The 71469-nt window shown below is 44.4% G+C and overlaps 4 protein-coding genes and 1 pseudogene across 4 annotated transcripts; 3 read left to right on the forward strand and 2 right to left on the reverse strand.

Annotated features, from left to right (window-relative positions):
- Positions 1–18694: 18694 nt before the first annotated feature.
- On the forward strand, positions 18695–20527 carry LOC127314257 (succinate dehydrogenase subunit 6, mitochondrial). The gene is made up of 4 exons (XM_051344708.1): positions 18695–18940; positions 19039–19141; positions 19253–19396; positions 20195–20527. Exons 1-4 carry the CDS (start codon positions 18776–18778, stop codon positions 20206–20208), a joined length of 426 nt encoding a protein of 141 aa, XP_051200668.1. The 5' UTR covers positions 18695–18775; the 3' UTR covers positions 20209–20527.
- A 421-nt stretch (positions 20528–20948) lies between these two features.
- Positions 20949–22912, reverse strand: LOC127314256 (MADS-box transcription factor 26). The gene is made up of 7 exons (XM_071823080.1): positions 22611–22912; positions 22447–22528; positions 22220–22281; positions 21735–21837; positions 21618–21659; positions 21489–21530; positions 20949–21376 (listed from the first exon to the last, which is right to left on the reverse strand). The coding sequence occupies exons 1-7, from the start codon at positions 22790–22792 to the stop codon at positions 21215–21217; spliced, it is 675 nt and encodes a 224-aa protein (XP_071679181.1). The 5' UTR covers positions 22793–22912; the 3' UTR covers positions 20949–21214.
- Positions 22913–26919: 4007 nt separating this feature from the next.
- Positions 26920–30904, reverse strand: LOC127314255 (uncharacterized). The gene is made up of 3 exons (XM_051344705.2): positions 30600–30904; positions 27872–27986; positions 26920–27251 (listed from the first exon to the last, which is right to left on the reverse strand). The coding sequence occupies exons 1-3, from the start codon at positions 30840–30842 to the stop codon at positions 27178–27180; spliced, it is 432 nt and encodes a 143-aa protein (XP_051200665.1). The 5' UTR covers positions 30843–30904; the 3' UTR covers positions 26920–27177.
- Positions 30905–48698: 17794 nt separating this feature from the next.
- Positions 48699–65430, forward strand: LOC127314253 (uncharacterized; annotated as a pseudogene).
- Positions 63056–63795, forward strand: LOC139833841 (uncharacterized). The gene is made up of 2 exons (XM_071824197.1): positions 63056–63426; positions 63507–63795. Exons 1-2 carry the CDS (start codon positions 63056–63058, stop codon positions 63793–63795), a joined length of 660 nt encoding a protein of 219 aa, XP_071680298.1.
- Positions 65431–71469: the final 6039 nt, after the last annotated feature.

Below are 71469 nucleotides of genomic sequence, written 5' to 3' on the forward strand. Positions count from 1 at the left end.
GGCTGACCTGTTAGAGAACTATCAGATTGAATCCACAACATGATTCAAATAGATTCATTACACCAAGCCACATGTCTTGACCTTGCTATACACTAGTTCCATTAATCAGTGCAAGAAGGCTTACCTGAGCTGCCTGAACCACGGCAGATTCGAATCCACCTTAGCTATCTAGCTAGAAATACAACCTTTGTAGAAAGAGGATTTGCAGTACGGGGAGGCTGACATTGGGGACCCATGAGCCAGCAGCGTCGTCAACGTTTTAAAGGCGGCAGGAGATCGAAACAAAAAAAAAGCCAAAAATCAGTTGGTAAACAAAATCCAAGAAATGAAACTTTTACCTTTCTGAGAGGATGACATGTGGGACCCATGAGGCAGCATCCTCAACTATTCCAAGGCGGCAGGATCAAAATAAAAATAGGAAATAGCCGTAAATTAATTAGGGTAAAAATAAATCTATCAAAGGAAACCTTTATTGTTCATAGAGGATGACATGTGGGACCGACACCGCCAAGCGTCGTCATGGTTTCAAAGGGGGCAGGGGATCAAAAGAAAAAGGCAAATAACCGTAAATTAGGGGTAAAAATAAATCCAACAAAGGAAACTTTTATTGTTCATAGAGGATGACATGCGGGACCCATGAGCCAGCAGCTTCCTCAACGTTTCAAAGTCGGCATGAGATTGAAAGAAAAAGGCAAGTGACCAAATATCAGGAGCCAAAAATAATCCAAGAAAAGAAATTTTATTGTACATAGAGGATGACATGCGGGTCCCATTTTGCGGCAGCGGTCTCAACATTTCCAAGGCGGCACAGACCAAAAGAAAAATGAAGTAGCCGTAAATCGGGGGTGAAAAAAATCCAAGAAAAGAAAGATTTCAATTAGGCCGCATCTGGACATTCGGGCCTTCGAACTATCCCGCCGGGCCTTTTGACTCGTACAATTTCAGCCCACTCCAAAACAGGAAAGTTCGGATTTTTCTAAAAAAATAGGAAAGTCCTATGCTTCGCAAAAACACAAAACAAGGAGATTCAACATATAAGTTTGTTTATGTAAAAATAAAGATTTAATTTATCCGTTTGCAATAGCTCAGAGTGAAATACAATGTTTATTGTCTGCAAAATAATCAAGATATCACATGTTTCTTGTACGGGGAGGCTGACATCGGGACCCATGAGCCAGCAGCGTCGTCAACGTTTTAAAGGCGGCAGGGGATGGAAAGAAAAAATAAACCAAAAATCTGTTGGTAAAAAATACAAGAAAAGAAACATTTTCGTTCTGAGAGGATGACATGCGGGACCCATGAGGCAGCGATCCTCGGCGTTTATTGTTCATAGAGGTTGACATGTGGGACCCGTGGAGCCGCAGGCGCCCGAACGTTTTAAAGACTGCAGGAGATCGAAAGAAAAATAAGCCAAAAATCGTTTGGTCAACAAAATCCAAGAAAAGAAACATTTACCGTTCCGAGAGGATGACATGCGGGACCCATGAGGCAAAGATCCTCAACGATTCCAAGGCAGCAGGGATCAAAGGAAAAAGGAAATATCCCGAAATTAATTAGGGGTTCAAAATAAATCCATCAAAGGAAACTTTTATTGTTCACAAAGGATTACATTTGGGACCGACCTTCCAGCAGCGTCGTCAACATAACAAAGGCGGCAGGAGATCAAAACAAAAAGGCAAATAGCCGTAAATTAGGGTCAAAAATAACTCCAAGAAAGGAAACTTTTATTGTTCGTAGAGGATGACATGCGGGACCCATGAGCCAGCAGCTTACTCAACGTTTCAAAGGCGGCATGAGATCGAAAGAAAAAGGCAAGTGACAAAATATCAGGAGCCAAAGATAATCCAAGAAAAAAACTTTATTGTATATAGAGGATGACATGTGGGTCCCAATTAGCAGCAGCGGTCTCAACGTTTCAAATGCGGCTTGAGATCAAAAGAAAAAGAAAGTTGATTGTACATAGAGGATGACATGTGGGTCCCATGAGTCAGCAGCTTACTCAACGTTTCCAAGGCGGCAGGGGATCAAAAGAAAAAGGAAATAGCCAAAAATCAGAGGGTGAAAAAAAACCCAAGAAAATAAACTTTTATAGCACATAGAGGATGACATGCGGGTCCCATGAGCCAGCAGGTTCCTCAACGTTTCAAACGTGGCATGAGATCGAAAGAAAAAGGCAAGTGACCAAATATCAGGAGCCAAAAATAATTCAAGAAAAGAAACTTGAGTGTACATAGAGGATGACATGCGGGTCCCATTTAGCAGTAGCGGTATCACCGTTTGAGAGGCTGCACGGGATCGAAAGAAAAAGGCAAGTGACCAAATATCAGGAGCCAAAAATAATCCAAGAAAAGAAATTTTATTGTACATAGAGGATGACATGCGGGTCCCATGAGCCTGCAGGGTCCTCAACGTGGCATGAGATCGAAAGAAAAATGCAAGTGACCAAATATCAGGAGCCAAAAATAATTCAAGAAAAGAAACTTGATTGTACATAGAGGATGACATGCGGGTCCCATTTAGCAGCAGCGGTATCACCGTTTGAGAGGCTGCACGGGATCGAAAGAAAAAGGCAAGTGACAAAATATGAGGTTCCAAAAAAAATCCTAGAAAATAAAGTTTTATAGTACATAGAGGATGACATGTGGGTCCCATTTAGCAGCAGTGGTCTCACCGTTTGAGAGGCGGCAGGGGATCGAAAGAAAAAGGTAAGTGACCAAATATGAGGTGCCAAAAAAAATCCAAGAAAAGAAAGTTTTATAGTACATAGAGGATGACATGCGGGTCCCATTTAGCAGCAGCGGTATCACCGTTTGAGAGGCGGCAGGGGATCGAAAGAAAAAGGCAAGTGACCAAATATGAGGTGCCAAAAAAATCCAAGAAAAGAAAGTTTTATAGTACATAGAGGATGACATGTGGGTCCCATTTAGCAGCAGCGGTATCACCGTTTGAGAGGCGGCAGGGGATCGAAAGAAAAAGGCAAGTGACCAAATTTGAGGTGCCAAAAAAAACTCCAAGAAAAGAAAGTTGATTGCTCATAGATGATGACATGCGGGTCCCAATTAGCAGCAGCGGTGTCAACGTTTCCAAGGCGGCAAGGGATCAAAAGAAAAAGGAAGTAGCCAGAAATCAGGGGGTCAAAAAAATCCAAGAATAGAAAGAATTTTGGTTCATAGAGGATGACATGCGGGACCCATGATCCTGCATCGTAAACGGCTCGATCGGAGAGCGTTGAACGAGATGGCGCGATCGAGAAAAAAAACAATGCCAGAGAGGCTGCCATCTGGGCCCTACATCCCTCGGCGGTGTGGATTTGCGTTGACTCGACCGGCGAACCAGAGAATTCGAGATGCACCACGTCCCGGGCCACCATACGCAACGTTTTGGCCGGTTTCGTCGGGCTAGGTGGCCTCAAAAATGAGAAAAAAAAACATTTTGACATGCACAACGGACAGACCCAAAATCGTCTGCCATGGTGCACCAGCAACCACGACGCGACTTCAACTTCGTCGGCCATGGCAACTTTTCTTGTAGTGAGAGGGGGGCGCCGGCCACTAAGGGGTGCGGCCACCTTGTGCTTGTTGGGGTGGCCGGCCCCCGGCCATGGAGGTGGAGTCCATTTGGGACTCCGCCTTCCAAAGTGGTTTCTTCCGGACTTTTCTAGAACCTTCTAGAACCTTCCATAGAACCTTCCGGATCATTTTAAATCTTATAAAATGACTTCCTATATATGAATCTTATTCTCCGGACCATTCCGGAACTCCTCGTGATGTCCGGGATCTCATCCGGGACTCCGAACAAATATTCGAACTCCATTCCATATTCAAGTTCTACCATTTCAACATCCAACTTTAAGTGTGTCACCCTACGGTTCGTGAACTATGCGGACATGGTTGAGTACTCTCTCCGACCAATAACCAATAGCGGGATCTGGAGATCCATAATGGCTCCCACATATTCAACTATGACTTTAGTGATCGAATGAACCATTCACATACGATACCAATTCCCTTTGTCACGCGATATTTTACTTGTCCGAGGTTTGATCATCGGTATCACTCTATACCTTGTTCAACCTCGTCTCCTGACAAGTACTCTTTACTCGTACCGTGGTATGTGGTCTCTTACGAACTTATTCATATGCTTGCAAGACATTAGACGACATTCCACCGAGAGGGCCCAGAGTATATCTATTCGTCATCGGGATGGACAAATCCCACTGTTGATCCATATGCCTCAACTCATACTTTCCGGATACTTAATCCCACCTTTATAACCACCCATTTACGCAGTGGCATTTGATGTAATCAAAGTACCTTTCCGGTATAAGTGATTTACATGATCTCATGGTCATAAGGACTAGGTAACTATGTATCAAAAGCTTATAGCAAATAACTTAATGACGTGATCTTATGCTATGCTTAATTGGGTGTGTCCATTACATCATTCATACAATGATATAACCTTGTTATTAATAACATCCAATGTTCATGATTATGAAACTAATCATCCATTAATCAACAAGCTAGTTAAGAGGCATACTAGGGACTCTTTGTTGTTTACATATCACACATGTATCAATGTTTCGGTTAATACAATTATAGCATGGTATATAAACATTTATCATAAACATAAAGATATATATAATAACCACTTTATTATTGCCTCTAGGGCATATCTCCTTCAAGAAGATCACGACGAACTAATGACGATAAACGGGAGCCACAGAGGTGACCCAGCCGATGATGCCACTGCTGAAAAGATCCAGTGACAGAAGCAGCAATCGCAGGAGAACTGGCAGATGAAGTGTCAGCAGAAGGAACGTGAAGCCAGTCTAACTCTCAGAGCCCCGGGGACTCAAGGCTGCGAGGGCCAGCTCCAACCAGGGCCTGAGTATGGCGGTCCTGAATAGCACAAGAATCAGCGTCAAGAATGACGCGACAACCAGAATCAGTAAGCTGACTAGCAGAAAACAGGTTCATCTTAACACTAGGAACATGAGAAACATCAGGAACAGAGAAAGAGGTAGTAGAAAGGGTGCCTCGACTGGAAACAGGAAGAGAGGTACCATCAGCCGTGATAACACGAACAGGAGAAACAAGAGAGCGAAGAGCAGAAAGAATAGAAGACGCAGAGGTCATATGAAAAGAAGCTCCAGAATCCAAATACCACGGGGATGACGTACCTGATTGTGTGGAAGGTGGTGGTCACGCGGTGCCAGAAGAGCCAGGCATAGAACCAGCAATACCCGTCGAGGAAGAGCCTGTACCAGCGAGCAGACCACGAAGACCACGGATAATGTCCTGATCAGATAGCGCAACAGCAAAAGATCCTGAAGAACCAGCCTGACGACGAGTATGCTGTAGCGGACGTAAGCTGGGATCCCTCTGCCAGCAAGTAGAGACAGTGTTGAAAGTGCATGGAGCCCCCATGTATGGTTTTGGTAATTAATGACAATACCTATGGAATAATGTTTGCATTGAGTTATATTTGTAGGAGTTGTCCATAGGCAATTCTTGAAACATTTGTTGGCTTCAAGATTGCAATAAGAAGAATTTGATGAAGGATATCAAGTGTCAAGTATGTCTTGAAAATGAAGATGAAGTGAGCCCTCAAGTTACTTCAAGACATCAACATGATGAAGAATGAAGAATGAAGTGCAAGTTCAAGTGTAAGTTCAAGATGAGCCAACTCGAAGAGTTCATAAGCTTGAAGCTTGCCATGGAGAAATGAAGTGCAAGTTTAAGATGAGCCATCTCGAAGAGATCCTTTGCTTGAGTCTTGACATCCATATGGTGATCATGGATATGTGAAGATGCGCCGAAGAAGAAGATCTCCCATGGTGGATTATGGGGGAGCAATCCACATGGTGGTCATGGTTATGTGAAGATGCGCCGAAGAAGAAGCTCTCCCATGGTGGATTATGGGGGAGCAATCCACAAGACTTCGTCAAGCAAGCACAAGCAAGAAAGGCGTTCCATCTTGTTGAGGTCAAGATCGTCGTCATCAAGCTCAAGTGAAATGCGCAAGTATAAGGTTTGCTCTTGATAGGGTTTCTTTCTCACCGGTCTCATAGTGTAGTTGGAGACCGGCTTATAGTTGAGTTGCCGTACTATCAAGAGGGCTCTCGAGTGAGTAACTCGATCGTATCATTTGGAGAGAGCTCAAACCTTTGCATACTTACATCATCTTTCTTGGTTGTTATTTGTACCTTATCCATGTGATGTTTTAGAGCTTGTGCTTATTCTCATGACAAGCTCTAGTTCATCGAAAACGGATTTCGCATAGATCATTTGTTGCGTTTTCGAGTTTGGTTCATCATCTTTCTTGGTTTTATTTGGATCTTATCCATGTTATGTTTTAGAGCTTGTTCTTATTCTCATGACAAGCTCTAGTTCATCAAGAATGGTTTTTGCACGGGCAACTTGTTGCATTTTCGAGATTGGAGGTTTTACCGGTATGTCTTTTTTAGATAGGTCAAACCTTTCATCATTTGTTTCTATCCTCCCTTGTTGGACTATGATGGTTTCCTGCATGATCTTTTAGAGCTTGTTCCTAGCTTCAAAACAAGCCCAAGATCATCAAAATCGGAGTCCGGATGCTAAAGTTATGCCCGTTTTAGTTTTGGTGTTTCTGCAGTTTTCTGGGGGGCGGATAATCCGGCCCGAATGACCAATTCCGGGCAAATATCTGGCCAAATATCCGGCCCGAGTCCAGGGGCGAATTCGGGGGGCGGATAATCCGGCCCGGGGGCGGATTTTCCGGCCTGGGAGGCCCCAAACGGTCATATTTCGTTGGGAGGGGGTATATAAGACCCCCTTCTTCCTCCTTGGGCTGGTTGGTTCACTTTCTCTCTCTCCCCTCCATTGTTGTACTTCAAAGCTTGCCCTAGTTCTTGATTCCTCCCATGATTCTTGCATATTCTTGAGGCAAAAGAGAGAGGAGATCTAGATCTACATTTCTACCAATCAAATCCATCTCTTTGTGAGTGGAACTCTCTAGATCTTGATCTTGGTGTTCTTTGTGAATTCCTTTGTTCTTCCTCTCTTATTCCCCCAATAGCTTTTGTGGCTTTGTTGGAATTTGAGAGAGAAGGACTTGAGCATCTTTGTGGTGTTCTTGCCATTGCATTTGGTGCATCGGTTTGAGTTCTCCACGGTGATTCGTGGAGGTGAAAGCAAGAAAGTTGTTACTCTTGGGTTCTTGGAACCCTAGACGGATTCTAGGCCTTTGTGGCATCTTTGTGGTGTTCTTGGGGACTCCAATTAAGTTGTGGAGAATCTTCAAGGGCAAGGCCTTTATGGCATCTTAGTGGTGTTCTTGGGGACTCCAATTAAGTTGTGGAGATTCTTCAAGGGCAAGGCCTTTGTGGCAATTTATTGGGAGCCTCCAATTAAGTTGTGGAGATAGCCCCAAGCTTTGTGCGGGTTCGGTAACCTCCCTAAGGTTACATAGTGGTTCGAGGACATCCCTCTTGGTGGGAATTCTCGAGGAGAATACGGTGGCCCTCGTGCTTTTGGAGTGACTTGTCCTCCACACCGCTCCAACGGAGAGTAGCACTCGCAAGAGTGTGAACTTCGGGCTACATCGTCGTCTCCCGCGTGCCTCGGTTATCTCTATACCCGAGCTCCTTACTTATGCACTTTACTTTGTGATAGCCATTGTGCTTGAAGTTATATATCTTGCTATCACATAAGTTGCTTGTATTGCTTAGCATAAGTTGTTGGTGCACATAGGTGAACCATAGTATATAGGTTTTGGGCTTGACAAAGTAAACGCTAGTTTTATTCCGCATTTGTTAAGCCCATCTCGTAAAAGTTTTAAACCGCCTATTCACCCCCCCCTCTAGGCGACATCCGTGTCCTTTCAATTGGTATCAGAGCAAGGTCTCTCATTCTTAGGCTTCACCGCCTTGAGAGTAAAGATGTCGGCTAGAGGATTAGTGCACGATAACACTCTTATATTAGATGGCACAAATTATGATGTTTGGAAAATTTGCATGCTTAGTCATTTTCGGGACATTGACCCTCATATGGAGAAAATTGTAGATATAGGTTTTTCTCCTCCTATGGATTCACAAAATCTATCTTTAGAGGATGAGAAAAATTTATATCTCAATTCTCAAGCTTCTAATGTTCTTATGAATGCTTTGCGAGATGTAGGTCTTTTTCCATACTTGCCTTTTTGGAGCGCTCATGAGTTATGGACAAAAATTCAAGATAAATATGATGTGTCCAATATTATGAAGGATGATTGCATTGCTTCCACTTCCGACCGTGATGAGTTCTCATCTTCATCCACTTCACCAAAGTGTGTCAAGACACAAGGTAATGATATGGTGAGTGGTGATGAAAATTGCAATGTTGATATTGAGCTTTCTATTTATGATTCTTCATCTCTATCTCATTGCAATGTTTCATCTACGGACTCAAACACATCTAGCACTAGAAATGATTTACATGCTTGTGTTGATAGTCCTTGCATATCATGTGTAAGTTGCTTGAAAAAATCTAATGATGATATGCTTGCATTGTCTTGTGGCCATGATAAAAATGATTCTATTTCCTCTAGTTGGTGTGTGTCTAACAATGTAGAGGAAACCAAAGATTCTATTGGTCAAGACAAGATTTTGAAAGGAGCCTCAAGTAACTCCTCATCTTTATCTCACGGTCCTCATATATGCCTTATGGCCAAGGGTTCCACGGTACCTCCTACCATGGAACCTAATATGTCTCGTGGTGATAAGGATGAGGATGAAGATGAAGAAGAGGATTGGGTTGTCTCTCTACGCGATAAGGGTAAGAGCGTATTCAAGGTTATTTGCAAAGATAAAATTGCAAGCACTCACTTCTTTGAAATCTTGACTACCGCTATTGAGAGCCAAAAACTTATTTGGATGCATGAGAACACCATTGATAAAATGGGTGCTCTTGAACGAGAGTATGCCGATGATGTGGCATCTCTAAAGGATGAACTTGAAGAAGAACAAACCACCAAGGAAGCTCTTGAGGAAACCTTTGCTCTAGAATTGTCTAGAGAAAAGGAAAACCATGATAGAGCTCTTGAGGTGGCAAATGAACTAAAGCTAAAAAATGATAAGCTTGTGTTTGTTAATGCTAAACTCCTTGAGGATTTTGAGCAACTCAAAAAGGGCTCAAGGGCTATTGAGAGTGCGCTCACCAAACTCACCGAGTCGCATGAGCAACTTAAAGCTTCCTATCTAAAAGAGCATGACAACTTGCCTTCTCCCATTTCTATTAATAATGATGCTTGTGCTACTAACTCTACTTCTTGTGAAGCATCTATCTTGAAGGAGAATGTTGAGCTAAGGGCTCAACTTAAATTGCTAACTAGCAATTATGGGAAATTGGAAGAAAATCATGGAAAGCTTTCTAGCTCTTATGAGGATCTTCTAGCCTCTCATGATAGGCTAAAGTTAGCTCATGAGGCTATAATATCTAAGGCAACACCTTATGAGCCTCATGTGGGTACTAGCACTACTACTCAAAATGTTATATGGCCATGTGCTAGTCCTAGTAATTCATCCACTCATAATATTGCTAAATCTTGTGATGAATTATCTTCCTTGCCTTGTTGCTCTAACAATGAAGGTTCTACTTCCTCTAGTACTTGTGTTGTTACTAACCATGTAGAGGAAATCAAAGAGCTCAAGGCCCAAGTCTCTTCTTTGAAGAACGACTTGGTAAAGAGTCATGAAGGGAAATGCAAACTTGACAAGATGTTGAGTGTGCAACAATCCCCCAATGACAAAAGTGGACTTGGATTCAACTCCCACAACAAGAACAAGTCCAAGAACAACAATAAGAAGAAGGGCCAAGTACAAGTCAAAGACCCGGCCAAGATTGTTTGCTTCAAGTGCAAAATTGAAGGGCATCATGTTAGATCTTGCCCTTTGAAGAAGAAGCAAAAAGGGAAGCGGCCTCAAGCTCAAACTCATATTCAACCTCAAGTTGAAGAAATGCCACTTCCCAAGAAGAATCAAGCCAATGCTCCCATTGTGGAGAAATCTAGTGAGAAGAAGGAGAAGAAAAGAACTTGCTACATATGCCGTGAGAAGGGCCACATCTCCTCCTTTTGCACTATTGGTACCTCATCCAACTCTATCACCATTGATGATGTTTATTCTCTTCGTAAGGATGAGGGTGGCAATGTGTTTGCCAAATATGTTGGTGCTCAAAGTGGTGTCAAGAAAAGAACCATTTGGGTTGCCAAGCCTATTGTGACTAACCTCTTAGGACCCAACTTAGTTGGGGACCAACAATCCAAAACTTGATCAATAGGTGCTTGTTGGAGGGAATTGGAGACTTGGCTACATCATGAAGAATTAAGGGATCTTCATCATTTATATTATCTCAAGCCAAGTCTTTTGGTTATCTTGCTTCTATCATATATTCAATGTTCCTCCTTGCGGTAACATGTTCTCAACTCATTTATATTGAAAGTTACTCGCCCCTTTGCATGTGTTAGTTTTGTTCCTAACATGTGTTTGTATATGTTGTGCTTCCTACTTGCTTTTCTTGAGAAATCAAGTCTATGCATGTTGGGTTGCACACCATGTATTTGTGTTTGTGTTGGAGCCTCTTTGCATCTTGTTGTATCCTATATGGCTCTTATGAGAAATTAATGGACTATCCCATTTTGGGGAAGTGATATTCCTTGGGAATTTCATGATCCTAACAATGTGTGTACATGAGGAATATCACTTAGAATTGATATTGCAAGATTATCTAGTCTCTATGTGGTATTTCATATTCATGAGAAATTCAAATTCTATTGTCCATTAATATCTCTAGTTGGATCTTATTTGCCTCTTGTGAAAATAAATTCCTTATCACATTATGGGGGAGTAATAAGCTTTGTGCATATTACAAACCTAGAAAATGTGAACATTTGAGGTTGTGTCACATAGAATTGATATTGTAAATTATCTCTCTCCTACGTGGCATGTTTGCTCAAACAAACTCCAATTTGCTTAAATAGCTTCATTGCTAATATCTTTGTGGATCTTATTTGTGAAAGTTTTTCTTGGCATGGTTTTTCACAACATGTCCCTCAATACATTTTTGGAAAACCATGTGCTTCAAGTCATACTATTAATTGCTTTGCATGTTGGTATGAATACTATTAATTGCTTTGCATGTTGGTATGAATACTATTAATTGCCTTGCATGTTGGTATGACTAAATGAAGCTATCAAGAAACTATCTTTGCATGATGGTTAACTCCTATCCTTTACCATATGCTTTATTCGTTGTAAATATGATCTTATGTATACTTACAAACTACCACCGGGAAATATTTCCTAATACCTCTTGTCCTAGGACAATTGGTAATCATTATGAGGTAGATATTTATTGATCATATCTACATTGGCTCTTGTGTTTAAATTGCCTTATTTATTGCCATGAATTTGTTGTGCTTTGACTCCCATGTGTCTTCCTTGCATCTTATGGATCTAAGTTGTCTATTCAAACTTTCTTAGCATTTTTAGAAGATATAGGTAGCATGATGATCATATTTTTGTGCATTTTGTATTCATATAAAAAATCCTAGATAATGCACCAATCTTGGGGGAGCTCTTCTATATTTATTAGAATGCTTAACATCTCTTGATCTTTATCAAAAATTTGGATTTGGGAGACATACAATTTTCTTTTTGGTACTTTGTGCCATCATAAAAAGTTTCGAGGGTTTGGTTTATTTGTTGGAACCTTGCTCTCTTGGGAGTTGGTTATCTCATTCCTTTGTGTTTAGGTTTAATTAGATTCTTATAATGAGATAAGTCTTCGGAGTCAATCTTGTGTTGATTTGATTCTTTGATATAATTTGGACAACCATTGCCTCTTGGTTTATTTGGTGTTTTGTCCAAATTGTATCTTCCTTTGGTTCTTGAAAGTATTGTGCATCCATATTTAATATATGTATATATTATGGCATGTGTTACTTTCTTTGATCCAATATATAGGGTAAACTCCATCAAATCCTAATTTGATTAAGATATGCATGAAATTCATTTTTATATCTATATGCACATAGAATTGTGGAGTTTGTCCTATATGTTGTAGTGTGTCTAACTATTTCGGACCCAATTAGTTTGGGGACCATTTTGTACTTACCTTTGTGTAAGGTACAATGGATATGCATTGGATGCTTGTCTCACTCTTGGAAAGAAGTGGTGACTCAATGGTAACTTGATGCAAGCTAGGATGGTCAACAAACACATATCTACTACATCCACACCAATGCTATCTTGGTAACAAGTATCTTCTCATGCATACTTTTCTTGTATCCAACCTTATGGTTGCATCTTGGCATGAATCTCTTGATTTTCAAATAGTGTGCTTCTTGCAAAAGTCTTAATGAAACATCTTTATTGTGAATGTGAGTAATTTGAGATGAGTGCATTTGTTAGGAAGTATATTAAATCATGCTCATGATTCATCCATCCCAACTATTCCTATCTAGCAATTTTATTGCATATCAATTCCTCAAGGCTCTCACATGTGCAATATAGATGAAAGTGCAAATTTAGTTACTTCTTTTGGTATCCTTGTTTGTGATACTTGTTGCCTTTCTCAAATGCATCCCAACTATCCTCTATCCCTTGTTGATATTTGTGATGTATTTTAGTTGTTTGTGGTTGAAGTTCATGAATGTACAATAAGATAAAATTGAGCCTTTGGCCATGCTATTAAGCAAAAAATTCTTATTGTTATATTGCATGACTTCGTCTTGGATATCATATTGTTTTCTTGCGTATCTATTTTGTGTGTGCATGTTTCTTTGTGGATAAATGTCTTTGTGATATTGCCCACTTAGAGAAACTTATACACATAAGAGATGATACATCTCCTTTTGATATCTTATTTATTTATTGCTTGTTGATTGGTCATGCTAAGCAATATAATTCATTGAAGACTATGATGAAGCTTTTTGCTCATCCTTGTAATAGTCTTATAATATGCTTTATCATTCCTTTCACATATCCTCTTGGTTGAGCCTTTTTATTATGGTGCCTCTTACTTGTTGCTCAACTATTTGTTTGTTGCAAGTGTTAAGTTTTTTTTTCTATCTATGATCTATTGCAATTTTTGTGTTTTAAATGGTAATGAGGGAGTGAGGATTCCATGTTATGGATATTGTATTCAAATGCAACATTTTAATTTATGCATGTACCTTGGGGAGCTTCCTCATTTGATTTAGAGCACTATCTTGTGGTGATCATTAGAGTTTGATTCACTTGGTATTTTTTGTTTTTGAATGATATTATGGGAGTGATGATTCCATGTTTGTGCACTTTATACTCCAATGCAAATTGTCTAGTTTTGTGCACAAACCTTGGGGAGCTTCCTCATATTATTTAGAGCAATCTTCTTGATCTTATCATAATATCTATCTTTCTTTTGGTATCTTCTTTATGGTTCATTTGGTTGCTTGCTTCATTTGTTGAAGCTTCTTGACTTTGTTATCTTTTTGCAATCTTTGATCCTATCTATAGTGTGATTCCCTCCGAATATTCGTCATTGGATATGTGCATTTGATTCCACTCAAATTATGAGAAATACACACGCTATGGAGGAACTCTCACTATATTGGTCTTCTAAATGTTTCACCCATTTCGGCAATTGGTGCCAATGGGGGAGAAGTTTGGAGGGTTTAAGGGAATTTGGTTATGTCTTTGCTTTGTGCTTAAGCATGTGCCTTTATTGCATTGCATCTTGTTGCTTTGCATAGTTGAATATTTAGAGGAAACTCTACTAGGCTTTGAATGCCAATATATGCAATGAAAGTCAAGATCATTCACACATGCATATATTATGGGGGAGTTTGCTCTATATATTCAACTTATTTGTTACTTAAATTCCTTATATAAACCCTCTCAAAGAGATTGTCATCAATTACCAAAATGGGGGAGATTGAAAGTGCATGGAGCCCCCATGTGTGGTTTTGGTAATTAATGACAATACCTATGGAATAATGTTTGCATTGAGTTATATTTGTAGGAGTTGTCCATAGGCAATTCTTGAAACATTTGTTGGCTTCAAGATTGCAATAAGAAGAATTTGATGAAGGATATCAAGTGTCAAGTATGTCTTGAAAATGAAGATGAAGTGAGCCCTCAAGTTACTTCAAGACATCAACATGATGAAGAATGAAGAATGAAGTGCAAGTTCAAGTGCAAGTTCAAGATGAGCCAACTCGAAGAGTTCATAAGCTTGAAGCTTGCCATGGAGAAATGAAGTGCAAGTTTAAGATGAGCCATCTCGAAGAGATCCTTTGCTTGAGTCTTGACATCCATATGGTGATCATGGATATGTGAAGATGCGCCGAAGAAGAAGATCTCCCATGGTGGATTATGGGGGAGCAATCCACATGGTGGTCATGGTTATGTGAAGATGCGCCGAAGAAGAAGCTCTCCCATGGTGGATTATGGGGGAGCAATCCACAAGACTTCGTCAAGCAAGCACAAGCAAGAAAGGCGTTCCATCTTGTTGAGGTCAAGATCGTCGTCATCAAGCTCAAGTGAAATGCGCAAGTATAAGGTTTGCTCTTGATAGGGTTTCTTTCTCACCGGTCTCATAGTGTAGTTGGAGACCGGCTTATAGTTGAGTTGCCGTACTATCAAGAGGGCTCTCGAGTGAGTAACTCGATCGTATCATTTGGAGAGAGCTCAAACTTTTGCATACTTACATCATCTTTCTTGGTTGTGTACCTTATCCATGTGATGTTTTAGAGCTTGTGCTTATTCTCATGACAAGCTCTAGTTCATCGAAAACGGATTTCGCATAGATCATTTGTTGCGTTTTCGAGTTTGGTTCATCATCTTTCTTGGTTTTATTTGGATCTTATCCATGTTATGTTTTAGAGCTTGTTCTTATTCTCATGACAAGCTCTAGTTCATCAAGAATGGTTTTTGCACGGGCAACTTGTTGCATTTTCGAGATTGGAGGTTTTACCGGTATGTCTTTTTTAGATAGGTCAAACCTTTCATCATTTGTTTCTATCCTCCCTTGTTGGACTATGATGGTTTCCTGCATGATCTTGTAGAGCTTGTTCCTAGCTTCAAAACAAGCCCAAGATCATCAAAATCGGAGTCCGGATGCTAAAGTTATGCCCGTTTTAGTTTTGGTGTTTCTGCAGTTTTCTGGGGGGCGGATAATCCGGCCCGAATGGCCAATTCCGGGCAAATATCCGGCCAAATATCCGGCCCGAGTCCAGGGGCGAATTCGGGGGGCGGATAATCCGGCCCGGGGGCGGATTTTCCGGCCTGGGAGGCCCCAAACGGTCATATTTCGTTGGGAGGGGGTATATAAGACCCCCTTCTTCCTCCTTGGGCTGGTTGGTTCACTTTCTCTCTCTCCCCTCCATTGTTGTACTTCAAAGCTTGCCCTAGTTCTTGATTCCTCCCATGATTCTTGCATATTCTTGAGGCAAAAGAGAGAGGAGATCTAGATCTACATTTCTACCAATCAAATCCATCTCTTTGTGAGTGGAACTCTCTAGATCTTGATCTTGGTGTTCTTTGTGAATTCCTTTGTTCTTCCTCTCTTATTCCCCCAATAGCTTTTATAGCTTTGTTGGAATTTGAGAGAGAAGGACTTGAGCATCTTTGTGGTGTTCTTGCCATTGCATTTGGTGCATCGGTTTGAGTTCTCCACGGTGATTCGTGGAGGTGAAAGCAAGAAAGTTGTTACTCTTGGGTTCTTGGAACCCTAGACGGATTCTAGGCCTTTGTGGCATCTTTGTGGTGTTCTTGGAGACTCCAATTAAGTTGTGGAGAATCTTCAAGGGCAAGGCCTTTATGGCATCTTAGTGGTGTTCTTGGGGACTCTAATTAAGTTGTGGAGATTCTTCAAGGGCAAGGCCTTTGTGGCAATTTGTTGGGAGCCTCCAATTAAGTTGTGGAGATAGCCCCAAGCTTTGTGCGGGTTCGGTAACCTCCCTAAGGTTACATAGTGGTTCGAGGACATCCCTCTTGGTGGGAATTCTCGAGGAGAATACGGTGGCCCTCGTGCTTTTGGAGTGACTTGTCCTCCACATCGCTCCAACGGAGAGTAGCACTCGCAAGAGTGTGAACTTCGGGCTACATCGTCGTCTCCCGCGTGCCTCGATTATCTCTATACCCGAGCTCCTTACTTATGCACTTTACTTTGTGATAGCCATCGTGCTTGAAGTTATATATCTTGCTATCACATAAGTTGCTTGTATTGCTTAGCATAAGTTGTTGGTGCACATAGGTGAACCATAGTATATAGGCTTTGGGCTTGACAAAGTAAACGCTAGTTTTATTCCGTATTTGTTAAGCCCATCTCGTAAAAGTTTTAAACCGCCTATTCACCCCCCCTCTTGGCGACATCCGTGTCCTTTCAAGTGTGGCCAGTCCTGCCACAGTAGGTGCAAGGAAGGGATGTCGAACCACGAGGCTGCTGCGGCTGACGCTGGCCCTGGAATGGAGGAGTAGGGAGTATCGGCTGTGACGAAGACCGCAACGAAGCCGGCGGAATAGGAGGTCCACGAGCAGAGGGCACAGGAGGGCCACGAGCAGCAAGAACAAAGGGAACCTCAAGAAGACCAGCACCACGAAGATGAGTCTCCTCAGCACGAAGCTCAGCAAGTACCTCAGAGAGCGGAACACGACCACGGGCAAGCAGCTGGGCACGACGCGGCTCAAACTCCTTACGGAGCCGCGGCAAGAACTCAAAACGCGCTGAAACTCCAGATCCGCGCGCACAGTCAGATAGCAGGGACAGGTGGCACACACAGCTGTACGGAGAGAAACAAGCTGACACCAAATAGCAACACTCTGAGTGTAGAACTCATCAATAGTAGAATCACCCTGCTAAAGGGCATGCTCCTGGCGGACCACAGACAGGTAGAGAGCATCCCCAGACGGCTGATAGCGCTGACGAAGAAAAGCCCACTGAGCAGCAGCGGTGGGAAGACCCATAAACTCAGCCACATGCGAGGCGTAACACCGGAGGTGAGAACAAGCGAAGACGAGCATCCTCATCTATCCACTGAGTGTACTCGGTCAGATCCAGCTGGTAAGTCGCAACGGCAGTAGAGTGGTCCTGGACCTTCCGGTCATAATCAGCCAGAGCAGTGTCATCAGCACTCTGGGCTGCATCCTTATCCGCCTGAGTAGCATCAGGGGCAAGGGCAACAGGTGGCGGTGAAACAGGCACCGTAGGAGCAACGGGGCGCGACGGACAGGAGACCTCGCCAGAAAGGACACCCCAAAGACGAAGACCGCGCATGTGGACGCGCATGAAGGCAGCGAAATCAGGGTAATTCGCGCCATCAAAGATCACCGGGCAGCGAGGGATCGCAACATAGCCCGAGGAAGACATAGCTCTTTTTTTTGCTTTTTTTTCAGATCGAAGTCAAATGCGGACGGATCAAAGCAGAGCGAAGCAGGCGGCGCGGACCAGCGCGGGAGCAGAGCGAAGAGCAGAGCGGGCGGGCGACGCTTGGGAGTAGAGCGGGCGATCGAAGCACGGCACGTGGGAGAGCAGGTAGGGCGGGCGGATCGGGAGCCCCTACGCCACGGGGCGCTGCAAGCGGGGCGGAGCCGGAGGCGGTCCGGAGGAGATCGGCCGAGCCTGGCGCTGCGAGGAGAGCGGGGAGATCGAGGGTGTCGGACGGGCCTGGCGCCTGGAGATCGAGCGGAGCAGGAGGCAGACCAGATCGAGGACGAGGGACGGACGGGCGACGGAACAAGCAACGTCGGCCGGGGAATTTAGAGGATCAATTTTTGCTCTGATACCATGTTAGGGCAATATGCTTGTTATATTACCAGGGGCCAAAGGCCACAATATATAGTACATGTACAGGTGCACATATACAGAAAGCCCCCTAACATATGGGGAAACTACAATATACAGATATATACATCTAACACATATCACGGTATAGTCCCTCCATTCACAATTACCTCGTGTTCTAGGTTTAGTTAAAGTTAAAATTTGTAAAGTTCGAAGTATATTTTCATATTATATGCAGTTTGTATAATAAAATTTGATATTTTTTCATATTTTTTGGAAAAACCTGGTAAACCAGATAAACAAAAACAGAGGGAGTACATACCCAAGATTGTTGTTATGTTTTGCTAATATTATGTACAATCAAAATAATGCACTATTTTAGATCAAATGTTAAGCTATTTAGGTGACTGAGATGGACGGAAATTTTAGAGAATATAGCGAATTAGCAATGCTTATGTCGACACCCAATTGTCTTCATCCTCACCACACTCATAGTCATCCTAGCAGTTGCGGAGATAAGGCTCAAGCCCGTTGCGCCGCGCATCAAGCGTGTGTTGGTGTTTTTTCTTCTAATTTTGAGTAATTTTGTATATCTCTTCTTTAGAAAAAAACTTAGATTTTGTAATCTCGATTGACCGCACTTTTTGAGAAATCGTGACTTTGCCACACATCCTCCGGACCCAAGGTTGTTGCAACATACCAACGATTCACTCGGCAATTTTTTGGCCAACAATTTTTTTTTTTGAGCCAACCAAAGCGTAGCACAACAGTTTTTTGAGCCACCATTTGTAAGCCCAGACCAATTATCACATGCGGCCCATGAACCATCTGGGCAACAGGCCAATTTTGGTCCATCTGACCATCTGAGTGATATCCAGCCCATTTATTAGCTGCGGTCCTCCCTTCCCTTTCCCAAGAAACCCAAAGCTCGCCGTCGAATCGCATCCACAGAGACCAGCGACCGAGGGAAAACTGCAGCGGCGGCGGCGGCGATGGGGATCGGCGAGCACTTCGAGGGCGTGAAGCAGCACTGGGCGAGCAACTTCGCCTTCCTCGACTACTTCAAGAAGGTCTACGGCCGCGACCAGCCCCTCCCCAAGTGGTCCGACGCCGACGTCGACGAGTTCATCGCCTCCGACCCCGTCTACGGCCCCCAGGCACCTTCCTGCCCTACCTCGCCCTCTCCGTCCCCCGATCTCGATCCTCCTCCCCTTCCGCTTATTTCCCCTTCTAAATTGCCGAGATTCGTTTGCAGCTCAAGGCCCTGAGGGAGTCCAGGAAGTTCGCGCTCGGCGGGGCCCTCGTCGGCGCCGCGCACCTCGGCGGCGTCGCCATCAAGTACTCCAAGAGCCCGCACGGTACGGAAAAATATATCGATCGATCTTGATTTATTGACTTGCATACGTCGTTGATCGAGATGGGGTGGGAATTGATGATCCGTGGCCCGCTTCCTGCCCGCCTGCCTGCAGGTGTCGTGCTGGCGACCGGGTTCGGAGCGCTCACCGGCGCCGTGCTCGGATCGGAGGTGGCCGAGCACTGGTACCAGCTCTACAAGATGGACAAGCAGGGGGCCAACCTCAGGTTCATCTACTGGTGGGAGGACAAGGTCTCAGGTGTGTTATCTTCACATACTACTACTTCTGTTTATCTCCATGTTGTAATTCAGTTCCGAAAGGCAACATGTGCTATGTTGCATATTTGCTATATTCCTCTTTGTAAGAGGACGTTATGATAGTGGTTCCAGTGGTTCATGTGTAAACGTTGTGACTAAGGGATGTTGATAATTTGGCATTTGAGTGGCTTTATGATTTTTGGCTGCGATTGACTTGTTTTGATAGAAATACGAGATGTGGTTTTGTCAACTTCAGTATGATGTTACTTGTTAGCATAAGACTGGTCGTAGTCAAGTGAATGCATCAGTGTTTCGTTTAGGTTTACATGTTTCTGTTTAGCTATCATAGAGCAAGTATATAATAGTGAAGTGCAATTGGTCACACTTAAGAGTATGCATAAAACTGCATGACAATGTCTTCTTGCGTTTTGCCATGTACTTCCTTTAGCTGTCTTACAAAATTATTATCCGATAGTGACTGGTAGTGTGATTGTACTGAGTGACAGTACGAGGGTGTTTCATTTTTTTCTGCATATTTCTATTTGAATCTCCCTGAACATTATATTATTGTCTCTCCAGTAGTGTTGATGTAAAGATATCGGAGATATATATCATAATGCTATGTGACCGAATTAGGAGTATTAAGGTTTAGGGAGTGCAATATTGTTCATTTGCACAGTACTAGTTAACACACCATTGAAAGGAGTGGCCTGCATTAAAATATTCTACTTACTTTCGGCACCAGTGATTTCCTGGTCTATTCTAACCTTGCTGTGTATGTTGTTCTTCTGCTAACCAGGCCAGAAGAACTGAACAAGACTAAAGCATAAGCGTATGGATGTTTGAGCCTACTGGCTTGACAAGACAATGATGTCTCCAGTGTGGGATTCGTAGTTTTTACTTCCTAGTCTTTTTCTAATAAGGTGCGTATTGGTTGTGGCAATCAACTGGACAATGTATTTTATTCTCTCTGTAATGAGTTTGCTCTCAGTTCCCTACAATGTTCATGCTCGCACTTGTGCAAAACTAAATGCCAGTACTTTTCAGTCTATCTGTTATCAAATGATTACTTTGCAGCTTGTAAGTATTCAATGACCTGAAAAATAATATTCGGAATGCATACTTTTTTCAAGACTGTTTCCAGTCAGATTTCCAATATGCATATGAGCCTTGATCTTGAAGCCTGTGAATGCAAGTGATTGTGATTCCATATCGGATAAGAGAATTCTAGAGCAAGCTTTACTGACCTAATAACTGCATATTTCTTTGGGCCATTATTTTGATGTTATGTCATACTGTAAGTGTCACTTGCATTAATTTACCTTTGAGACGATTGTTTTCTAACTCTGCTGCTGCTTCATTTATCCTTGTTATGCAACTAGAACATTGAGATGATGCTCTTGGCACTTAGTTTAGATGGTTTCTTGCTGCTTACAATTTTTGTTTGCACGTCATATTTGCTTAATCAAGCAAACTGAGATCATTCACCAAACAAATATCATGAACATGTAAAAATAAATTACTCGAGGGATAGTAAGTTAGCAACATGCCAATGCTTGAAGTAACACGCAAACAGAGTTCTTAATTATTTGACATTGCATACATGAGAGCTCCTCAAGAGTTCTTTAGGGAATATCAAAGCACAACAACTCAAGGCAATACAATACTTAAGGCCTTAAGGGCACTCCTGAGGGAATATGGCCTATACAAATTACAAAGTAGTACCACAGCAAACCTTAACACTGGCGCTGTTAAGTATTAATTAACCATATTACACACTAATAATCAACAGAAATAATCCCTCAGGGCTTTATTACCATCAGAAGGAATAGCCCATCTCTGAGCTCCTACAAGTAGAATAGCCACTCAGTATAGTCAGTGGGTTAGTGATCTCTTCTATCAGTGGGAATGTACTAAAATGCCCATTCTGCTGATCTGCTATAGTCATGCCTATGTCCATCAGTCCATGCTGTTCTACTATCTGCAAGCAGTAACACATCGAATGGTATCAGCTTGCTTCCTTGCATGGCATCACACAAGTTTTGCATCTACAAAAACTAGTTTGCAGTTTCATGTCAATATACAATTGGTACCTTTTCCTGGAGAATTTCGTTAGCTGCCTTCAACATGCCTTCCTGCATATATGGAATCAAACTATATTTTCAGCAAGTTGTCAATGGGTTTTGGCTATTTATAGATTTGAACTATTGTACTTGACTTGCCTTGCTCTTCAGTGCTTGGATCTCTTGAATCATTATCTGCATCTGTTAGACAAGAAAGTTTTAGTGGTACCCAAAATACTTTCTCTATCTATAATTTATAGGCTTCCTGCCAGTTACCTTTGCGGAGCGGATGTTGAACATCCATATCTCCAAGTACCTTTCCAGGGCATTCAGCTCTTCAACACTCATGTGCTCATTTGCCCTGTTTCCGTAAATGTACCTGCCATGATTTTCTATTTTGTCAAGACCAACTGTCCATTTACCGAAATAAGATAAACGAAAACTATGTTACGTTACAGCCTTTTCTTTGAGTAGTTTATTTTAGTCTGTGGAGTGGGGGCGTTTTGAAATGATTCAGTGAGTTGCATAGACTATCGTTATAGTCTTATGGAGGCCTTATTGAATCAATGTTGGCTTGTGCAAGTAAACCGGGATTTCAGGGTGTCACGGTAGCTTTGAATGGTAAACTATGTTGGTCCTTCTGAAATCAAACTACACATACTGGAAAGATGCATCATTTCATCTCATTATGTAGCTATTGTGGTTTTTATTTTGGTATATCAGAATGTGACTTATAGCAAATTGAAGAGAAATGGGAATACCTCAGTCCCTTCTGCAGAAGATCTATTTCTTGCTTCAGCACCATTGCCTCTTGCTTTGGGTCCTAGTGAAATAAATGGTCAATCTTTAAACTTTTGCCGAATTGTGCTGTATAATAGATGTGTCACTGACATGTGGCCCGAGGACCCCACTTGTAAGCCTCACATGTGACTAAACTTGATACATGGTGATTAGGAAAGCGATTAGAAAAGGAAGAGAGTAAACTAACCATTCTCTGTTCGCCGCTGCCGTCGGTGCTCATTCCCTCTCCACTGACACTCTTGTACCTCTCGATCAGCCCATCCATGGTTCTGCTCACAAGATCAACAAATGAGCTGGTGGTTGAAGAAGCAATCACTCGATCAAACTGAAAGTGAAAGGTATATGTCCTACCCGGTGGTGGCGAGGTCGTAGAGCTTGCCATGGGAGGAGAAGACGATGATGCCGATGTCGGCGTCGCAGAGGACGGAGAGCTCCCTGGCCTTCTTGAGCAGGCCGGCGCGGCGCTTGCAGAAGGTGACCTGGCGGTGGACGGGGTTCTCGATGCGACGGAGCTGGACCTTGCCTCTCGCCATGGATGATGATGGATACTTGATAGATGATGGATTGCACACAACCTTCCACTAGTTTGGACTAGCTTCGAGGTTGTTGCGGTTGCACCCTTGCAGCTCTCTCTATGTGAGACTCCTGTCCTGGTTAAACCACAGGTGTGGCTAGAGATGCCGCTTATATAGTGGGCGCAGGAACCAATTCCCTAGCCCCCTCGTCGCATCTCCGACAATAATAATGGTTGCCTTCGAGACCCGTCCATTTACATCGTCCTCCTGCCAGTGTTTGAGGCTTGCGAACGTTTCATAATATAATATATGCACAAAACCATTACAAACACTTGGCCAATATGATTGTCTCTGCGACTACCCTCTTGTCTGAGAATTAAACACTTGACGGTGTGCTTGCTTGGGCTGTCTTTGCGAGTTGCCTCGCATCCGAAAAGTGACAAGTTAAAAACCAGGAGTGAGTTGGCGTCGCACCGTTGGATTCGTTTAGACTTGGCTCATGCCGTGTCTACCCATTGCGCCGTGTTCGTGAAGTTGGGACACGTGGCGATTCATGGCATGGTACATCTGTTGTGTCCGCTAGTCGATGGGACCAGATAAGCCAGATGCACCAACTCAAAATGGGCACACAAAATATATGGCGACAATCAGGTTTAGATGTAACTAGTGAAATTTCATTTAAAAAAAAGTTCAGATGTCAACCCACAAGAATACAAGATGAAAGAAAAATATTGTCAAGGGACAGCTAGATATATTGTGATTTTACTGTTGTTCCTAGAACAATTTTGCTGGCCCTTTACGCCGCAACATTGGGCGGCTAATGGCTATGAATTCCTCCTCTATTTGCTTTACGACTATATGTCTTGTTATAAAGATAGCTAGCTTTACTAGCTTAATCAAAACCGGATGCTCATTTGGTGTCATGTCAATAACCCTTCTTTTCTCTCTCTTTTGGTGGACAAAGCATCTGTACCCAACAATTTGCAGTTTAAAACACCTCTCTTGTTAGTGCTCTGAAAATTCTCATCCATATCCCCCGCTAAATATTTTCTTTCTGGCACGCACATACACGAGCTTCATACACGGTGAGCTTGCGAACACATGAAAGTTGTGTTTTCTGAATGAGAATATATAGTACCTTATTGAGGAAAATGATGTTTCCTCGTCGAAAATACATCCTGACATGAACATAAAGTGGCTCCTTAAATTGTCACACTACGCGCTGAAAATAAAGGAGAAGTGGTTCTAAAAATTAAATGAATGCACTTGGTTTTCAAGATATACAGATCTATCTGAATTCTGGAGACTGGTGAGACTTAAGAAGCCCACTATCTCTCATATGATTCAGATTGCAAGAACTTCACCAGCATTACATGTAACCTGTGTGCTTGGTCTTTAAGAACTTACCTTCACATCAATGGTTGAGAACAAGCGCCACAAAGTCCCTAATTTTTCTGCACAAAAAGTGTACACAATAAGAAAAATTATTTTTTCCAGATGTCAGTGTGGATTCATCAGTGAAATGGCGGGGTTCTGGGAGGCTGCCACCTGGTGAGACATCTCCTTGTGGGATGCTTCATACTAGATGCTAGTGGTTTGGGGCATAAAGCTTCACTAGATTCCAATTAATTTGCCTTTCGATTAATGAAAGGCAAAGGAGAGTGAGTGCTCATTAGACATTCTCAAGAGAAAGATTGTTGTCATGTAATCTACTCCATGCATGCTTGGCCTATGACACTTGAGACCTTTTAGATGCTAGCTCTTTGCAGTGTTCTATATCCATGAACGTAGCATGTTGCTTCTGTAATTACTACACTATTACTTTACCCCTAGGCTAGCTAGTCATGAATATGTTACTCCCTCCATACCTGTTTTTTAGGGTAATACGCATTTCGAGAAAAAAAATTGCCCATTAATTTGGTCATAAAATATGAGATATATGCCTAAAAATTATACCATTAGAAACTTGTTTTGAATATGAATCCAATGGTATAACTTTTGTGGCATATATCACATATTTTGTTAACCAAATTAATGGTCATTACTCTAATTTTTTCGATAGAGACATATTACTCTAATAAACATTTCAAAGTTTTTGGTCAAAATCATTTCCTTCCCAAAATAAGATGCCTACAGTTTTTGGTCAAAATCAAACATTTCAAAGTTTGATCAACTATGTAGAAAAAAAGTGTCAACATTTATAATATCGAATTGATATTGTTAGAATTATCATCAAATATATTTACATATCATGTGCATTTGCTATTGTAGATGTTGATATTTTTTCTATATGATTGATCAAACTTTAAAAGTTTGACTCTGACCAAAAAATTATAGGCATCCTATTTTGAAAAGGAGGGAGTATTGTGCTAGTTTCTCTCCATGTTCCTTTGGCCTTATTAGGTGGCTGTTGCAAGCTAAATTTCTGATACATCTATCGTTAAATAACATAGTAACAATCTTGCATATCTAGGCTCTCATTCTATCTCTACAGATATACAATTAAGAGTCATCAGCAGCAAGATTGTCTAAGGAATATATTTCAAATGATGCTAAAATAAAGCACATTTTATACGTAATAATTTTAGCAACGTTAATTAATCAGGGAATAAAACATTGGCTCTTGAAAAAAAATGACCTCCCTTCAAACATGTACATATCAAAATAATTGTTATTGTACCTGGACACCACCGAGAATCAAGAATGAAGTCCAGCCAATCATATTAGGTAACATCATCATATTAAAGCTGCCCTTGAATTAACCTATTGCTTAATCGTATCCTGAAAGTTGAGCTCGTGGCTTCCTGGCTACAGATTGCTGTTTCATATTCTACCTTAATAAAAGGGAAGATAGTAGTCTCAGATATTATACTTTTGCCTTAATCATAACAGCGCATTAGTGCTTGTTTCATAAATCATAACTGAGATGCGCAGCTGCATGAACAAATCCATGAACGAATTCCTCAGAGATTCTTGCAGTTAGGGCTCTAGTTTAACAGAGCATCTTATGGAGCAATATCACACAAGAACTTATCTACTTAACTTACTCCTGTAAAAGTTTGAGTGACAACATTTGGTACATTTAAACTGTTAGCCAGTATCAGGTTTCGTATTTGGCCTTTTAACCCTTGGTGCAAGGGGCATGAATCTACATTTATTTTATGTGACCATGCATGTGACAATATGCCATCTACTGGTGTTTGCGTTGTTTTTCTCATCTTTTCAACTGCCGTAGCTACACTAAGGTAGAGATTATGGATGAAACACAATCACCGAAACACATATAAAAATACTATAAATCTATACCTAGTCTACGCTATCCTAGGCTAACCTTAGTCCATAAAAAATAAAAGTAGTACAAAATATGCTAGTGGTACAATGTGCAAGCACTTGTTCATGTCTGCCATGGCACGCTGAATTTTCTCTAACCTTTGTCCTTGTTATGCATGGTGGATGTACTAGATAATAGACATGACAGCAAGTATACTAAGTGATCAATTGGCTACAAGTCAGTAGCCAATCGCCTCTGGAAAGCCAGCTTTCGGGCGATGCAAACGGAAAAACAGAGGAGAGCAAAACCATTCAGGACCACTGCTTGCATTTTTGGCCATGAATCTTGGAACACCAAAAGCAGCCAATGCAGAGCCTGATAAGTCGCAGGATCGGTTAGAGCCAAGCAAAAAAAATGCCTGCCTATGATTGGAGAAAAATCCCTAGAGATGCATAGTTTATGGTTTCTCGTTAGGGAGCCATGCTGGTCCAACAAATGTGCACAACATAATATGCTTTTCTGCCAAGACAGATATACACGAGAAAAAGGACATGACATGATCTGATTTCTTTTGTTTGACTGAAAAAGAAAGTTCCTGAACAGCAGCAATTTTGCTTGCGAAGCAGGGCTTGCCCATTTGTTCCAATCAGTTGTGTTCTTTCATGCGCATAAATTCGTTATTTTGGGTGATCCAAATGAATCGCCAATAATTGTTGGCCTGGTAGCTTTGCTATTCAGGAGTAGAGACACTGCCGATGGTATTTCGAAATTATAACAGGTACGCCCTACTGTGAATATTTCATGGCATGTGCCCTGTGAATCCACTCTCTGTATTGACCCGGGCATACTCCAAAAATGCTGATAAGCAACGAGGTACAGTTAAGGGTTATAATCTGATTCAAAATGTGTGAATTGAGGCACTAACTTTATCATTTTAAGTTCAAAAAAAAAGATGGACGACCTTTGTGAATACAATATATGACAGCCAGTTTTACTAGCAGAAAATGCACGAAACAAATACTAGAATCCAAACTTGACATATCACACCCTTCTTCTGAAGTATAACAAACCCTCCAGAATCTAGCTCAACGAGATATCCATTACAGAAACTTGCTCAGTAAACCATTGGTGATCAGCGAACCCGTCGGGAACCATCCTCACTCCCCAGTCCAAGGGATCTCTGTGCATTAGCAATTCCCTCTTCGTCTGCAAGGGATGGGGTGCAACATTTAACAAGAATGGAAAGAAGTGCTGATGTCCTATTAGAACTTGTACACAAGGTAGTTACAATGTTTAAACTAACATATAACCGTTCCATTTTGACTGAAATACCATTGGGAAGCCCTTACACTTAACATAATAATGATCCGCTAACATTGATCAAATGAATTAAAAAGAAATAAATGCTGTTAGTATGTCTTCATCCTTGAGATTTGAGAAGTATATCAATAACATCTATAATGATACATGAAGTATGGCTTCAAATGAAAAAAAAGTGTTGTTCTATAGCCAATATCTTTGCTGGGAAGGAACAAACCAGGGCCTGGGAAGTGGATGTTACTTCAAAGAGCTCAGTCATTATGGCGAGCTAAGTTTAGCATATATCAGGATTATAGTTGTGTATGGAGATCAAGAACTAGGTATCAACTAGCCCTTGCACTTAAATTTCAAACAAACATGAAATTTCTGGCAACTAGGTAACAAATTGACAGTACGTAACAGCAAGCCGAATGGCAGTTAAAAAACAAGATGCATCAGATCAGAGGAGCAAAACAAGGGAAACTAACAGCGTTAACACATACTATCTTGCTATCAAATATACTCACCCCAGAACTGTGTGAAGATCTTGAAGAAAAAGTTTACATTCCGGGAGACACTGTATGCCATCACAGGAGGAAGAGGCTTGACAAGTGTGTCCACAGTGAAAACTCTCTTCAGAAACTGCAAAGCGAAAGACTTCTTGTCAGATAATTAACCAATGAAAAACAGAATAAAGTAAAAGGTTCCACTGTTTTCAAAACCAGTAGTCCTTAATGAGGGGGATTTTGATAGTTTTTCTGTTTATTCACCTTCATGTACATATCTTTCTACCGGCTAAAAAGGCAATATCTCTCTGACGGTCCAGTGCAGTGCACTCTAGGGGTTAAATAACCTCAATTCTTATGTATAATTCAAACAGAGACAAGCATGTTTTCGAAAAAAAGGAACTACTCCCTGCCACTCAAAAACATATGGTGTTCTAGACTTTTCACAATCTCCAACACATGATTTTAACTACGTTTTTCACTTTTAATAAACCTAAGAAATTATGAGAGTATTTTAGAAGAAAAAATAAAGGAATATGATTATTACATGCCCAGTCCATATACTTCCGCATGTATTAGTATCAAAGTTTTAAAACGTTGACAACACCATATATTTTGGTATGGATGGAGTATAAATCACCATGGGCAACACCATATATTTTGGTATGGATGGAGTATAAATCACCATGGGCTATTATTACACTATTTCCAGTTGGTCCTTTATTTTGTATTAGTTAAAACGTTTATTCTTTGAAGCAATATCAGTTGATAAATAGTACAGTGATAGCACAATTCAAAAGCTATTTGTTCAATTTCAATTTCTGAAGAGGGTATAGACTGAAGAACAATATTAGCTACACCACGAAAAGGAACACAAGACCATATGTGGTTTAGCATCTGCTGTGTGCTGCCAAATAGTACACTATTATAACCATCACTGGCCATATGGCATAGAACATGCAGGATTGCACGATGCACTAGACAAGTAATATAATGGTGAGTGGATCTTTCACCCTCTCATGTTACATAACCTACACATAGCAGCACATGGTATCCATTGGGAAGGTATCCACGTCTGGTGACTTCCAGATCCTAATGGTGTCCATGGTGCTAGTTCAAACTAGAAAACTACATATATTATGTAGCAGCAGACCGTGAGTGCGCACATATTCATTTTAAGGGCTGGGGCAAACAACCTAAATATCAACATGTCTATTTTCAGGTTATGATGGTAAGAGGACTATGACGATGAACAAGTTAGCATAAATGCTCATTCTAACTGCAATAAATCCCATACATGGTAGACATGGGCGGACGCAGGGGGCGGGCCGGGGGGAGCGTGGCCCACGGCCCACCCAGAATTTTGGAACAAAATTGGGATACCCCTAATGTTTTGTGAGATAGAGGTCCAGTTTGGCTTCCCTGGCCCTTTTCTGTCTGTCAACGACCAAGCGAAGGAGAGCGACCCGAACGGACAACCTAGCTCTGCTCCGGCGGCTGCCCCCCTCCACCCGGCTCTCCCCTCCGCCTCCGGCCCCCAGCCTGGCTTCCCCATCAGCCCTCATCAGCTCCCTCCACACCAGGCCGGCGTTGAAGGAGGATTTGGGCCTGGTACTGTCCTCACGGTCGGTGGCAGGTACAGGGAACAGCGAGCTCACTGTTATGGTGATGCTTAAAGTGCAGTTCCAGCCGGCCAATCTCTTTCCGTTCACCAAGATTTGGACTTCGATCTTGTCACAAGCAGTAACCCAGCACTAGGCTTGCAACAATTTATCATCTCCTTTTTATAGCTCCAGGACAGGTACATCGTTCGTTTTAAGGACAGAGGAACACAGCAGCATCTTGGATCCGTTTTTGTTGAATTGCAAGATTACTGATTGACAAGTCCAAATCCTGCTGATCATACGATGTTGCTAATTCATATTGATATATCTGCAAAGGCTTGGTGTAATGTTGTACTGTGGACACAAGCTGAGTTGAAACTTGAAACAACATATTTTTAATTATATATCATCAAAGTAAGTACAAACCCTAAGATTTATGTGTGCTAAAAACTATATTAGTGGGTTCTAAAACTGTAGGCGTATTTTAACATATTGTAACGCACGGGCAGACAATCAATCAATTGGCCTTATATATTATTTGTTTGGCAAACTTTTACCACAACTGAGGGAGTACAAAAAAAAATTGAGATGTGCCCACTCTCTAATTTTTCCCTGCGTCCGCCACTAGTGGTAGACAATACCAGACATGGCCTACACATCTGTGCGTGACAATGGCAAGAACTAATTGACTTAACTGAGAGTGAATTTTGTTGATTTAACACTGTCTTGAGGAAAATAGTATACGTATACATGATGAGAACCTAGACATCGCAGAAATCGAGAGTTGACAAGATTGAGGGCAACAAGCAAGCATATGATTTCAGGCAATGCAATTTACCAATTTGGTATTCCATTCACCTTTTTTTTCCTTAATTACTCTGGTCAGCGTTGCAAGGGTAAATTATATACTTACATCCCTGTGATGTCTATGTCTGAAAGGGCATACAGTATCTAACCTAATCTTGAAAACTGATCCTACGGAAATTCATTCCATTACGATTGCAAATCACCGCGAGTTCACAATTCGCCCAACACGTAGAGCGCATCGCCCAACACCAAGAAACAAGTATACTACGGGCATCACAGGTAGGGAAGGGGAGGGGGGCAATAAGGAAAAGATTGGCGCGTGGCGCGGGCTGGCGTACCCTGCTGTTTCGCTGGAAGGAGTATCGCAGCTCGGGGTCGATGTCGTCCTCCTCGAAGTCGTCGACGGCGAGGTCGAGGTCGGGGCGCTTGCTGCGCGGCACGTTCATGGTGGCCGTCTCCCCGGGGTTGCTGGTGACGCTGACCTTGCCCTCGCGGCTCATCCTGGCCGCCTCGTCGTCCTCCTCCGCCTCCCCCGTGCGCCATGGCGCCGAGGACAGCAGCTCCTTCCTCTTCCTCGCCATCGTCCTCCCTCTCAATCTCTTCTCCTCGCGTGCTTTGGTTTCTGCGAGGAAGGAACCGGAGAGGATGACGATGAGGTGGGTAAAGCTTTTGACTGGGCTCTCGTGGGCCGGATAGCGAGAGCTGTGGACTTTCGTTGGCTGGATCAAGTCCAATGGGAATAGTGGGCTTGCCCTGTTGGATGTCATAGGCCCTTTCCTCTGGAAGTCCAATGGGCTGTTGTTGTCTCATAAATGTAAGCAAGAGTATTTTGAGGCTGTTTGTGTGTGCGTGTTTAGAATGAAAAACATCAGTCTACAACTCACAGACACATAAAGTAGATGTGCCACACTTCCCAATAAAAAGGTAGATGTGCCACACCGCTTGTTGACCGTCCAAAAAAGGTTATGCTTCTCACTAGATTTTTCATATATGCAAGACCGCAGCCACAAAACCTCTACCTTTGGTGGAGGGCTTGAGGCGTGAGCAATCTACGGAGGAGTGTATTAAGGGCAAGGGTACATTAGTCTATGGTTTATAAATGGATCCTAAGCCTACCAAGATGAAGGAGCATCTAGACAAGTATTGGACTAGGCCACCTCGAGGGTGGCTAAACTGAATTGCGATGGTTCACTCAATCCTGAGAACGGCAATGCGGAAGCTGGAATGGTGCTTAGGGATGAAGAAGAACATGCGATCTTCTCGCCCTACCGACAATTGATTCATCGTGCCGATTCTTTGGAGGTTGAAGCTTGGGCCTGCAATGAAGTTTTGTCATTGGTTTTGCAGTGTTGCGATAAACGAATCCTTGTGAACTTGGATTGTTCTCCTCTAGTGGATCCACTCATGGAGAATTCACATGATCGGTCATCACTTTCATTCCCCATCTCTTATATTAAGGAGTTAGTTTTGAGTGAGAGAATTATTTCTTTTGTAAAAGTGGATCATACACAAAATAGGGTTAGTCACTGCCTTGCAAATTTTACGAGAGTGAAGGGTAGAACTGATATTTGGCATAGATCGGTGCCTGCATGTTTGTTTCAGGTGCTTCACCACGACAAGTTTGTAATCCCTATAGAGTAATAAAATCCTCTTTTAACCGGAAAAAAAGACTGCAACCACAAAACCCACCTCACATCCATTGTGTTCCAAAGACTTGATCCAATGCACCCTAGATAACTATACATACATGAAAATCACATAATTGCTGCCTTCATCCCGAGGAAGGAGGCCAACCTAGCAAAGAGCGAGAGCCGGGTCTAATTTCGGTGGCGGCCCTCTCAGAAGCACCTCGTTGCAGCCAATCGCTGTTCTATGGTGATGACACCAATTCTCACTTGGAACTAGAAAAAATTCATACACAACCATTGATTAATATTGTGCTAGGTGTGATGTCTTACATGTATGACAAAGTTACATTTTGTAAATGCAACAAGTTGTGAACCGAGAGGCTCCCCCCGGATGGCTAGAGGTGTTGATACCTTCCTGCCCACCTAGATTTCGAGCCCTAGCGCCCAATCTCAGATGTGTACATACCATATTTCTTCCATTTTTAAATGTAGCTAATTCCACTTAATCCTTGACCTCGATAGTTATAAGGTAAGGTTGTTTTTAGTCAATGAACAATTCAAATTTATTACTCCCTCCTTTACAAATTATTTGAAGTTCTAACTTTGTTCCCCGCAATTTTTTTCCTTTTTAATAAATATATGGATAAATATATTAACATCTAAATTTCATTAGATTCATCATATAATGTATTTTATATACTACACAAATATGATGCTATAGATATTGCAAACTTCCTTAATTTGTTTTTGCACCCGATTATGGGTTGTATTTTTATGATAAAACTAGAAAAACAATGACGAAAAATCCTCGACCTCGATAGTTATACGATAAGGATGGTGTTAGCTGATGTTGTTGCGCCAATAATTTCATTTAACAAACAATTCAACTTTATTACTCCATTCGTTCCATATTATTTGAAGTTCTAGCTTTTTTTCTTTCTTTTGACTTAATATATAAAAAAATAGGAACATCTACATTTCATTAGATTCATCATATAGTGTATATTTTCTGGACATGGTGTTTTGGCTCATAGGTCCAAATTCACCTATTATGAAAAATGCAATGTAAATATATTTCAATATGTTAAAAAATTCTGAAAAAAAACAATGGGTGTACATCCAGACATACTATGTCCCTACACGCAACTGTTTTGGGAAAAGACATTTTTTTTGGATGTGTGAAAGTGATAAATAAATATCTCGTAAGAAGCCGTTTTGATGCACCGAAAATTGTCTTTTTACATAGGTCACAGTAAATGTTATTCTTTTGTGAAATTATATGTGCGGGCATAGAATGTGCGGCTGTACAGCTAAAATTTGTTTCAGATTTTTTTGACATTTTAATATAGGTTTTTAAAATAATAGGTACATCTACACCTATGAGCCCAAATGCATTTCCCATATTTTCTCTACTACATATATTTGATGTTGTAGATATTGCAAGCATCCTTTGTGTCTTCTCCCGATTATGGGATGTATTTTTATGATATGATGTGGAAAATGATGATGAAAGGCATGCACAAACTGGTTTGCAATTGAAGAAGTAGTAGCTAGTTGGGAAACTAGATTATCGCAATCCATCTCAATGCCAACCTGAGTACATTTTCTTTTACTCACTGTGTTCCATAATTCTTATTGCACGGTTTTAGTTTAAATTGAAATTAAAACTACGACAAGAATTATGAAATGAAGAAAGCATGAAAGAAGAAGATATATTCGAGCAAACAAAATAGACACGAGTTACATAGACATTTTTTGGGCACAACTGGCTGGTATATCTCTCCAACGTACACGTACCCCCACTCGCCAAGACACAATGTACCAATGTTAATTAAGTGAAGGGGCCGGTGAAGTCTCTATCCTAAACTAATGTTTCCCTAACGTGCGTCGACGATGCGCACATGACAGTGAAGATCCCCATATAAATAATCATGGCAGTGTAGATCGAGTCCGACGACAATTGCTCGACGTGCTAGGGACATATAACTATGATGTGTCGTAATAACATTGACATTTTAGGTACGTAGTCGGACGGAATTGCAGGCTCGGAGCGGCTGCGTTGGCACAGCTTCCTTGTCATGATGGTGTCCCTTTTCAGCTCAGCTCTGCTTGGAATTAGTCTCTGGCTCTAATTTGATACCTGCAGCAGCTGGAGACCGGCCTCACGTCCCCTTCAGATAGCTACAGGTTACCTGATCGCGATCCATGCCTCCTGCTTCACACGCTCAATCCTTTTCCTTTTCTTAAGAACTGGAGTACCATCTGGCGGTGGTTTCTTTCGGGCTATCACAGTTCACAACTACTACTAGTTATTTCCAAGCACAAGCAAAGGGCATGATTTATGGAGAATCAATTTATAGCTGAATCGTTAGGAGGCTAATAGTTCCTGATCAAATCTCATGTTTGATACTTTGGTGTCTCGTAAAAGTAAAATATTCTTTTAGTGTGAGACGACATTTTAAGAGCATCTCCAGTCGCGTCCCCCAAACCGTCTCCCAAAGGGATTTGGGCGCGCCGAAAAAAAAAAGTTTCCAACCGCGTCTTCCAAAGCCTTTATCCGGCGCGCCCGATACGATGTCCGGCGACCCGAACCCGTTCCCGCCCCACAGGGGACGCTCCGGGCACACCGGACACAACGAAAAGCGAGGCGGGGAGTGGCGGGACCGACGCGTCAGCGGCACATTCAAGTTTGGACCTAACCGTCACATACCTCGTGACGGAAGTTATTCGTGCGCAGTGACACATAACCGAAGCGTCGCAGGTTTGCCTTAATGACGATGGAGGGGCAGGCAAGACGTCTCGTCGGTGATGCGCAACCTCCACGCGTCGCCGGCGTTCACACGCCACCGCGCGTTCCCGCGCTTTCTTCTCGCCGCTTCTGGCCTCTTCCCGCACTTTCTTCCCGACGCCGGTGTCTATAAAAGCCCCCCCTCCCGCTCAATGGCAGCCACCACAGCCGCCGGCACCCCTTTCTCCGCCACAAGCACAACCCTCGTCGCTAGAACACCAATGCTTAATGACGAACCGCCCCGACGCCGGCCAGTTCCCTCCACCACCGTCTCCTCCACCTCCACCACTTGATTAACAGTTCGGCATCGACGCCGCCATCCAGGAAGAGTCGCGGCGGCGCCAGGCGGAGCTTTGGCGTGCAAAGCGGCGGCGGCGGGAGGCAATCGAGCAGGAGGCCCGTCAGCAGCGTGAGGAGGCGGTGGCAGCGTCAGTAGCGGGAGACCCCGCAGTTGAGGATAACGCGGCGTGGGAGGAGGCGCTGGCGAACGCCATTGCGGCGTTCGACGCCGCCACGGTGGAAGAGGAGCGGCGGCGCCAGACGGAGGAGATGGCCCAACGGTGTGTGATGAGCGCCAGCGCCTGGAATGGGAGGCGCAGTATCGTGAACGACGGGAGGCGATCGAGCGGTGGCGGCGGGAGGCGATGGAGCGTCAGCAGCAGCAGGCGGCGGAGAAGCGTCAACAACGGGAGGCGGCGCTGGCGGCAACGGAGGCGGCCTGGGGGGCGCGGGCGGATGCGTTGGCGACGCAACTGGAGGCGCAAATGAAGGGGGAGGAGGACAAGGCGGAGGATGAGGAGGACGAGGCGACGGCGGAAGAGGATGACGACGACCACCACTTCGAGTGGTCCGACGACGACGGGCCGCACCCGGACGAGGCGACGGATCAACAACGCGCGCTCGTCGAGTCGTTCGAGTCGGAGAAGAAGGTCCAGGATGACGCCCGTGGCCGCGAAGAGGCGCAGATTTGCCGCGTCGTCGAGTTCTCCCTCCAGGCGGTGCAGAAGGGGAGGGCAGGCGACGATGCGCGGCTGGAGCAGCGGCGTCTGGTCACCGCCCTACACATGGAGAGGCGGCGCGCGCAGCAGGAGCTGCGGCGGAGGGGAGGCGACGACGGGGCAGGACCGTCGAGGTCAGTAGGCTAGGGTTTATATGAAATCTAGCCATTTTCATTCAAACTTTGTAATATATAATCAAATTTGAATGAAAATCTTTATTTTCATGCACTAATATTCATTTTGGGTGGGCGTTTGGGGGACACGGCTAGGGAGCGACGTCCTCCAAACCCAGCACAAAACACGTTCTCCAAATGCTCAATCCGGCGCAGTTTTGGGGACAGTTTGGTGAACACGACTGGAGATGCTCTAAGACCCGATAAATCAGTGTTTTTAAGATTCAGTCATAGAGGTGGGGTGCTCATGCATATGTATATAGGGGTGTTTATAAACTTCTGAGCATGTTTTGCAAAAAAGAGAGAGGCATGATTTGTTCTTTTAATTTCTTCATGCTGCAGGATTAATCTGCGTAATTTGGTCTGAACATAGCATCTGGTCGTGGCAAATTCTGCAGAAGTTTTGAGCTAATTTCAACCGTGTTTCCTTAGCTGCTTTGAGAAAGAATATGAAATGTTTGGATAAATCAGTTAGATAAATAAAAAGGAGCCTTTATTGCAACGAGAATCGACTAAATCCGACTTCCACAATCCATCAGCACCCGTGTATACCTCAGTGGAGTGTATGAATGGCCTGCCTATTTTGACTCCTTTTCCTCCCACGCGCTAAGTTTTCCCTGCGCAAAATCCAAAGGAGATCGACACCTTAGAGTGGGAGAGGACGTTGCTATCATCTCAATCTAGTGACATTTGCACCTTTGGTCGCACATGTCAAACTATCTCATGCAGGGGATGATGTATTACCGTCGTGTTATTTTCCGCGTTATAACCGTGTCACATAGGGGGCTAGATGCTTTGTCAAAGAAAAACATAAAACTAGGTGTATTTTTTCCCACTAATATATCTAGCACATGTACATGGCTTGCGGGACCCATGCCTAAGCTTGTGATGTATCCCGATGCTATTAGTCCCTCCGGTTTAAATTAATTAAAATTTACACTAGTAGAAAAGAAGCCTTTCATCCCAATCCACTAGTCCTCAAACACTTTGGTCCGGAACTAATGAGGTCTTTAGTTCCGATTTTGCTGGGAACCGAGACTAATGCTCCGGGAACCGGGACTAAAGGGCTATGGCAGGCCGCGGCCGGCTCATGCCTCTTTAGTTTCGGTTGGTGTCCCCAACCGGGACTAAAGGTTTTTCCGGGTTTGTTACTCCCCACGCACCCTTCACCACCCACCCTCCCTTGGATCGTTTTTTTTCTTTGTAAAATATAAAAGAAAATAATAGAAAATTCAAAAAATTAAATGTTTTCAGATTCTTGTATGTTTGTTGCGGTCAGAAACCCACCGGCGAGCAACGACGGGCAACACAGGAGAGCCGGGAGCAACTTAGGGCTGCGGCTGGCCCTGGTCCCTCCGAGCGACGGCCCGCAATGACTCCGGCACGCACGTCCGATGCTGGTGCAAGGGCGTGCCACCTGACCTATACCTGGTCAGGAAGGTGATGGAGATGCCTCGCTTAGTTTCCTGCATGGCATACACGTAAACATTAAATACGAGCCTCGATCGGCTCTCAGGTTGTCCTGTGAATCGGCTCAAAGAGCCGATCCACCCATGATTCGCACGAGGTGTACGAATATATGGTGGTCCTGCTTGATCAAGATAAAGCTAAAACGATCTACGACGATTTAGGGTTTTCACCGCATAATCGGAACATCCTACTCGTGATTGAGCCTCGCGGCCGCGCACGGTGATCGTAAGCCGATCCTATACAAGGCCTAAAAACCAACACGAAGTTGATCCCCGGAACATCCTGTCTAGGGCTAGCAAACTACACCCTGCGCGCCGCTGGATCCTTCAACCCTTTGTAAGGCCTAACTATGCAGATATTAAACTAATCCTTGAAGAACAAGGAGCAACCATAACGGATCGGATCTACTAAATAATGATCGAGCGGGGTGCTGCCCCTACGCCTAAGATAGGCGTAAGGGCGGCTAGATGTCTAAGGGTTGCACGACGATAGCATATGATACGAAGAACAATGCTAACCCTAACACATCTAAGATAACTACGTTGCTCGCCATCAAAAAGGCTTCAGTACGAGCAACGCATGAACAACGAATAAACTTGTACTGCCTAGATCGCAAGATGCAATCTAGGCAGCATGATGCTTACCCGGAAGAATCCCTCGAGACAAGGGAGTTGGCGATGCGCCTAGATTGGTTTGTGGTGAACGTGATTGTTGTTTATTTCATAAACCCTAGATACATATTTATAGTCCGTAGACTTTCTAACGTGGGAATAATCCCAACCGTGCGCGAGTCAAACTCTAACTAACCGACACGTATCCTACTAAATTACAGATACACGGGCAAACTAGCCCAAACTTTGCATAACAGGCCGATTCACGTATTTCTTCCATGTATATTCTTCAAGTCCATCTTGATCGCGGCCCACCTCTGATCCGGTCAAATTCTGGTGATAACACATGCCCCTCTGGTTTTGGAATTGATAATTCCAAAATCACTCTGCTTTTCTTCGTCGGGTCATGTCGTGGCAGAACCGTTGCAGTATCCTTCATCATGATGCTTTGCCTCTTCCACTTCCGCGTGTCCTGGCAAATTTTTTTTGTTTTTTTATTGGGCACCACTTCCTCGAAAACTGCTATGGCATTGAATTTCCACTATATCCTCTTTTATTTAACCGCTTCAAACAGTTTGCTTTCTCATCCCCTTCGCATTAGCACTCCAAAAGCCCTCCTGCGCAACCATGTCTTCTTCCTCCTCTGCCTCATCGGATCTTTCGACCCAATCCTCCTCCTCCCGCGAGCCGACGCCGGAGTGGAACCCGGAGGAGGCCCATGCGGTCAACATCCGCCGCGCCATCGTGGCCGGGGAGGAATCCAGCCATGATTTCTCCGTCTGGTCTGAGGACGACAAGTCCTCGGCCGACGGGGAAAGTGACCTCCGCTTCCTCGCCGACGGGGAAACGGAGGAGGAGAGCGATGACGATCGCTTCTCCTGCGATGACTTCACCTCCCCCGAGGAGGAGGAGGAGGAGAAGGAGGAGGAGGAGGATGACACCTCCTCCGACGAGCCGCCGGCCAAGCGCTTCTGTCCCTGGCAGGGGAACCTCAGCGACTTCGACAGCGACGACGACGACGCTGACGAGGAGGATGAGGACAACGAAGGCCCGGCCGGCGGCCGCTGGAGCAGCGACGACGAGCCCGCCGGGAGTAGCGCCGACAGCGGCGACGACGGCGACGACGAGGGCAGCGACGGCCCGTAGATAGGACCATTAGCATAGGATCAGTAGTAGTAGACGGGGCAATGTATCCCCTAGTACTTCCTTTTGAGAGCAACCAGCTCTTTATGTAAGAAATCTTGCTTATCAATGAAGAATTTCCCCAATTTGATTTTGCCGATTTCCCTTGAGCTACTTTAGCCGATTTGTCCACTTAGCCAATGCTTAATGAGCCGATAGCAACGCATCGGTCCTTCATAATTCATCCTTCAATTCTTCAACTGATGACTTTGAGATCTGGTGGATAATGTGGAGTCTTCAAGAAAGCCCTTAAACTCCTCCCACCAGGTCCAGTGATCCTCTTCTGCAAGAATTCACCATTTTTGAAGAAGGTTGCGACGAAGGATCAGCCGATGACACCCCAATCGGCTTCTAAAACAGAGCATCTACCAGACCAGCTGCCCCCCGAGCCTCAGTCAAGGCGAGAATATTGGTGAGGATGCACAGATCAGACAAAAGACTTTGAACTCAGGTAATTCTGAGACAGCCACCATGCCGAACGTAGCTGAGAAAGTGGCCAACTTAGCCAGGCCGACGGTAGATGCACCAGAGCCGATCACCTTTCTTCCTTTGAAAGCCGATATTGTAGATGAAGTACCAACGACTTAACGAGCAAAGGGCTGCCTTGTATGCCAAAACTGACGTTTCTGCCAGTACTGCTGAACTGGCGCAAAGGGTTGGAAGTCCTCGAAGAGAAGGTTCAGGTACCAAAATTGGCTCATTGTTTACTCCCTCAAGGAAGCAGAAGGCATCACAGCTGAACTGAAAACCGACCTGGTCGAAATCCGTGTCTTGAACACGCAGCCGGTAGATCTTGTGTAAATGTACTAGAGTCGATGGCTGTGCATCGGCTTTGTTTCTTAGCTCTAAAGTCGATGTCCGTGCATCGGCTGTATACTATGTAAAAAAATTTACTGGCCGATTTTCTATCGGCCCCCAATATTTCACCGCACATGTATCGCACATGTTCATCTGATTAGGTTAGCATTGTTCTTGCACGAGGCGCCTAAGGAGATCCCTCACGGGTACACGTGCACATACGTGCCAGACTGCGGTAACTAGGCGTTCACAAACCAGGCCGCGACAGCAGGGACTTCTAGAACAACAGGACGAACTTCGGGAACGGATCTTGAGAAGTAGACGTGGCTAGCTAAATATGCCACTCCGACAAACCTCCAGAGCTCAGCTCCTGCAGTTGGCTCAGAGCTGGAAAAGCAAGCATGGCTGGCTAAGTATGCCACCCCGACGAATCTTCAGAATTCGGCTCCTGCAGCCAGCACCGCGGATCAGATCAGTACCATCCTGAGAGACCAGTTCGGCATGGTGCCGAAAAGGAGGACAATCGGCTATTCCAAGCCGTACCCCAACGAGTACGAGTTGATCCCGCTACCACCCAAGTATCGGCTCCCTGATTTCTCCAAATTTAATGGATCAGATGGTTCCAGCTCCATCGAGCATGTGAGCCGATATTTGGCACAGCTAGGAACGGTCTCAGCATCGGATCCACTACGCGTGAGGTTCTTCGCACAGTCCCTCACAGGATCGGCTTTCGGGTGGTACACATCGCTGCCACCAGACTCAATCCGGACGTGGAAGCAGTTGGAAGAGCAGTTCCACATGCAGTATCACTCAGAGGCTTCCGAGGCCGGCATTGCCGATCTAGCACAAGTACGTCAGGAGCGTGGAGAAACTGTGACAGAATACGTCCAGCGCTTCAGAAATCTTAGGAACCGATGTTATTCGGCTCGTGTGACTGAAAAAGAAGCAGTCGAGTTGGCAGTGGTGGGCCTTGCATCACCAATCAAGGATATGGCCTCCCAAGCAGACTACCCTTCACTGGCGCACATGGTTCGAAGCGTCGTTATATGAACAGCGCCACCCGGACTTGTACCAGGACAAATTCAAGCGTGCGGTAGTCCTGGTTGAGGCAGATGAAGACGAAGGCTCTGCGGGAGATCAAGAGGTAGCAGTGGCTGAATGGACTCGGGGGGCAACCCCCGTGTCCTGCAAATGGGTTAAGCCACCAGGTCCGCCTAGAGGGTTTGATTTTGAGGTGACTAAAACTGAGCAAATCTTCGACCTCTTACTCAAGGAGAAGCAGTTGAAGTTACCCGAAGGCCTCAAAATCCCCACGGTACAGGAGCTGAACGGAAAGCCATACTGCAAATGGCATAACTCGTTCTCCCATACCACCAACGACTGCAGGGTGTGGCGTCAGCAGATCCAAATGGCGATAGAACAAGGACGTCTAATTTTTACTGGCCGATTTTCTATCGGCCCCCAATATTTCACCGCACATGTATCGCACATGTTCATCTGATTAGGTGCCCCCCGAGCCGAATCTGCCAGGTAACTGCGGATATCGGCTCTGTAGTCAGCCAAGGCACTGTATTTGAACGTCGGCCCCGTTAGGACTAATGTTGACTCTCATCAGCCGACGTAAAACCGCTGCCCATTAGATCGACGTTGAACACAGGCAGAATGTGTGGTGAGGATAATTTTGGCCGATTGCTGGAATCGGCCTCCACGTTGATCGAATCGCCCAATGAAGGTTTTGCAATGTTCCTCCATAGATCTTTGGGGCCGATCCCAAGGATCGGCCTCGCCACGTTTTCCATAGGTTTGTTCTTGCTACACGGTCAGGCCGGTGGATAAGACCAGCCTAACCCCATCCTTCGTCACGTCGATGCGCTCGCAGTCGTCCAAATTGATGCCTGAGAGTGGCTCTTGGCCTGCTGTTTCCCAAGCGTTCATGCCAGCCGTTGAAATCTCGGCTGAGTCATCTGCATGTACGACCTCTACCTCATCTCCATCCCACTGTATTACGCATTGGTGCATCATGGATGGAATGCAACAGTTGGCGTGGATCCAATCTCTTCCTAGCAGAACATCATAGGTGCTCTTGCTATCGACGATGAAGAACGTCGTAGGGATGGTTTTCCTTCCTACGGTCAGATCCACGTTCAGAACACCTTGCGCGTCAGACGCTTGGCCGTTGAAATCGCTCAATGTCACGTTGGTCTTGATCAGATCCGAGCTAGAGCGTCCCAACCGACGTAGCATAGAGTATGGCATAATGTTGACTGCCGCTCCGGTGTCCACCAGCATCTTGTTGACAGGCTGCCCATTGATATAACCTCGCAAGTACAGGGCCTTCAGATGTCTGTAGCTTCTTTCTCGTGGCTTCTCAAAGATCACTGGCCGTGGGCCGCAGTCAAGTTGTGCCACGGGTGCCTCGTCCAATCCTGGAGCACTAAACTCCGTCGGAAGGATGAACACCATGTTTGTGCCAGCCGATGTTTCATCATCGGCTTTCCTTTGCTTGGGGCGCCACTCCATTTTTTTGTGGTCGACCCTCTTCATCCAGGGTTCGCTGAATTTTCGCGGCCAGATCAGGCCGCGCCTTCCTTAGCGTGTGCAGGTATAACCTTTCGGCTTCCTCCAAGTCGCGCAGTCGCTGAACCCTACGCTTTTGGGAACGGCTGAGTCCATCAGGGCACCACCTTGGCCGGTGGTACCTGTCTTCTTCTTCTTCATCATCGTCTTCCAAATCCTCGAGATCTTCCACCCGAGGGGACTCAGCGTGCTTGTTCCGAGGTGGGAGAGGCCCTAGACGTTTGAACACGGACACGTTAGCTGCGTCCTTCTCTTTTGTCTACATTCTGGGCAGTTGCCGATTGTAGGCAATCGGCTCATTCCTGAATCCCAGCAGTGTCTGAAGAAGGGGCAGTCCCAGTGCCTATCCTCGTCGCCTTGCTCCCTCAATTTTTCCTTGGCACGGCGCTCGTACTCCTCCTCATCGCGATCATGCCGACGATGTCTCCTGGCGTCCCTAGCCAGACGATCTCTTTCATCATCGTCGTTGGGTCGTCGGCGTTGGTCATATTGACTCACATACTTGTTGAGGAGGTGATCAGAGAGAGGTCGTTGATATCTTACATTCTTCACTTCTCCCTCTGTGATGTGGCGCTTGCCATCGTGACGGAGCCGATCGCGTGGAGCGGCCTCCTCTGTGTCCTTGCTACGAGAGCAGCTGCCCTCGTCTCCGTCCTTACCAGAGTGGTGCCCAAGTCCTACCATGTTGATGTTGAACGAGAAGCTTGGCTGGCACCCTCCAGGGTAAGTGCACTCCACCATATTCACGGCGGGGAAGGGGTGGGTGTCGACCTTCATGGCGTACTGGTTGAAAATTAGACGTCCTTGTTCTATCGCCATTTGGATCTGCTGACGCCACACCCTGCAGTCGTTGGTGGTATGGGAGAACGAGTTATGCCATTTGCAGTATGGCTTTCCGTTCAGCTCCTGTACCGTGGGGATTTTGAGGCCTTCGGGTAACTTCAATTGCTTCTCCTTGAGTAAGAGGTCGAAGATTTGCTCAGTTTTAGTCACGTCAAAATCAAACCCTCTGGGCGGACCTGGTGGCTTAACCCATTTGCAGGACACGGGGTTGCCCCCCGAGTCCATTAAGCCACCGCTACCTCTTGATCTCCCGCAGAGCCTTCGTCTTCATCTGCCTCAACCAGGACTACCGCACGCTTGAATTTGTCCTGGTACAAGTCCGGTGGCGCTGTTCATATAACGACGCTTCGAACCATGTGCGCCGCTGAAGGGTAGTCTGCTTGGGAGGCCATATCCTTGATTGGTGATGCAAGGCCCACCACCGCCAACTCGATCGCTTCTTTTTCAGTCACATGAGCCGAATAACATCGGTTCCTAAGATTTCTGAGCTGGACGTATTCTCGCCACGGTTTCTCCACGCTCCCGACGTACTTGTGCTAGATCGGCAATGCCGGCCTCTAAGCCTCTCGAGTGATACCGCATGTGGAACTGCTCTTCCAACCGCTTCCACGTCCGGATTGAGTCTCGGTGGCAGCGATGTGTACCACCCGAAAGCCGATCCCGTGAGGGACTGTGCGAAGAACCTCACGCGTAGTGGATCCGATGCCGAGACCGTTCCTAGCTGTGCCAAATATCGGCTCACATGCTCGATGGAGCCGGAACCATCGATCCATTAAATTTGGAGAAATCGGGGAGCCGATACTTGGGTGGTAGCGGGATCAACTCGTACTCGTTGGGGTACGGCTTGGAATAGCCGATTGTCCTCCTTTTCGGCACCATGCCGAACTAGTCTCTCGTGATGGTACGATCTGATCCGCGGTGCCGGCTGCAGGAGCCGAACTCGAAGATTCGCCGAGGTGGCATACTTAGCCCAGCCATGCTTGCTTTTTCAGCTCGAGCCAACCGCAGGAGCTGAGCTCTGGAGGTTTGTCGGAGTGGCATGCTTAGCTAGCCACGTCGCTTCTCAAGATCCGTTCCCGAAGTTCCTCCCGTTGTTCCAAGTCCCTGCTGTCGCGGCCTGGTTTGTGAGCGCCCAGTTACCGCAGTCTGACACGTATGTGCACGTGTACCCGTGAGGGATCTCCTTAGGCGCCTCGTGCAAGAACTGGTAGTCACTAGGGTCACCACCGATCTTGTAGATGACGTATGCCGGTGAATTCGGCACTTCTGGTGCTGCCAACGCGAATGGCAGCGGTGGACGGGACTGGAGTGGCATCTCTCCTTGGTATGTCCCGAGAGCTGGTCCTGACGGAGAGTACTGGTGCCTCATGATTTCCTGGATCACCCGAAGAGCAACACGCTCCAAAGTGTTCACCAGGTTCTCAGAGTGGCGGTGTAGCGAATGAGCTACCATGAAGTTTATTTCCTGACGCAGGGACCTGATGCGTTCCTCAGACGGGGCGGACAGGTCCACTCCATCGAGCGCACCTTCAGGTGAGAACCCTTTCCACCTGATGCCATGTGAGCGGGTTCTGTGAAAAGAGCCGATGAGGTCGGCTTCGAGGATTGCTTTGACCTCGTCATACTTCTTCTTGAGTTCCTCGGTCAGATCCTCGTACGTGATCGGGTGCCGTCCGCCATCTCGTATGTAGATGGCGATGTGGTTGATGTCGAAGATTGTCCCACCGGCGTGCGTAATGTGTTGCGGTCGAAACCCACCGGCGAGCAACGACGGGCAACACAGAGAGCCGGGAGCAACTTAGGGCTGCGGCTGGCCCCTGGTCCCTCCGAGCGACGGCCCGCAATGACTCCGGCACGCACGTCCGATGCCGGTGCAGGCGTGCCACACCGACCTATACACGGTCGTGAAGGTGATGGAGATGTCTCGCTTAGTTTCCTGCATGGCATACACGTAAACATTAAATACGAGCCTCGATCGGCTCTCAGGTTGTCCTGTGAATCGGCTCAAAGAGCCGATCCACCCATGATTCGCACGAGGTGTACGAATATATGGTGGTCCTGCTTGATCAAGATAAAGCTAAAACGATCTACGACGATTTAGGGTTTTCACCGCATAATCGGAACATCCTACTCGTGATTGAGCCTCGCGGCCGCGCACGGTGATCGTAAGCCGATCCTATACAAGGCCTAAAAACCAACACGAAGTTGATCCCCGGAACATCCTGTCTAGGGCTAGCAAACTACACCCTGCGCGCCGCTGGATCCTTCAACCCTTTGTAAGGCCTAACTATGCAGATATTAAACTAATCCTTGAAGAACAAGGAGCAACCATAACGGATCGGATCTACTAAATAATGATCGAGCGGGGTGCCGCCCCTACGCATAAGATAGGCGTAAGGGCGGCTAGATGTCTAAGGGTTGCACGACGATAGCATATGATACGAAGAACAATGCTAACCCTAACACATCTAAGATAACTACGTTGCTCGCCATCAAAAAGGCTTCAGTACGAGCAACGCATGAACAACGAATAAACTTGTACTGCCTAGATCGCAAGATGCGATCTAGGCAGCATGATGCTTACCCGGAAGAAACCCTCGAGACAAGGGAGTTGGCGATGCGCCTAGATTGGTTTGTGGTGAACGTGATTGTTGTTTATTTCATAAACCCTAGATACATATTTATAGTCCGTAGACTTTCTAACGTGGGAATAATCCCAACCGTGCGCGAGTCAAACTCTAACTAACCGACACGTATCCTACTAAATTACAGATACACGGGCAAACTAGCCCAAACTTTGCATAACAGGCCGATTCACGTATTTCTTCCATGTATATTCTTCAAGTCTATCTTGATCGCGGCCCACCTCTGATCCGGTCAAATTCTGGTGATAACAATGTTATGCAACCTACTATTCGGTCACATTAAGAAATTCGAATTTTGACTTTTTTGCAAAAAAAAAGTTTGAAAAATGGTAAAACTGCATTAACTTTTGCATACGACATCGGAAAAAGTATAATATATGAAAATCATCGTGGGATAAAGTTTAATGTAAATTCACCGGGGTTTACCCGGTTAGGCAGTTTTTAGATTCTCAAAATTCCAAATGAAAATATGAAAGTAGGAAGATTTTAGTTTTTGCTATAAATTACGGATTATATATTTTTTATTTTTCAAAAAAATAAATTAATAATTGCATCCTGCATAAAGATTACTATTACTTTTACCCAATTTTTAGGTTTTAGGTTTGGCAAAATAAATATTTAAAAAAGTAAAAAATTAAAAATAATACAAATTAAAAAGTTAATGTTTATTTATTTATTCAAGATTATTATTACATCATTACTTTTTTTATTAAAAGAATTATTTGAAATTCAAACAATAAAGAAATCTGACATCGACTAACATGTTAATATGATTGATATGATACTAGTATCGCATACATGCGCACGAAGTAATTGGATGCGGGACGGGATGAAACTCGGAAGTTAAGCGTGCTAGTGCTGGAGTAGTGGGAGGATGAGTGACTGAGCGGGAAGTTTGACCACGAGTATGTAATTTTACTAGAGATAAGTGTAGTTAGAGACTAAACTATGCAAATAACTGAAATAATAGAAATTCTGAAAAATAATAAAATAAGGGAGTGGAATTTTTTTAGAAAAAATAAAATAAAAAATTATTATTCCCACCCGACGCACGTAAGCAACCGGGACTAAAGGGGGTGGGCTTTAGTCTCGAATATTTAGTCCCGGTTGCACAACCGGAACTAAAGCCCCTTATGAACCGGAACTAAAAGGTTCTACTAGTGTTAGTTCCATCATTTAAGTCAAATTGCCTTGAGTTTGACCAAGATCATTGAAAGGCTATCTACCATTTGCAACATCAAATATATACAATATGATAATATATTTTGTCATGAATTCATTGACACTAATTTGGTGCTATGGATGCTGATATATTTTTTTCTATACTTGATCCAAGTTAAATAGGTTTAAATTAGGACAAAATGAGTACCTTAAGTAATTTGGAACATAAGGAGTAGCAGATGTGGGTGAAAATACGACGCTTCCAATTAAAACTAAGTGCATGCTATAATAACGATTATATTCTGTGTCCGATTTGGTGGTGTACACATGCTAGTAAACTTTTTTTACATTAATAGCCATGCTTCGATCTTTTTTTTGCCACATAAAGATTCTAAAATTGACACACATGCATTGTGGCACTGAAGTATTTTTGAATTACGTGCGAAAAATGAGTGTCATGAATCGTGTTTCCAGTTGTCTTGTTTTGTTTTGAAAAGTCCAATTGTGCTAAGAGGATGTTAAGCAGCATGAAACTCTTATTTATGATCTCGTTTAAGATTGGAAGAGCCTTCCACTGAAGAATAATACAACTTTAGACTCTCACATAGACTACCTCTCACCCAAAGAGTCTGTTTTGAGGGACGATCTCTTTTACCAGTAAGACAAAGACTACCCGAAACTATTCTAAGAAAGTACATGTGAATTAAAAGGAAAAAACAAAAGTTAGAATAAGCAATGAATTTTGCAACGAAGCATTGGGTCCTTGCGACCAACTTACCTTATCTTGTTATTTATAGCTTGTCATTCCTTTTCCTCCAATATACCACTTCAATATACAACCAAGCCTAATGATCCAATTGGTACAAATTAAGTCGCCTTGCCGATAATGAATGTCTCATTGGACATGATGTAGCGCAACAACACTCAAATAGACGTCGTTGGAGGTAGCGACATTAGACAGCAGTTGTGCTCGTCCGAAGAGAGATAGATGGACAAGGTAGTGGGGAGGGCTAAGAGAGAGAGAGACGGTGGTACGAGTGAGAAGGAATTAGAGAGTGAAAGGATGAAAATGAATAATCTGAGAGAGAAGAAAACACATAGGATTTTAGAATCCGGAAAGAATGTTATCAATTATGTTGCGTTATTGAGAAATCAGTTAGTACCCGAAGCATAATAATTAATGGCGAATCACATGTTAGCACATGGACTAAACACTACAACAAAATAATTGTAGCATTGAGATCATATTTAGTTTCTCTTGCTATATAGAGCTTGCCGCCCCCTTCCCCCAAGCTCCTATATTTTATCATATCTCTAACCACACCCTCATGACCATATGTGTACTAGACATTGTTGACTTCTTTTGTTTCCCTCCCAAGATAAATAGGTTCTTAGATGCTAAGGCTTTGACAAACAACAGGGAATCAAGGCTAACGTGGCTAAGTAATTGAATATATTGAGTTTCTGCAAATTAAACTTAGATTTGAGCTAGTATTGATTTCCAATTAGTTTTCATAAAACAGGGACTAACGTCTCTCTCTGTCTCTGACAATTACTCTTCTCTCTGTCCTCTCTGTGATTTCACCAACCAAAAAAGAAGGGAAACAGAAGGGTCGGGTACTTGGAAGAAACCAAACAAAAGAACCCGAGAAAAGGCCATCACTGGGGGAGAGAGAGGGAGATCTGCGGGGCGACGCGTCGCGGTTTTCCGGCGGCCAAGGTTCGATTTTGATCCCAACCCCGGATTCCCCACCCCGATTCGTCCCCGCCCAACTCGGACTGGTTTCTGCCAAGTCTTTGGAGTAGGGTTTCTTGCCGGAATCGCAGTCCCCTCCATGGGATGCGTCAGTTCCAAGCAATTCCACGGCGGCGACGAGCACGGCGGCGAGGGGAAGCCTCGCCGCCGCCCATCGAGCAACTCTCTGAGGCGCCTGGTTAGTTACAACTCCAGCAAGAGGCATGAGGACTTGGAGGAGGAGGACGAAGAAGGCGGGGTTGTGGCGGCCACGTCCTCCAGTGCCGGACTTCGCGTTGGGAAAGATGCGAGTACGGCGAGGCTGATTCGGAAGCCTCCGGTGGCGCCGGTAGTGGTCGATGCAGTGGTGGCACTGCCGGAGGAGGCGGCCGCGGTGGCGGCCGGCGTGGTCGATGTGGAGAGGGCAGTTGCTGCGCCTGCGAACCGCAGGCGTGTTCCTAATGGTGTGCCGGCAGAGCAAGAACCAAGGAGTGGTGGCATCAGGAGTGAGGCGAAGCCGAGGATCACAGATGTGCCGAACGGATTGGTGGCGGAGCATGTGGCGGCTGGCTGGCCGAGGTGGCTCACGGAGGTGGCCACGGAGGCGGTCCGTGGGTGGCAGCCTCGCAAGGCAGAGTCCTTTGAGAAGTTGGACAAGGTTCGTTTTCTCCTTACAACAAATTTATCATCTTCTTTCTGTTTGTTGTTCAAGACCACTCCCATTAGCCATCTATGTTCTGGACCATGCTTATGTGTGATTTAGTGTAAGTGTTTCAAAGTACTTTGAACTTCTTCTTATGACATAGGATATTCTAGTCAGATGCAAAAGTAAACACATTTGTTGAACTCATTCAAGATGTCATATGGTGCAGTTATACAATGAAGCAATCTGATTGATTAGAATTGAAGTTGAAACTACCACTGACTGCTGATTCTGTGCCACAACAACTTTTCTCACCCCCGCCTTTTAAATGTTTCAGATAGGGCAAGGTACCTACAGTAGCGTTTACAAAGCACGTGATCTCGAGAATGGAAAAATTGTGGCGCTTAAGAAAGTCCGGTTTGCCAATATGGATCCTGAGAGTGTTCGATTTATGGCAAGGGAAATTCACATCCTGAGAAGACTTGATCATCCAAATGTTATTAAGCTTGAAGGTTTGGTGACGTCACGCATGTCTAGTAGCTTGTATCTTGTATTCGAATACATGGAGCACGATCTTGCGGGTCTTGCAGCTACACCTGGCCTAAAATTCACAGAGGCTCAGGTTTTCATTCTAGACATTTTCTTTGATGTTCATTTTAATTTGTTTTTATCGTGGCTTCAATTTTCATGCCATGCTGACTTTGGAAAATGGCAACTGCAGGTCAAGTGTTACATGAAGCAGCTACTCTCTGGACTTGAGCACTGTCATAATCGTGGTGTTCTGCATCGGGATATAAAGGGTGCTAATCTTCTGCTTGACAATAATGGTGCCCTCAAAATAGCAGATTTTGGTCTAGCTACATTCTTTAATCCGAACCAAAAGCAGAATTTGACAAGTCGTGTTGTAACTTTATGGTACCGGCCTCCGGAACTTTTGCTGGGTGCTACTAACTATGGTGCCACTGTTGATCTCTGGAGTGCTGGTTGCATCCTTGCAGAGTTACTGTCAGGGAAGCCTATCATGCCAGGACGAACTGAGGTACTGTTTGACTACTAATCTAGTCATACCTTGCTCAAACTCAAGACTGTTGCTACTTTGGACTAATTCTACTTTTTTACTTATGTTAGTCTCGGATGATTCTGTGAATCTATTTATGAAACTTACAATCAAAATTTATTTTTCATATCTGAAATCTTTCAGGTGGAACAGTTGCACAAAATATTCAAGCTTTGTGGTTCACCATCAGAGGAGTTCTGGGCTAATTTGAAGTTGTCGCGTGCTACCATCTTCAAGCCACAACATCCGTATCGTCGTTGTGTGAATGATGTGTATAAGGATTTCCCTCCTTCATCTTTGGCACTTCTGGACCGTTTACTTGCTGTAGAACCTGATAATAGGGGTACTTCTGCTTCTGCCCTTGAAAGCGAAGTAAGTTCTGGCCGCTGTTTCATTTATTGATTTGTATGGCTGGTGTATTGTCTGACCTGTAGAGAATCTGTGGCCTTTCAAACATGTAGATATGTATACAGTATTAACTAGTACAACCTCGTACCTGCATGCATTTGACCCTGACTCTTTGGGGCTGCTCACTTTTGCCACTACCTTGTTAGATGTATTTATGCATTTATCATCCCAGCCCTGTTCCCGTCCGGTTGACTATGGTGAGCACCTTTGGACAGTTCCACGTGTCATATTTTAACAAAAAAAAAGACTAATCTGCTTTCTTCTTCCTCCTGGCTTCTTCATCCTTGATCGTCTCTCCCATCAGCCTAGATGCAGTAGTGAACCTCCCTTGCTACATGCTGTATGTGCCCCACCTCCCCTACTGCAGCACCATTTGACAAATGTCAAGAACACATGTCATGACATGTAAGTTGCATGCCAGTTAGAAGCCATATTGAGCAGAGTTAATCACAAGCAACCAGTTTCATATCTGAACAGAACAAATGGCCAGAACCTGGTTTCTCTTCCCTGTGTACAACCAACCAGTAAAGCAGATAGTGCATAGACTCAAGTCTGCTTCTAGCACTCGTCCTCCTCTGTGTGAGCTGCCGCCTCTAAGTCCACCTTGTTGTCCTGGATGCCACGGTCAGAACAGCAGCCTTAACACCAATGCAAGCTTCGTCGCAGTAGAGCTCCCAATTGCCGTTGCTCACAGGGATGAGGTTCAGCACTCAGCTCGAGTCTCGAGTTGGAGGCCACCTGGATATGGCCAACTATTCCCTCCATGCCATTGGGTGCTTCGGTTGGCAACAAAACAAGAGCAGAGTGAGATGGTGAAGAGATATTAGCCCCAAGACAAGGTCGAGGTTGCAGGGAGAGGGGGATGGGACTGCCAGATCTGTTTTATGGAAGATGCATCTTACAGAATGCCCAGGGGCTTCCTTAAAAAAATGCCTAGGGGCATTTTGGTCCTTCTACATCTCACTAACTGCAAGGTGGACGAAAATGGACTAGAGCAGAAAATTCATGAATAAGGTTAACAGAAGATTGGCAAAAGTGAGCAGCTGTAAAGATCAACGGCAGGATACAAGTGTAGAGTTGCACTAGTGCCAAAAGCGTAAAAATTCCCTAAAATTATGATTTAGGTGTTATTTTCTACCCATATTTTGTGAATTTCATGACACTGCTTTTTAAAAAGTGAGCAATATCTTTTGATCTTGATATAAAGACTTAAGAGATGCAATTTCTAATTTACCCCTTTCCAATCTATGGATTAATTGATAACAGATTTGGTCATCTCTGTATCTGAAGTTACCCTCCTTAACTTCTGGTTTATAATTTGTACATGCACTTTATACCACAGTTCTTCACAACGAAGCCTTATGCCTGTGATCCATCGAGTCTACCAAAATATCCTCCAAGCAAGGAATATGATGCTAAGCTTCGAGATGAAGAAGCTAGGAGGTAAAATTACGTGTAAAACCTAAGGCGAAAACTACGGAATCTTCAATATTGACCACGGAATTATTGTTGTCAATCTTTTTTTGCTGGACATTTCTGTATTTGAGCTAATCATGTATTTTGTCGACAGACAAAGAGCAGCTGCGGCCAAAGGGCATGATTCTGAAACTGGACGGAGGAAGCAACTTGCAGCAGCAAATGGCAATAATGAATTGCAGGTATTGCCAAATTAAATCCGATCTTAAGTATGGTAATAATGAATTACCATAATCAAGCTAAAATATCAGTATATGCAGCCTTTTGAAACCCTGGTGGAAAAATGTCATTCAATACCATACGCTAGCAGTTCAGTGATCCAATATATACATGACTCACTATAAGTGGCACTTCATACCAGAGTAGGAGAACTTTTTTCTGGAAGTATGCGATGCAATGCAATTGCTTCTTGATTTGTTTGGAAGTTAATTTATGCAATTGTTTTATCGTAACCATGCAGTAATTCATCTGCGTAATACACATGCACTGTTTCAACTCCAGAAGCACATTAACTGTGTATACTCCAGTAGCAATTAATTCTGCCATACTGTTAAATATAAACACTAGGCATTTGTTATAACTCAAAAGTCTCCTGTTTCATGGCTTTCCAGCAACGACGAATTCAGGCTAATCCAAAAGGCAGTAGTAATAAGTTTACTCCAAAGGAGGATGCTGTTACTGGCTTTGCAATGGAACCTCCGGGAGGACCTGCAGACAATGGTCAACCTCGTCGCATTCCTTTGACGAATGCTGGTCGTTCATCCTCCACTTTGGGCCGTTCAAGTGGAGCGGATCCGCAGAGGTTTTACACCTCCCAGATTGCTGCTGCCGAGATGTCTAACCCATCTGCTGCCGCTGGGCAGCGAGGCAATAATGCTAAGCTGTCTAACCTTGGGGACAGTGCCAGGAAACAGTATTTAAGAGAGCACCGATCGAGTTCAAGATACAGTCAACTCAGTGCTGCTGACCCATCTGACAAACCCAAATGGTCGCAAACACATCAATTCCAAGAAAGGCCATCATCTTCGCATCGGAAGGATGACGTGGTTGCAGATAAAGAGCCTACAGTGGTAAGTTATTTAGTTGTTCTAATAAGCTTCAGTTGGTTTTAACTCGTAGCATTCATAAGTAGCAAAGCATGACCCATATTTTTTTAGCCTTTATTTAAGAGACGTGATACACTTTTTTGTCTGAAAATCTGCACTATAGCATTTCGGGTGGCTAGATGTTACGTGTATATTTTCACAAGATGATTGGTTGTTGCTCCCAGATAGGCAGCGTGTAATTCAGTTAAAATCAATTATTTCTAAGTTTGACCAAACATATAGAAGGAAACATCAACAACTACAATATTGAACGAATACATTAGGAAAATTAGCTTGTGATGATGGATCTATTGACATTCTTATTTTTGTGTACATACTTGGCCAAACTTAGAAAGTATTGACTTTTCGACACAAATTTTGCGCCACCTATTTAGGGACGGAGAGAGTAGGTTCTTTTCTTGGTTTCTCATGTTCTAACTTACTTTCGGACTTGAGATCACAGTTTGGTTTTGTCTTGTAAGATACTTTTTTTGAGGGTACGTCTTGTAAGATACTTCAAATGGAAAGGATCCTGGATGGTCTGGCTTTTGTTTCAGTGATATGCTAATAAATTCTCCACTATATATATTCAGGCGAATGGCGCTAGGAAGAACAGAATCCAGTACTCTGGACCATTGATGCCTCCCGGGGTAAACATGGAAGAGATACTTAAAGAGCACGAGCGGCAGATCCAGCAAGCCGTACGAAGGGCCCGTCTCGACAAGGGGAAGGGCAAGCACGCCGAGAGAGACCAGTCGGAGTCGCTGCTGTACGCTGGCCAGAATGGCAGGTCGTAGCGCGGTGGAGTTGCTCGACTTTGTATTCTTGGACGGTGACCCCTGCCTGCTTCGGCACTCGAATGATGGAAAGTAGTGTATGATCCCCTTATTCTTTTCGCCCCCCCTCGGTGTGAGAGGTTTGTTCTGCCAGGCAGCTCCCACACCATTGCCGTGGTGGTCCGCGGTTCGGTGGTTCCTGGCAGGAAAAGGAAGGCCTGCTCCTGTAGAGATTTTCGCAAAGTTTAGCAAGAAAGATACTCGCTGGTAAATTTGTTGCCCCACAGTCTCGTCACCAATTGTATATCTCGAGAGTGTACCCCTCTTTTGAGGATTGATGATTCTTACACCTGTTTTGGTAGGTGCCAAGAGAAATATAATCAAATTATACATCTGTCGTGTCATTTCTGCCTACCTCTCATTTTTCTGACACTCCAAACACGATGTGAATACATACATCCGTTTTCTTTAGGCATGGGCACGAAATTTGCTAGGTGATTCATAGGATAGGAAAATCACAGGAATATAAAAAGTATATGATTGGAATGTTATGGCTACTTGGATTTTATTGGAAGATGAAATTTGTTTGATTGTAGCAAAGGAAATTTTCCATGAGGTATAACCTCATCCTACAAGATTTACACAATAAGATTCTCAGGGCCTGTTTGATTTGTAGGATAGGAAAAATGTTGGAACAGGAAAAATATAAGATTACAATGACATGTTCACTCTTATCGAACCAAATTTTGTTGGAATAAAAAATGCATGACTGGATGTTTGATTTCCTATGAAATCTAGTGCAAAGAAATCTTTAGGAAAAGCTCCTAGGGAGAATAATCTTACATTACAAATCAAACAACCATGACATGAGAATTTTCTATAGAATTCAATCCTACTTGTTTTCTATACGAATCCTATAAATCGAACGTGTTCTCATATAGGATTTGCTTTTGTATAATATATTCCTATGAATCAAATAACACTTGCAGGAAATTTTCCTATAGAATTTAAATTCTACACAATTTTTACAAAATTCCTGCGAATCAAAGGAGTCCTTAGTTTTACAACGATGGATCGTTCCAAGAAGCCCCGGGCTTCCCGGTGTGAGTCAATATCATCACCTTTAAAATGGACTCCGCCGCCGCCCGACACTATCTTGATGAATGTAAACATCGCTATTTTTGCATCATCTCGACGTATGGGTATTGGTGCTGTGATCCTGGACCATCAAGGAGAATGTTTGGCAGACTTCAGTGATCATCTCCTAGAGGCCACGACACCAGAGTTGGCGGATGCGCTAGCCATCAGGCGAGCAGTCTCTTTTTTTGCACACTTAGGGTAACAGGTTTCTAATTGTGGCATCCAATTGTTTGTCCCTGATCCATAGGCTTAATGATCCAGCGATGGATCGATCGGGCCTAGGTGCAGTAGTCGCAGATATCAAATTGATGGTGACATTCTTTCAGTATTGCAGCTTCAAGCACATTTTCCGTGGTTTGAATAGTGCGGCTCATCAGTTAGCTTGTTCCAGTAAACTATTTAGTGTTTCTAGTTTTCATGGTGTTGTTCGGGAGTTTATCCGGCAATCTTTAGGTGCTGACATGTTAAAGTTTGATGAATAAAGAGCGCGCTTTTTCCCTCAAAAAAAAAAAAGGACTTGGTTTCTTGTAGACAGGGTAAACCCTGGACTGGAACGCGTTTGCGGCGAAACATTGGCGCGCCCAGACGCCGACAAGTATCTCCCCACCACCACCAGCTTCGCCGCCGCCGCCGCGGTGTGATGCGACGGCGAAGGCGGCGGCCGTTTGATGCGCCCACCTCCCACCAACGCCGCCGCCGTCTCGCTCTCCAAGCAGCAGCTCCTCCGCATCCGCCGCTGCATCCCACCCGTTTGGAGAAATGCCGCGCCTGCCCAGGAACCGCCGCCGCCGCCGACCGTCTCATCCTTCTCCCCGGCCTCCACCCTCTCGTCCATCCTCTACTCCTGCACCGCGCGTCGCGCGCTCCGCCCGGGAGAGCAGGTCCACGCGCGCGCCGTCACGCTCGGCCTGGGCGCGCACCCTTCCGTCCTCCCCAAGCTCGCCTCCTTCTACATCGCCCTAGCCGACCTCCCGGCCGCGCGCGCCGCCATCGAGCGGGCGGCCGGGAAGGCGCGGGCGTTCCCCTGGAACCTGCTCATCTGGAGCTACGCCGGCGACGGGCGGTGGAACGACGTGATCCTAGCTTATAACAGGATGATAGCACTGGGCGTGGGCGCCGACAGGTTCACGTATCCGTCTGTCCTGCGTGCTTGCGGCGAGCTCCGGGAGGTCACCGTCGGACGCCAGATTAATCGGCGTATCCGGAGGAGGAGCAGACACGATCTGGACATGTATGTCTGGAACGCTTTGGTGGGGATGTATGCCAAGTGCGGCGAGCTGGGGGATGCGCAGAGGGTGTTCGACGAGATGTCCGTGAGGGACGTTGTTAGCTGGAACACGATGGTCTCTGGCTACGCGTCGGCGGGGATGTGGGGCAAGGCGTTCGAGCTGCTTCAGCGGGTTCCTGGGGCAAACGTTGTGACGTGGAATGCGGTTGCGGCAGGGAATTTGAAAGCTGGGAACTATGATGAAGTGATCAGGTTGCTGTCTCAGATGAGGAATGGCCATGGGCCAGGTGTGGACTCTGTGAGCTTGCTGATTGGCCTCAAAGCATGTGGTAGGAGTGGGTATCTGAGGGTTGGCAGGGAGTTGCATGGGGTGGCCGTCCGTCTGTACTTCGATAGGCTCAAGTGTGTGGTGAACTCACTGGTCACATTGTATTCAAGATGCGGGATGATGAGCTGCGCTGAACTTCTCTTTAGAATGTGCTCAGTTGGGAGCGTCGCAGCTTGGAATTCACTGTTAGCAGGGTTTGCATTCATGGACCAGGTCGAGGAAGCTTCCTTGCTCTTCAGAGAGATGATTAGCTCAGGTGTCTGTCCAAATGACGTTAGTATGCTAACAATGCTCTCCCTTGCTGCACGGTTTGGACACCTCTGTCATGGAAGGGAGCTGCACTGCTACATCCTTAGACATGGACTGGGTGGTTCTAGATTATTGCAAAACTCACTTGTCGACATGTACTCAAAGTCTAGACGCATGAGAGCTTCTCGGATAATATTTGATCAGATGGAATATCGAGACCAGCATGCCTACACTTCATTGATTTTGGGGTATGGAATGCAAAGAGAGGGCAGTGTATCATTGAAGCTCTTTGATGAAATGATTGCCAACAATATAGAACCAGACCATGTGACCATGGTCGCTGTTCTTTCAGCTTGTAGCCACTCTGGCCTGGTCACTCAAGGGCAGCTACTATTTGCCAAGATGTATGCTGTATTTGGCACTGCACCAAGAGTGGAACATTTTTCTTGCATGGTTGATCTGTACTGCCGTGAAGGTTTGCTGAAGATGGCTGAGGAGATGATCGACAAGATGCCATTCCAGCCAACTGCTGCAATGTTAGCGACTCTTGTCGAAGCTTGCCTGATCCATGGTAATACAGAAATTGGGGAACAAGCTGCAAAGAAGCTGCTGGCAATGAGGACAAACAATCCTGGTCACTACAAACTGATCTCAAACATGTATATATCAGCAAAATGTTGGCCAGAGCTAGCTAAAGTTAGATCGTTGATGAGTTCGATGGAGTTAACTATGATTCCAAGCCATTCTTTGCTAGAATCATATCATGACGTGTGCTTACTTGAGCAAGGCGATTTCTTTAATCATGGTGCAACTTGTTACTTGTCTGACCGCATAACAGATACCGATTCATCTAGTAGTGAGGAAGTGAAATGTAGTGAAGCTTTTGGTGGATAATAGCAAAGTTGGAGTGCGCTAGGTTTCTTGGACCATTTTATTTGTAAGGCCAGAGGTTTCCAGAGGTAATTAAGAGTTGTTTCTTGGAGTACAAACTGATACTACCTCACTGATAACAATGCATAGCATAGGTTCATTTTTCTGTATGCATGCTCAAGTTGAACTCTAGATGGAAATTATTTTTACACGCCATCTTAACATGCCAGCTATTTCTCCATCCTTTGTTTTCCAGCTTTGAAGCTCCAAAATTGTCTCATATTTGGAAAGTTTTGACTCCCTTGTACACACTGATTACAACGCATCTGCCTGTACCTCCTTTCTGGCTCTTGAGGCCAGTTCAAGATTTTGTCCATCCAGGGTGAATTGAGTACGGACTAGGAGTTGTCATACTACTCCCGTGGCGAGCAAATCATACCAATTTCCTGACCACCCAGGAAGCTGAAGTATTTGTACCAGGTGTGTTTGGTGAATGCTAGTCACCTCTTTCCGGAACTGCTAGACAAGGAGCTTGTCCATATGTTCTCATGGACTCCTTGCATCTCTGTTGTTATTTTTGTGAGGTACTTGTACCTGCATGTTTTTAACTTCTGAAATTGTTCATTTTCGAAACCATGCAGGAGACCTTCACAGGTATATAATTAGAAAGAAAAGGAGTTTTACATGCCACGACGCATACGACCCAAAACAATAACCGAGTAAAATACAAAAGCAGAAGCTTGCGACAAGCCTGGCAAGCCAAAGAAAGACCCGGCATTTTGGAGGCGCCCTGGATTACCAGCCTGAGCACTTTGAAATGCGATCACAGTCCACAGGGGTGAAGAAAGTGCTGTCTGCAGATATATATGCATATAATCCAGATGCTTCCATTTTCCATGACCATTTGTGTGGATCTCCTGGTGAGAGAACCATTTCTGTACTGGCTTCCCAAATGTCCAGAACTTGAAGGAAGGGTGTTATCCTAAGGATCGGTTTATATCTCTGATTCATCTACTTTCGTTTGGATCCACGGCTACAGGTTTTATCATGCTACTGTCAACCAGAATTGAGTTGAAAATCTCTGATTCTAAGTTTGACCATCTCTCTCTCTCTAGTACAAATGACACACATTTTGGTGCTTGTTTGAGGGAAAAAAAGTTTGACCAAGTATATATACAAAGATATGAATATCTACAATACTAAATCAATATCAATAGATCAACCATAAGATATGTTTTCACAGTGTATTTATTCAGTATTGTAGTTGCTGATACGGCCTTCTATATGTTTGGTCAAACTTAGTAAACTTTGACTTTGGCTAAATTCATACGACATGTATTTGTGGATGGAGGGAATATCTGATAGAAGAGTTGGTCAAACTGCTGCAATGTTGGTCAAACTGGGGAACAGGGCGCAAAGAAGCTGCTAGCAATGAGGACAAGCAATCCTGGTCATACAAACTGATCTCAAAAATGTATATATCAGCAAAATGTTGGCCAGAGCTAGCAAAAGCTAGATCGTTGATGAGTATGATGGAGTTAACTATAATTCCAAGTCATTCTTTGCTAGAACCAGAATATGATGTATGATTACTTGAGCAAGATGGTTTCTTAAATCTTGCTGCACATTGTGACTTGTCTGATCACATAACAGATACTGATCATCTGGTACTGAAGAAGTGAAACGCAGTGAAGCTTTCGGTCGATAATAGTAGGTTCTTCCCGGACCATTGTTTGTTAAGGTCAATCGTTTCCAGAGGTAACATATTGGCTTCTAAGCTTTCAAAAAAAAAACATATTGGCTTCTAATATTTGTTCAGCATGATGGTACTTAATGAACTTAATTTTCAAACTGATACTATACCACATCTTACAACATAGGATATGTTTTGATTGTATGCTAACTTTCAACCACTGGCTGGAAATTATTTTTACAAGCCGTATTAACAAGTCCCATATTCGCCGGTCTCTTTTTCCCAGCTTGAGTGGACTCCCTTATTTGGGGAGTGAACTGCAAAGAATCTCATGACAATGAGGACAAGCAATCGTGGTCACCGAAAATTGACCTCAAACATGGATATATCAGCAAAGTGTTGGCCAGGAGGACTAGCTAAAGTTAGATCATTAATCAGCAAGATGGAGCTAATTATGGTCCCAGGCCATTCCTTGCTAGAACCAGGATGTCAGAATATGACATATGCCTAGTTGAGCAAGACGATTGCTAAAGCCTAGTGCACATTGGGGCTTGTTTGACTGCATGACAGATACTGATTCCTCTAGTGGAGAGGAAATGAAGAGTGGTGAAGCTTTTTTCACGTAATAGTAAAGCTGGAATGTGGTAGGCTGATAGATCCTTCTCAGACCATGCTGTTAACTTGTGAAAGTTTTTGCCATGGTATGGTTTCTTCACAGGCTTCAGTCACCCTGGAAGAATGTTATGAAATGTAAGCCATGCTTGTGATTTAAGAGTTGGTTAAGCTGCAGTCGATGGTGTTATATTTGGGAGGGAGGATGGTTGGAAGTTCACATGCACGGCTGATCCCTTGTCATTTACTTCAAAGCATATCACATCACTCGAAGAAAGATGATGGTTCTGGTTTGGAGAGGTCTGTCCTTGAGACTTGCACATCAGCATCATTTGATGATGTAGGGAGAAGCATAATATGTTGACAGTAGTGACAGTTTTTTTAATGATCTAGGCGTCAGTGAACTACAAAAGGTAGTGATTAAGTTCGCTGCAACAGCTAATCTTCAATGTGTTGAGAAAATTTTAGCTGGAGGAGGCAGAGGATCAAGTGGCCTTTGAAGGTCTTGATATTGTGCTGTATGAACTGAAGCAGCAAGGTAAGTGAATCTCTCGTTATTATTGTAGAATAGGAGAAACCATTGAGAATTGTACAGTGATGCTTCCCATCCATTTTTTCTGCAGGTACACACCGTTTGGTTGATCCTTCTTTTTGCCTAAACTGGAGAGGGGCGATCCTTCAGTGAAGGTTAGAAATTTGATGTGGGTTTTACCAGAGCATGTATGAGCGTAATAATACACTGTGAAGACACGGAGTCTGGAATAAAATTGCTGCATTTTCATATGTTCAAACCCACTAACTTAATGTTATTAAACCACTAACTTCTGTGGGAAAACCCAGGTCGGCTTTGCGTGGATGTATTTGTGTACAAGTTCCGGCGTCCGCACACCATCATGCTCATCTGCGAAGTAGTATGTGAAGTTTTCTCCGGCATCTCTGGCCAAAGGAACGGACTTGGAGAAGCTGTTGCTGATGAAGAGCGCCTGGTTCTCGCATCGCCGCCCACCGCCGGCTGCGGGAGCCCACACGCCCGCGTCCATGTCCGCCTCGAGGACCTCGACCTTGGTGTTGAAGGGCCTGCCTCTGGTTAATATATGCTTTGTTCGTTTTACCATGAACAGCTTGCCGTTGGACTCGATAAGGTGCCAATAGTTGCATATGAAGCCTGTTGGCTCTTCGATGAAGATTAAGTCTTCGTTTCCTGGCACCATTTCACAACCATTGTCGCCGCTCGATGTCTCGTTGGTCTCCACCTGTTTGTCCTCCTCCTCCTCCTCCTCCTCCTCCTCATCATCATCATCATCATCATCATCATCATCATCATCATCATCATCATCATCTTGCTTTAACATCCCATTCTCATCCGTTGTCGCCTCCTCGTCATCATCAAGCTCTTCCTTGTCACAGGATGTCTCGCTGTGCTCAAAGTCTTCGTCGTCCTCTTCATCGCTCAGTTCGTCGTTGTACTCTGGCTCTACGTTTTCTAGTGCTTCAACAGCCTCATCATCGTTGCCTAGTTCTTGGTCGTTGTCTTCGTCGATCGGTGGATGCCCGATGACATGTTTGGTGTCGAGAATCATGGGCCAGCCGTCATCATCCTCACCAAGCTCCATCACGACGAGACCCTCGTAGGAGGTGATCCCGTATAGGTTGTCTCCAAGGAACGCGACATCAATGATGCGAGCATACGGCATCTCTTGTGGCTTGGGTACCCAGACGTCCGGCTTCCCAGCGCGGCACAGGATGACCGGGTAGTTCCAGTTGTTGGTCAGGACGGCGACGACATCGTCAGGATTATTGGACCTCATGAGCACCTTGCGGACTTTGAACCACCTTGACGGCTTGACGACGGAGTCCATCCCAGGGAGCGTCAGGGTCGTTCTGGAAAAGGGGTTGTGAAGAAGATAGGTGCGTTTGTGTCCGGCCCCGACAGTGCGGTCAATGGCGAGCCACCCACCGGTGGCGCCGATAGAGCTCGTGTTGTCAGGGAGGGGGAGGCGGTGTAGCCGGCGGTCGGGGAGGGTGACGAAGGAGCCGTCAGCGCGGACGATCCATGGGAGCTGCTGTTCTGGCGGGGGAACATGCTCGCGCACGGCCGACCGCCATGAGCGGCACACGGCTCGGAAGCGCGCGCGGTCGGCGGGATGCGGGAGGAGGGCGATGAACTGGCCTAGCAGATCAAACGGAAGGCCGTCTGACCACCTGTCTGAAGACGGATGCAGGGTTGATGCCATCGATCGAATTAGGGGCTGCTGATCACCTTGGTTCCTAGTAATTCCTATGTTTCAAAATTATAAGATGTTTTGGTGGACTAAAACTTACAAAAACGTCTTACAATATAGATTGGAGGTAGACTTATGGGAATCGATCTGAAAGTTCCGTGATATATTAGAGGCGTGATGCCGTGGGTATAATCAATCAGTTCGAGTCGAAACCGTTCTGGTGGCGTGAGAGTACTGCATCGTCACGTCAAGTGGGTCCTATTAACTTGCATCAGTTTTCGAATGCAATCGTGTAGAGAAATTCTTTGACGTGTTTCCGTGCGTCGAGACCAACACGAGCAGCTGTCTCGCAGAGGGAGTAAGCGGCAAATTTTACACTTGCTGCCCGCAGATAGCCCATGGCGAAGGATGCTTCAAGCGGCGCATTGTCCGGCCCGGCCGTCGTCAAGCGGCGAGCGGACGACTTCCGAGCCTGCGGTCGAGATATTTCACCTGACGGCCTGGGAGCTGGGACCTCAGATGCTCACCGTCGACTGCATCAGAAGGGCGTGCTCTTGCCCAATCCCCCCGCCGGAAACGGAGGCCAGCGGCTCGCCGGGCGCCTCGCGTCGGCCTTTGCGCGCGCGCTGGGGTGCTTCTACCTTTTCGCCGGCCGCCTCGCCATGTCGCTGCGCTGCACCGGCGAAGGCGCTGAGTTCGTCCATGCGGTACCGCCCGGTGTCACCGTGGACGACGTCGCTGTGTCGCTGTACGTTCCTCACGTGGTCTGGTACTCTGGTCCTTCTTCCAGCCCGACGGGCTTGTCGAATGAGCCCCGTCCTCGGAAAATTTCCCATCCTCGCGGCGCAGGTCACCGAGCTCGCCGACGGCGTCTTCCTCTCCACGGCACGTGCTTAGAGGGGTTCTGGAACCCGGCGATGGTGGTGACCGGGAACTCGCCACGGTTCGACGCGTGCGGCAACGATTTTGGGTGGGCCGTGCGGAGCAGTGGTGTGAACAGGTCTACGGGAGGTTGACCGTGTACGACGGGACCGGCGGCCGTGGGAGCACCGGACAGGAGGTGTGCCTCGCGCCGGAGGCGCTCGTGCGGCTTGTTGCAGACGATGAGTTCATCAATCAGGAGTTCAAGACCGACTGATTCGATATTATCCTGGTCACTACAAACTGATCAGTACGATGTGAGTTAACTATGATTCCAAGCCATTCTTTGCTAGAATCATATCATGATGTATGCTTACTTGAGCAAGACGACTTCTTCAATCATGGTGTACGTTGTTACTTGTCTGCCCGCAGATACTGATTCATCTAGTTGTGAGGAAGTGAAATGTAGTGAAGCTTTTGGTGGATAATAACAAAGTTGGAGTGCGCTAGGTTTCTTGGACCATTTTATTTCTAAGGCCAGAGGCTCCCAGAGGTAATTAATAGTTGTTTTTATACTGCATCTATTTTCTGTGATGCGACTTAATGAACTTAATCTACAAACTGATACTACCTCACTGATAACAATTCATAGCGTGGGGTAGTTTTTTTGTATGCATGCTCAAGTTGAACTACTAGCTGGTTTGCACACCATCTTAACATGCCAGCTATTTCTCCATCCTTTGTTTTCCAGCTCGATCTGAAGCTCTAAAGTCATCTCATATTTGGAAGGTTTTGACTCCATTGTACTCACTGCTTACAAAGCATCTGCCGATACTTCCTTTCTGGCTCTTGAGGCAAGTTCAAGATTTTGTCCATCCAGGGTGAATTGAGTGCAAACCAGGAGACTGTCATGGTACCTTGTGGCCAGCAAATCATATCAATTTCTGACCAACCAGGAAACTGAAGTATTTGTACCTAGTGTGTTTGGTGAATGCTAATCACTTCTTTGTTGAACTGCCAGACAAGGAGCTTTGCTTTGCTCGCATGTTCTCATGGACTCTTGTACCTCTATGTTTTTAACTTCTGAAAGTGTTCATTTTCAAGACTATGCAGGAGCTTCACGTGTATATAATTTGAAAGAAAATGAGTTTTACATGCCGCGACCCAAAATAACAACTGAGTAAAATACAAAGGCAGAAGCTTGTGACAAGCCGGGCAAACCAAAGAAAGACCCAGCAGATACTGATGCATATAATCCAGACGCCTCCCATTTTCCATGACCATTTATGTGGATTTCCTGGTGAGAGAACCATTTCTGTAATGGCTTCTCAAATGTCCAGAACTTGAATGAATTCGATGACCATTTGTGTGGATTTCCTGGTGAGAGAACCATTTCTGTAATGGCTTCTCAAATGTCCAGAACTTGAATGAAGGGTGGCATCGTAAGGGAAGTTTTATATCTCTGATTTATCTGCTTTCGTTGGGATCCTCGGCAACAGGTTTTCTCGTGCGACTGTCAACCAGAATTGAGTTGAAAATGTCTGGAGTGATCGCCTGGACAGAAGTTCCATGAAGCTAATTGCCAGTCCAGAAATGAATTTGAAAGCTGCCGCCAAGGCGAACAGGAGTAGCGGCGGGGTTTCTTCACAGGGTTCAGTCACTCTAGAAGTTACACCATGAATTGCACTCATTCCATTCATAAATACATTGCGGATGATTTAGTCAAAAGTCAAGGCTTTCTAAGTTTGACCATAACCTGTAGCTTAGCTGTATAGCTTGTAGCTTCTTTTTTCTCTTTCAGTTTTTTTTTCTGCTGAGCTCGTTGTGAACTCCATGCCATCTTGGCGCCCTCTCTAATACAAATGACACACATTTTGGTGCGTGTTCGGGGGAAAAAAGGTTTGACCAAGTATATAGACAAAAATATGAAGATCGATCTACAATACTAATATTCCCTTCTATATGTTTGGTTAAACTTAGTAAGCTTTGACTTTGGCTAAATTCATATGATGTGTATTTCCTCTACCCAAGCCATGGGGCCCATCTTGAACCTCGTGCATCCTTTCACCTGGGTTTCAACGCCATCCGATGAGTTTACCCTAAAAACGTTCATATATATATATGATGTCATCTGCGGTTTCGCGAAGAGGCGGCCGTTAGCGGAGAATGAAGTTGTGTGAAGATTGAGATAAGAAAGACAGCCGGAGTCGCCCCTCGTTGCTCCTCCGCCTTCATCAATAACGCTATCGGCGGCACCATGATGAAGCATCCTAGAGTGCGGGCGAAGGACGACGTGAAGCGCCCGACGTACCAATGCAGATTCACATGCATATACGTACTAGGAAACTGATCACGCCACATACAACCGCCGCCTTCAGAACAAACCCTAGCCGCATCCACTTAGCCTCCTCCATAGATCGGTTCCCTCTCCTCCGGCCAGCTTCGCCGGCGTCCGGAGGAGTAGGAACCCGATCTATGCGTGGAGTTTTCAATAAAAATAGTGTTGTCCGTAGTTTATGTTAGGATTTTTGCAGCCATCTTCTTGTTGGCTTTTCCTCAATGGAGATGGCATCGTTTGCAATAAGTGATCTTCGGCCTTTCGTTCGACGACGAGATCTTCTTTCCAGCGTCAATTGTCGTGTTGAAATATTACAATTCTCTAGGTATGGGCCTTCAGATTTTGCTTCGCTAGATCGATTTTGGATCTTTTCTCATGGTTGCCGCGAGGAGGATTATCCTAGAAGTTTTTGTCTCGGCTGCTACGTCCTCGACAATGGTGATTTGTACTCTCGGCTCTCTAGCGGCGTCGACTAAGCTGGTCGGTTGTCATTCTCTGAGATACTGGTGTTGGTATTCTTGCCGATGTTAGTTGACTACTTTAATGGTTGTGTGCGTGCACGCAGCCTTGACACTGCGGCTCAAATTAAAATTATGGAAGAACCTTCGTTAGTAATTTACAGGTCTATGTTTAGTTATTATCTTTTAGACTTTACTAGCAAAAATACCCGTGCGTTGCACCGTTATAAACAAACACTACTACTAAAATGCTCTGGCTAACCATCCGTGTTAAGGAGTAATACTTCTTATCTTTGTTACCATCGTCGATGATGATCACGCTTTTCTCCTATTCACAGGAACATAATCGATGCATGAAAAATATCACTATCTATAAATACACGAGCTGCCAAAGAGGGTAATATTTTCGTTTAATATTAGATAGGAAATATACCATGCGTGTCTTGTCGACTAATGTAACTATGTCATTATAGTACTAGTCCCAAATTTGAGATGGTCTACATGAGCAATGAACAAGATAACATGTAAAGTAGTCTATTTGTAATGAGCTAATTACACTTCAGGTCCAGGAACTTGTATAGCATGTGAAGCTTTGGTCCTACTACTTGTAAAACGTGAAGATTTGGTCCAGGAACTTGCAATTCGGGCTCATCACTGGTCCTCGCCAATCAGAAGCCGCCAAGTGTCATCCACGCTGGCAGTTTGGACGCGCTGGCATGTGTAGTTTTTGCTGATAACCCCCTGCTGTTTCCATTTTCTCTGTTTCTAGTCTGTCTGAACCGCCCGTTGGATTGTTACAGGTGTCCTCGGTTGCGCGTCGGCTGCACGAATCTCCAACCCTAGTCGAGAGAGCTGAGCTGAGACAGGAGCAGCGGCGGGCGGCGAGACAGGAGCGGCGCAGCTGGTCGGCGACAGAGCAGCGGCGGAGAGGAGCGAGGGAGGTGCCCCGCGGAGAGGAGCGAGGGAGCAGCGGTGGAGAGGAGCGAGGGAGGTGCCCCGCGGAGAGGAGCTCAATGGCGGCGATGGTGGGCCGTGAGTTCAATGGCGGCGGTGGCGGAAGCAGGTGGGCAGAGGAGGAATGGAAGGAGACGTCGGTCGTCTACTACCCCACGGCGACGAGAGGTGCTGCCACGCCGTCAAAGGTATAACCTTCTTCGTCGTCTCCGACTGTTTCCACTTCTCTGCCTCCCCTGTTCCTGAATTCTTCTTTGAACCAAAATTGTGCACACAATTCTGAACCAAATTTGTTTTTTTTCAAATTCGTAGGAAACATTGGATCAATTGGAGAATGATGGTGTGATTAGAAGCAGGAATTCCAGAGACATTGAGGAAGAAAATAAGCAGCTAGTGCAAAAGCTTAATGAAATGGAAAATGAGATAAAGAGAAGGAAATCTAGGAAGAAAGAAATGCAGAGGGCACACCAGCAAGATCTTAGAAATAGAGATAGGAGAGAGTTTATAATGTTGATAGTTGTAGCTTCTGGCTTGATCTTGTACTGTGTTGTTGCTTTGTTCATCAGGGGCTTTGTGTGAGCCATTTTTGTACCAATGTACATGTTTTTGGTGAAATAAAAATTGTGTGATGTATCAATGGCAGCAATTCGATGCATATCAGATGATATTAAGCATTACTTGATTGCACAATCCCTCCATGGCAGTAGTTGATAGCACAATGGCTATAAATCCAAATTACATCAGTTCCACAGTCAACATGTTTAATTCATAGCACAATCTAAAATAAATAAGGACAAAAAATGATGCTTCTCTAGGAATTGTCACACACCATATTATGATAATATGAATCACATCTAGATGTCTTCTAGTGATGGTGCATTCTGGCTTAGTTGCATCTCTTGTACATTCATCTCTGAAATGTTCATCTCTGGAATGGTCATCTGTGGAATGTATTCCTCATTTAAATCAGGGAAAGGATTGTCATCTCCAAACATCAGGTAGTAGAAACTGCCAGGCCCTGTTCTGTATCCTCTATTTGTTCTCTCTCTGCCAACAGGTGTATCAACTAAAGCTTGTGCTTCTGCTAGCATCTCCAGGTCTGTATCATGTACTCCACTTGTGCTAGCATCTCCAGGTCTTTTTTCCCAGCTAGTGCTTCATGAGTTTGGTCTGCAGTTCCACTTGTGCTGGCATCTCCACTTCTTTTCTTGGTACTCCCTCCGTTCTTTTTTAATTGACTCAAATTTAGTATAAAGTTGTACTAAATCCGAGTCAATTAAAAGAGACCGAAGGGAGTATCTCTTAACATAGATCTTCCCCTAGCTCTTCCTCTTGCTGAATCTCCATCTGTGCTAGGTGTTGATCTGTTCCTTCCTCTGCCTCTTCCTCTCTGTGAATTTGCTCTTCCTCTTCCTCTAGTTGTTGCAGTAGTCATCCTTCCTGTTGGTAATGGCATGCTTTCCCTGGTATTAACAACAAACTCACTCTCTGGCAGTGGTTCATTTGCTCTAGCAATTGGTACATGAGTAGCTTCCTGGATAGTTAATTTTAGTTAGTCCAATATATCATATGAGCATGGATTAATAGCAGTAATAGAAGGAGTGTAATACATTACCTCTTGTCCCATCATATAAACCATATGATCTTGTCTGTGGCTTGGGTCCAGGGTTGGATCAGAGTTTTGAGGGAATAGATTCTGCATAAAAAGCACATAAAGCATGTCATGACAAGCAAGTGAATGACTATTCTTTGGAGACTGAGTGTGAGGGAGTGACAGTGCATATACAATGAAATTATTCTGATTCTACTATCTCTGTCTAGTAACTTGTGAAGTTTGCCTGTTAACTTGTGATTTTCAGTTGTTGTCTACCTGTCTTTTGCTATATAAATAACAGCTACTTGCAATGTGCTCAGCAGGCACAGCATGGAGTATAGTCGCAGGTCCAGTGGTTCAAGGTCACAAGAAAATCCAGGTGCCCATCCTCTAGTGTACCATAGAAGAAGTGCAAGGGAGAGGCAACTGGCAGAGGAGAGAAATAGAGAGTTCATGGAGCAAGAAGCTGTTACTGGTTTGGATCAGCTAGGTGAGTGTTGTTAGAAGGACTAGGAAGTTTGTCGCGGCGGCACGCCGCGCCCTTTGCTGCTAAATTGTTTGTTATAATATTTTGTAAATACTACAATATATGAGTTATGTCAGGTACCGCAAAAGTTTCGATGTTTCTTAAAAGTAATACAGGAGCGGCATGTTTGGATTTGTTTTTTCCAGCACCCATAAGTATCGCTGAAAAATGTAGAGTGATTTCCTCGCAAACAAATCATGAGAGAAATATTCTTCCATAATAGGATCCTCATTTTCCTGAAGAAGTAGAAGTGGAAGGATCAAACTCCTCCAACGTAGAAGTGGAAGGATCAAACTCTTCCAATCTGGAAAGATAGGAAGGATAAAAGTGTAAAATTAATTATTTGAAACATCTTAAATAGCATTTTCTATTAGAAGTTGTATTTTCAGCAATCAAAGGGAACCGCTAATCATGAGGTGATGAAAAAAAGATAGGATGAAAGTGAAAGAGGAAGCCAATGATAAAGGTACCAAGGTTATAATATTCTTCCCAAGTGAAAAAGAGGACAACCTGTGGAGTAAGTATATATTTTCGTGGTACCCCAGAATAACACAATATTATTTTTCCCAAAAAATGAGGTAGCAAATATTGGAATATTTTGGAATTATTGCTAGATAATTATTACATCGAGAAAGTAGCGTTGATGCTGAAGATTTCTACCGATATATTACTTTAGGGAAAAAATAGATAGCTACCGCCTAGCGGAAAACTACTGCGAAAAAAGATAATGGACAAATTGGAACTACGGCGAAAAATTTACGCTCCGGTGATAAACTACTGGCGGGTAATTAAACTAATGTGGAATATTTGTACCGATGAATTACTACGAAAAGTTACTGTTAAAAACTTGGAAAATAATTGTTAGAAATTTTTACAAAAATCATGAATAGATGAGAGCGTGGCAAAGTAGTAAATAGGTAAATATACCACATGAAAAAAACTACTACGATATAGTTAATGCGCCAAATTAATATTACTACTGAAGAACTATGCTTCGCTAAAGAATTAATGATGCACAATTAAATTTCTATGTCATATTGCTACCAATGATTACTGCAAAACTAACCATCAAATTGTCTAAAAAACTACTTCGAAAAGAAAAAAATCAAAAGGAAAAAAACGCAGCGCAGCAAAGTAGTAAATAGGTAAATATACCTCATGAAAAAAAACTACTACGAAATAGTTAAGGCGCCAAATTAAAATTACTACAGAAAAGAATTAATGATGCACAAGATATTGCTACCAATGATTACTGCAAAAGTAACTATCAAATTGTCTAAAAAATTACTTTGAAAAGAAAAAAAAAATCAAAAGGAAAAAAAACGCAGCACTGTGCATGCGTACTGTTCATGCCACATGATGAACAGTACCTTGAATCGCTGTGGATTGAGCAAATGGGCTCAGCTTTTATATATAGTATTATGTTTATGGCATTGCCTGCTCCTAATGCTCCAGCAAACACTAGAAGGGCTTGTCAACCTACTATGCCATCCATGGATGAGCTGCCAAGAAGAGTTGATGAGCTACATCCTAGGGAGGCAAGGAATCAAAGGCTTTGCTCAGGTGATTACCCTCCCTTGGATCAGTTGGAGAGAGCTCTTGAGGGACAATACCTGCATGCATTGGTTCCTCCACAAGTAGAAAAGGAAGTGACAACATCCATTGTGCTATGCAAGGTGAAGAGAGCAATGAAAAGATGGGTGGCTAGGATTAGGAACAAATTAAAGAACGAGTAGTGTGTGTATGTTTCCCTAGCAAGCAATGTGTGTGTGTGTGTGTGTGTGTGTGTGTGTGTGTGTGTGTGTGTGTGTGTGTGTGTGTGTGTGTGTGTGTGTGTGTGTGTGTGTGTGTGTGTGTGTGTGTGTGACAAGCAATGTAATGTTGTTTGTGAAATAAAAAGTCTTGTGCCAATTACTTACCAGCATTATGTCAGGAATGTCATATTCTTCATCTTCTTCAATAATTCCAGCAAGCTGTTGAGCCATTTGCTTCTGCACAAATTTAATGTGACCTTTTTTGTTGTGCCCAGATTTACCACATGTAGAGCAGTGGATGTGCACTCCAGCCCTGGTAAACACCTT

The sequence above is a fragment of the Lolium perenne genome, chromosome 7 (genome assembly GCF_019359855.2).
Source record: "Lolium perenne isolate Kyuss_39 chromosome 7, Kyuss_2.0, whole genome shotgun sequence".
Taxonomy (NCBI): domain Eukaryota; kingdom Viridiplantae; phylum Streptophyta; class Magnoliopsida; order Poales; family Poaceae; genus Lolium; species Lolium perenne.

Excerpts from the sequence above, each read along its gene's own strand:
- LOC127314257 (XM_051344708.1), top strand. The coding sequence starts at position 18,776 with ATGGGGATCGGCGAGCACTTCGAGGGCGTGAAGCAGCACTGGGCGAGC. Across the intron at positions 18,941-19,038 it reads ACCCCGTCTACGGCCCCCAG|CTCAAGGCCCTGAGGGAGTC; the intron begins GCACCTTCCTGC and ends ATTCGTTTGCAG. Across the intron at positions 19,142-19,252 it reads GTACTCCAAGAGCCCGCACG|GTGTCGTGCTGGCGACCGGG; the intron begins GTACGGAAAAAT and ends GCCTGCCTGCAG.
- LOC127314256 (XM_071823080.1), bottom strand. The coding sequence starts at position 22,792 with ATGGCGAGAGGCAAGGTCCAGCTCCGTCGCATCGAGAACCCCGTCCAC. Across the intron at positions 22,529-22,610 it reads TACGACCTCGCCACCACCGG|AACCATGGATGGGCTGATCG; the intron begins GTAGGACATATA and ends TCTTGTGAGCAG. Across the intron at positions 21,531-21,617 it reads TCCAAGCACTGAAGAGCAAG|GAAGGCATGTTGAAGGCAGC; the intron begins GCAAGTCAAGTA and ends CCATATATGCAG.
- LOC127314255 (XM_051344705.2), bottom strand. The coding sequence starts at position 30,842 with ATGGCGAGGAAGAGGAAGGAGCTGCTGTCCTCGGCGCCATGGCGCACG. Across the intron at positions 27,987-30,599 it reads CCTTCCAGCGAAACAGCAGG|TTTCTGAAGAGAGTTTTCAC; the intron begins GTACGCCAGCCC and ends TTCGCTTTGCAG. Across the intron at positions 27,252-27,871 it reads GATCTTCACACAGTTCTGGG|ACGAAGAGGGAATTGCTAAT; the intron begins GTGAGTATATTT and ends CATCCCTTGCAG.
- LOC139833841 (XM_071824197.1), top strand. The coding sequence starts at position 63,056 with ATGGCGAAGGATGCTTCAAGCGGCGCATTGTCCGGCCCGGCCGTCGTC. Across the intron at positions 63,427-63,506 it reads TACGTTCCTCACGTGGTCTG|GTCACCGAGCTCGCCGACGG; the intron begins GTACTCTGGTCC and ends CTCGCGGCGCAG.